The 71,804-nt window shown below is 42.2% G+C and overlaps 4 protein-coding genes across 13 annotated transcripts; 1 reads left to right on the plus strand and 3 right to left on the minus strand.

The window, feature by feature from the left end:
- Window positions 1–9,747: 9,747 nt before the first annotated feature.
- LOC311112029 (ankyrin repeat domain-containing protein SOWAHC-like) lies at window positions 9,748–13,312 on the minus strand. The gene has a single exon (XM_084154993.1). The coding sequence runs from the start codon at window positions 13,233–13,235 to the stop codon at window positions 11,508–11,510; it is 1,728 nt and encodes a 575-aa protein (XP_084011119.1). The 5' UTR covers window positions 13,236–13,312; the 3' UTR covers window positions 9,748–11,507.
- Window positions 12,239–22,658, plus strand: LOC311112030 (septin-10-like). 8 transcript variants are annotated; one of them, XR_014610824.1, is made up of 11 exons: window positions 12,327–12,550; window positions 15,687–15,801; window positions 16,069–16,264; window positions 16,560–16,746; window positions 17,249–17,410; window positions 19,534–19,630; window positions 19,754–19,922; window positions 20,068–20,200; window positions 20,459–20,643; window positions 21,460–22,061; window positions 22,142–22,658. XR_014610824.1 is itself a non-coding variant. In XM_084154996.1 (10 exons), exons 1-10 carry the CDS (start codon window positions 12,539–12,541, stop codon window positions 21,473–21,475), a joined length of 1,272 nt encoding a protein of 423 aa, XP_084011122.1. In that variant the 5' UTR covers window positions 12,239–12,538; the 3' UTR covers window positions 21,476–22,658. The 8 variants fall into 8 exon arrangements, 3 of the variants coding, with proteins under 3 accessions (XP_084011122.1, XP_084011121.1, XP_084011120.1); XR_014610825.1 differs by having other exon boundaries at window positions 21,460–21,589; XR_014610826.1 differs by lacking the exon at window positions 12,327–12,550 and adding an exon at window positions 14,987–15,142.
- A 58-nt stretch (window positions 22,659–22,716) lies between these two features.
- cep70 (centrosomal protein 70) lies at window positions 22,717–29,077 on the minus strand. Of its 3 annotated transcripts, none has more exons than XM_084154991.1 (15): window positions 28,964–29,077; window positions 28,144–28,243; window positions 27,553–27,676; window positions 26,200–26,380; window positions 25,776–25,951; window positions 25,600–25,659; window positions 25,371–25,473; window positions 25,085–25,248; window positions 24,850–24,940; window positions 24,571–24,741; window positions 24,178–24,327; window positions 23,814–23,982; window positions 23,185–23,299; window positions 22,997–23,076; window positions 22,717–22,904 (listed from the first exon to the last, which is right to left on the minus strand). In XM_084154991.1, exons 1-15 carry the CDS (start codon window positions 28,964–28,966, stop codon window positions 22,843–22,845), a joined length of 1,749 nt encoding a protein of 582 aa, XP_084011117.1. In that variant the 5' UTR covers window positions 28,967–29,077; the 3' UTR covers window positions 22,717–22,842. The 3 variants fall into 3 exon arrangements, with proteins under 3 accessions (XP_084011117.1, XP_084011116.1, XP_084011118.1); XM_084154990.1 differs by having other exon boundaries at window positions 28,144–28,246; window positions 28,964–29,030; XM_084154992.1 differs by having other exon boundaries at window positions 22,724–22,904; window positions 24,634–24,741; window positions 28,144–28,246; window positions 28,964–29,030.
- A 6,064-nt stretch (window positions 29,078–35,141) lies between these two features.
- LOC311112448 (double-stranded RNA-specific editase 1-like) lies at window positions 35,142–58,802 on the minus strand. The gene is made up of 11 exons (XM_084155582.1): window positions 58,556–58,802; window positions 51,970–51,996; window positions 44,619–44,693; window positions 41,241–42,214; window positions 39,980–40,094; window positions 39,514–39,682; window positions 39,216–39,370; window positions 38,938–39,106; window positions 37,851–38,032; window positions 37,550–37,728; window positions 35,142–37,358 (listed from the first exon to the last, which is right to left on the minus strand). Exons 1-11 carry the CDS (start codon window positions 58,662–58,664, stop codon window positions 37,182–37,184), a joined length of 2,331 nt encoding a protein of 776 aa, XP_084011708.1. The 5' UTR covers window positions 58,665–58,802; the 3' UTR covers window positions 35,142–37,181.
- Between the last annotated feature and the right edge of the window lie 13,002 nt (window positions 58,803–71,804).

Below are 71,804 nucleotides of genomic sequence, written 5' to 3' on the forward strand. Positions count from 1 at the left end.
TGACTCAAATAGCCTATGAGAAGCTTCTAAAGCCATGACATCATTTTCTGGAATTTTCCAAGCTGTTCAAAGGCACAGTCAACTTAGTGTATGTAAACTTCTGACCCACTGGAATTGTGATACAGTGAATTATAAGTGAAATAATTTGTCTGTAAACAATTGTTGGACAAATTACTTGTGTCATGCACAAAGTAGATGTCCTAACCGACTTGGCAAAACTATAGTTTGTTATCAAGAAATTTGTGGAGTGGTTGAAAAACGAGTTTTAATGACTCCAACCTAAGTGTATGTAAACTTCCGACTTCAACTGTAGGTGTTTATTTTCAAACAGAAAACTCTGTCATATTTGTACATGTACACTCACACAAACAGCATTCTTGTCTCACTAATTACATCAACTATACATTGTTTCCTATTGCAATTACTTACACACACTCTACCATAATTTAAAAATTCAGACACAGCCATTCATGTGCATCCTCTTTCCCATTTATGCAATGTTCTCTTGAACCACTGGAGATTTACTTAACCATGTCAGCTCAGGATTCAATTTAGCATACTTAGTCTGTGTAATAAATACATCTAAGATGATCCATCATCCATCTGAGTAGAGGGCCTATTTAAAGTTAATTAGATGTATAATGCAACAATGAATAGCAGTATAATGAGTCTGCTCATGTAAATAACGGGTCTGGTCTATTCTGTGGCTGAAAGACTGTTCTTGGAAATCCCCACCACACACACACCACTCTCCCTTGTGATGCCTTTTCAGAGGAAATGGATTGTGTCTCGGCAGATATTTCAATACGGCATGGCCAGACGGTAAAATAGGATTTGTCGTTATCCAAGGAATAGATGTACACATCATCTGTGACAGCCACAGCACTGTCTGTTAGTGAACATGCAGTACAGGCACATCGGGGGCTATATATGTTAAGTCAGCCTTAGGACCAGCCTCAGAACCTTCTCAAGCCTAGAGGAATGGAGCATCAGTCCTTCTCATAGTCAGGGTCAGAGAACATTTCACAGATAATCCAATATGTTTATTATGTTCACGACTAAGGTTAAGGGAAGGTCATGGTAAGGTAAATGGTAGATGTACAGAAGTACAGAAGTCTGTGCCAACGAATTATGCCTCTGATGATACAGGATAATTAATGAACATGGCCAGGCCTGAACACAGAATTGGTCTCATTGTGGATTTCATATGGTATTGTGAATTTCTGGTTTGAGCAGGGTGGACATACACAGAGCCTAGATTAGACATTTATGGCCCCCATTGGCACTATGATGAATGGGCAGGGGTGGACTTAGTGATTTGGAGGCCCAGGCAGAGGCCAGTCTGAGGCCCCCCTAAACAAAAACTTAAAAAAGGTATTACCTTTTAATGTACCATGAACACAACCAGTCATTATGTTTTCATCTGATTGTCAAACAAATCACTTCAAAAAGTAGGTTACCATCGCACGTTCATCCAAAATAATTCCAGCATCTGAACAGTGCACTGTGCACCCGCCAACTTTCTGTCAATTAGCAAGTGGCTGAAACTACACCACCGGAGAAAGCATCAGAGCAAGCGATGCTGTCTCTCTATTAGGCGTGGGAATTAAAATCACTTGGAGCTGATTTGCTGGTATTTTTACAGTCTTATGTCCCCCCCCCCAAAAAAAGTATATATATATATATATATATTCAGTATATATATATATATATATTCAGTATCTATATATAATTGTATTATGTATATTTTTTGGGCTCAGAAAACTTGGGGGTCCAAATAAAATCACCTGCGGGCCGCCAGTTGGGGAACCCTGCCCTAGAGAATAATGGCCCGAGGCTGGGTTTCTACTAAGCTAGCCTCGTCGAGAACAAGCTTTCCCTAATACAGGTAAACCTGGAGAAGTTGGCAAAAGAAAATGCTAAATAGGGGTGAACACCCGGTGTAAATCAGTGACGCCTCGCTACACGTCAAACCAATCAAATGCCTTGCTTGGCCGGCGCTCCAATAGTACTCACTAGATTAGTGTCGTAGGTGCAACAGTGCGTGGCGATTCATTTTACAGTCTATGTTGAGGATGGCCGGGAAATCGCTGATTAAAATCCCATCAAAAAATGTTGATGTACAGTATGTCGATTGTGTGTATAGAGCACAATTCTGACAAAACAGAATTAAGATTTTCCTCCAGGTTTTCTGCAATGTTGCAAACTAGCATATGGAGCAACTCTCTGCAAAATGTGTCCTTCCCAGTCTGAAAACAATGACGAGCATAACACGTAGCACCAATGGGCATGTGGGGGGAAGGTTCTTGAAATGTAACATCCAATCATAATCTTGCTGCTGGGAGCCAGTGTACCATTCAAAAATAATTTGCAATACAAAATTCTCCAGACGTCCACGGGAGGCGTGAGAGCGACGTGATTTTGGAGGTATGGCAATGTGAGACTACTACTAAGCTAACATATGGAATTGTTTTAAGATGCTTATACCAAGGATAATTTAGCTATTTGATTTATAATTTTAGGACCCCTGTAGATATAAATAAAATACGGCTAAGGGTGGCTATTTGAAGAATCTCCAATATAAAATATATTTTGATTTGTTTAACACTTTTTTGGTTACTACATGATTCCATATGTGTTATTTCATAGTTTTGATGTCTTCACTATTATTCTACAATGTAGAAAATAGTAAAAATAAAGAAAAAACCTTGAGTGAGTAGGTGTGTCCAAACTTTTGACTGGTATATAACTTTTGACTGGACACGTATATAAAAATTATTGGATGATACATTGAATTTGGCCTTTCTGCTATTAGCTCATAGAAACACATTGAATAACAGATTCATACATGGAAAAACAGATAGTCAAACATGTAATCAAAAGGAAGTATGTTTTGAAGTGTCTGTCCTATATCTGAGAGATATAAGCACACTCAGAAAATAATTATAATAAATTTTACAGTGAAATTACCTGTATACCTTTGACTTGGAAATACCCTATTCACATCCATTAATTTTTCGGCCAAGTACCGGGTTACCTTGACACTTGTGGGGGTCGTAGAGGAAAACGGAGAACACCGATGTTAGAGATGTCTCCTGGTCTGACAGTCACCTCTGTAGCTCTGCCACCTTCCACCGCAGATGCAGAAAGCCGACATCGGCGGATGCTGTAAATTGAGACACAGTCCATGCTAAAATATCTCTATCTTAAACAGAAAATATTTTGATGGGGATTTTTTATTATTTATTTATAATGCCTCGAGTGGAGCATGGGGGAGCCTCAAGCGGAGAAATTATAATTTTTTATGCCCAGCTCATGAGGCCCCTTGATGATGTGAGGCCTGAGGCAATTTCCTCGTCTGCCTAATGGTAAGTCTGCCAGTGTGAATGGGACACATTGGTAGAAGGCAACGAATTAAATTGTATTTTTGCTTTAGATCAGAGAGACTTGAATCTGACTAAATCGAATAAGGGCCCTATTCCCTACAGTGCACTACAGAGCCCTCAAAAGTAGTGCAGTATAGAGAGGATAGGGATTTGGGATGCACAGAGTCATCTAGTCAGAGTGGTTGATTCATGTAGCCCACATCCCATTTCAATCCCCAGCAGTGTCAGATTAAGTGTCCTCATTAACACAGCTAGCGACTGTCCGTGACAATGTGAAGGCTAAGCCACATAGGATGTATTACACCTCCCGCTGAATTTATGATACACTCCCATCTCATCTATGATATTAACCAGTGAGAAAGAGGGGAGAGAGACAGATAGAAAGAGGGAGAGAAAGAGAGAGAGGGGGAAGAGAGATAGGGGGAAGAGAGAGAGAGAGGAAAGATGGGGTAGGGAGAAAGAGACCGAGAGTGAGAGGGGATAGAGAGAGCAGGAGATGCAGAGAGTGAGAGAGAGAATGGCTTTGCCATACAGTGTCATCTAGTGGACTTGCTAGGGAAGTTCAGTGTCTTACTCAGAAAGTACCAACTCAAGGTCGCATTTATATCTCACTGTAAAATAGGTCACAAAAACTTCTGAGCATATTAACCTTGGATTGTGCAAAACGAAGGCCATGAGGTCTTATGAACCACTTTATATGGTAAGGAGTGTTTCAGGGGTACGACAAACTAGATGGAAGTCTATTTGGAGGTAACCAAAACACATGGTTTGAGTCATATAGGTGGAGTAGACTATTAAGGTAACGCCCAAACAGAATATTGAACACATTAGACTGGTAAGGTCAAAGGAGATGTGCAGGCTGAGGCTTGAACAGAGGTCAAATGTAAAATGACGTTCAACATATCAAGGACTCGGGCAGACCGTCTGCCACTCAGTCTTCTTATCAGTCTGACAGGATCCATTGGAAGACCTGAATCATAAACAGATACGTGGAGAGAGACTGTCACTCTGAACCTGTTGGTTGGCCTGTGTGAGATAATCAGCCTTGAGCTAGGTAAACATCCTTTGACAGACAGGCATAGATAGTGAGAGAGAAAGAGACAGACAGAAAGAGAGAGAGAGAGGGATATAGAGATAGCGAGAGAGAGAGAGAGAGAGAGAGAGAGAGAGAGAGAGAGAGAGAGGAATACAGAGTTAGCAAGGGAGCAGTGCCTCTGGTGACTCATTCTGATCCACATTCCACGTCAGCCGTTTCAACTTCAAACTCCCACTGTGTGCAATTCCACAAAGCCCTGTGTTCTCTGATGTCCTCTCACTCGATCTCTACCGTCTGGGCTCTATAGCCTGGGATACGTCCCAAATGGCACCTTAGTCCCTACATAGTGCACTACTTTTGACCAGGGCCCATAGTGCTCTGGTTAGAAGTAGTGCACTATGTAAGGAATAGGGTGCCATTTGGGATGCAACCGTAGGTTCTACTGCCTGTCTTTTAAGGGATGAGCAGTACCTATTGGATAGGAGCTTTAGGTTGTCAGGCTGCCCTATATACTGTAAGCCCTAAAGTACAAGGCTATGAGCCCTGGCGGAGTGGTGCCAGGAAAATAACCTCTCCTTCAATGTCAACAAAACGTGCTGATTGTGAACTACAGGAGACAGCAGAGAGAGCACGCCCCCATCCACATCGACGGGGCCTCAGTGGAGAGCGTCAAAAGCTTCAACTTCCTCGACGTACACATCACTGATGGCCTGAAATTGTTTATATATATGAGTGCATTCGGAAAGTATTCAGACCCCTTGACTTTTTATACATTTTGTTCGTTACAGCCTTATTCTAAAATGGATTAAATAGTTCCCACCTCATCAATCTACACACAATACCCCATAATGAGAAAGCAAAAACAGGTTTTTAGAAATGTTTGTAAATGTTTTACAAATAAAAAACGGAAATATCACATTTACATAAGTATTCAGACCCTTTACTCAGTACTTTGTTGAAGCACCTTTGGCAGCGATTTCAGCCTCGTGTCTTGGGTATGACGCTACAAGCTTGGCACACCTGTATTTGGGGAGTTTCTCCCATTCTTCTCTGCAAATCCTCTCAAGCTCTGTCAGGTTGGACGGGGAGTGTCGCTGCACAGCTATTTTCAGGTCTCTCCAGAGATGTTCGATCGGGTTCAAGTCCAGGCTCTGGCTGGGCCACTCAAGGACATTCAGAGACTTGTCCCGAAGCCACTCCTGTGTTGTCTTGGCTGTGTGCTTAGGGTCGTTGTCCTGTTGGAAGGTGAACCTTCACCCCAGTCTGAGGTCCTGAGCGCTCTTGAGCAGGTTTTCAACAAGGATCTCTCTGTACTTTGCTCCGTCCATCTTTCCCTCTATCCTGATTAGTCTCCCAGTCCCTGCCGCTGTAAAACATCCCCACAGCATGATGCTACCACCACCATTCTTCACCGTAGGGATGTTATTGGCCAGGTGATGAGCGGTGCCTGGTTTCCTGTAGACGTGACCAGGGACGGCTTGTTCAATAGGGCGATATGGGCGACGCACTGCCAAACGGGAAAAGGAAGGGATTTTTTTTCTAATCAATTATATCACGGCAACAGCAGTTATCAGTGTTCACGTCTGATCTGCCAGCCACTAAATGTCAAATCAGGCTAAAGTCGTGCTTCAAATGGCCCCGCCCGTTTTTTGGGCGATTTCAGTCAGGTTGAAAATCGCCCAGAAGTCTCTCATAGCCTGTCATGTAAAATCTATTTTTTTCACATTTCAAAGCTTTCAATACATTCTCTATGGGTGTCTGTGGGCATGCACTTACGCGCTTTCGTCATACGTGACGTAACGTTGAACGTAACTAAGACAATGGCGGCTAGCAGCGTCTATGTTGCGACCTGCAGTGTGGCGTTATTTTATGTTTTTAATTTGTAGACTTAGTTTACAAACATTCTGCAAACATTCTGCTTTGGACTGATCTTCGGTTTTGGACTGATCTTGTTGATCGTGTACATACCCGCTACGAACGGACTAAATAATGAAAACGCTGCTGGCAGCGGAATCCCAATACAGCTGGGAGACTTGGCTGGATGACAGAGTCCCGGACAGAGAGGTGGAGCCGGCCGGCTTCACCCTGGTCTGAGCGGACCGCGATCCTGGTAAGAGAGCGACTCTGTACCCCGACATTGAACTGCTTTCTGTGTCATTGAACCTTACTATTGTTGATAAAACAAGTTTACTGGAGAACGGAGACCAAGTAGAGACTTTTGGACAAGGTGGATAATTGTATAATATAAGGCAGTTTATTCAGAGGTAAAGATATCTGGAATCGCGTGCACGGACCCGTTCGTCAAACTCGTAGGGAGTTTATCAGAAGAGCCCCTAAACATTGTGTGCTGACATTTTATACAATAAAATGAAGTAGGTTGAATCTAGTAGTTCTGATCTTCTGATTGGTCCTGATGAGTTGGGCGAGGTCACCTCCAGGCTAGTGTCACTGTTGCATTGGCTCTGAGTCGGGTTCTCTGTCTTCAGATGTTCAGCCTAAGAGAAGAGGATTTGTGTGTGTGTGTGTGTGTTTGTTATCAGTGTGTGTGTGTGTGTGTGTGTGTGTGTGTGTGTGTGTTTGTTATCAGTGATGATGTGTGTGTGTGTGTGTGTGTGTTTATCAGTGATGATGTGTGTGTGTGTGTGTGTGTGTGTGTGTGTGTGTGTGTGTGTGTGTGTGTGTGGGTGTGTGTGTGTGTGTGTGTGTCCTCAGGGCAAGAACTCGTGAGTTGGAAGAACTGAGAGACCTATGGCGTGGGTGTTATCCTTAGCCACCTGCTGACAAGGCTGACAAGATAGGACTCTTGTTCATTGTATTGAATACAAAGGCCCAACACAAAATGGGTCATGCACAAGATTTTAGTCAGACCAAGCTATAACATTATATATTTACTACGACAGTACATTCAACCAAAAGCTAATATAACAAAGGCATCAGAGATTATTTATAATCTGTCACAGAAACTGGAATCCATCTCCCCAGATCAGTCAATAAATGCTTCTGGTATTGACTTATATGCTGCCCCTGTCTTCATGTTGTTGCTGGACATATCTTTTTTAAAATGTGTGTAGGTCACCTAAATCATCAGAAAAATTGCCCCTCCTGAGAATTTTTTCAGGAGCCGCCACTGGACGTGACGCTTGGCATTCAGGCCAAAGAGTTCAATCTTGGTTTCATCAGACCAGAGAATCTTGTTTCTCATGGTATGAGAGTCCTTTAGGTGCCTTTTGGCAAACTCCAAGTGGGCTGTCATGTGCCTTTTACTGAGGAGTGGCTTCCTTCTGGCCACCTTACCATAAAGGCCTGATTGGTGGAGTGCTGCAGAGATGGTTGTCCTTCTGGAAGGTTCTCCCATCTCCACAGAGGAACTTTGGAGCTCTGTCAGAGTGACCATCGGGTTCTTGGTCACCTACCTGACCAAGGCCCTTCTCCCCCGATTGCTCAGTTTGGCTGGGGCGGCCAGATCTAGGAAGAGTCTTGGTGGTTCCAAATGTATTCCATTTAAGAATGATGGAGGCCACTGTGTTCTTGGGGACCTTCAATGCTGCAGAAATGTTTTGGTACCCTTTCCCAGATTTGTGCCTCGACAATATCCTGTCTGGGAGCTCTACGGACAATACCTTCGACCTCATGGCTTGGTTTTTGCTGACATGCTCTGTCAACTGTGGGACCTTATATAGACAGGTGTGTGCCTTTCCAAATCATGTCCAATCAATTGAATTTACCACAGGTGGACTCCAATCAAGTTGTAAAAACATCTCAAGGATGATCAATGGAAACAGGATACACCTATGCTCAATTTCGAGTCTCATAGAAAAGGGTCTTATCAGGTATTTCTGTTTTTTATTTTTAATAAATGTGCAACATTTTCTAAAAACCTGTTTTCACTTTGTCATTATGGGGTATTGTGTGTAGATTGAGGGGGGAAATGATTTAATCAATTTTAGAATAAGGCTGTAACGTAACAAAATGTGGAAAAAGTCAAGGGCTCTGAATACTTTCCGAATGCACTGTATATATATTATATAGTTATATCATTTCAATCCATCTGTCCCAGACTGTAATGTATAGCCCCGGTCAAGGACAAACACATATCTCTCTGTAGAGTGGAGCTAAGGTGGTCAATATCTATTCCACTCCATCATTACTCAATGGAGGAATAAAATAAAATACCTGCTGAGATTTGCCTAAGATCAGTCATACAGTAATTACCATTGAAAACGTGGCATACTCATTTCCCACAATGAACCCTCAGTGTAATTTTGCATCCTATTTTGGGGCAAAGAAATTCACAGGCAATAAAAGCAATGTTTGTTTGAGAGCCCTTTAGAAAACATAAAAGCCATCTTTCACACAGTATAAATAAATGTGTGCACTACTGGGTAAGCAGAAATGTTCCTAACTATGGACACAGTGTATTAGTTACTACTGACAGACAGACTGCTGCATTAAACAGAACAAGACAGATCTCAATAGTGACTTTATGACAGTTTATTTCGCAGGTTGTGTAAAGGCAGAGCTAACAGTAGTTTGATATTTCTGTTAAGCAACACAAAGATGTAGGTCTACGTTTCCAAATTATGAAAATGCAAACTACACAATCTTTAGCTTTGCATACATTATTGAAGACAGAGAGTATTGAACATGGATCTTAAACGATTGCTGACAGTGAGGTGTCAGATTTTGAATGTTAACATTATTTTGTTTGATAATCAAAAAGAGGACTATAAAATAAAATAATTTCATGTACAGACAGAAAAGAGAAATACGGATCCAGCCCTTTGAATATCATAATTAGCAGCAGGTGGTTGATAAAAATAAAATAAAAATACATTGCATAATAAAAAGGTAAGAGCAAATTTTGCAAGAATACAAAACTATACAATAAAATCAAGTAGCAAAATCAAAAACTATGTAGCATTACTGTAGGCTATTCAGCGATAAAAAACATTGACTGAGAAAACATTACATTCCTCCAAAACAGTTAATGCTATAAGTACTAGGCCCTAAATCTAATCTCGACAAACAATTAGACTAGTACATGTGAGACATAATGATTTGCTAAATATGTGAAAATATACACTCCAGTTATATTAGCAAAAAACATTTTTAAGAGATTATAGAAATTACAAAAAGTGCAGTCAAAATAAGTGTTAGAATTCAGTGCAACATTGCACAAAAACAAGTATTTTTGCCTGCACTGGTGCTGCAGAATGCTAACACAGGACTATTAAAGTCCCAGTGCACCACCTTTGTGAAACAAATATATTTTCAAAAAGGTATATATTTTTTTTATTAATATATAATTTTTTTTTGATTTTCCCGCGGATATGAGGGCACCTACTGGTAGATGGGTAAAAATAAAAAAGCAGACATTGAATATCCCTTTGATAATTACACTTTGGATGGTGTATCAATACACTCAGTCCCTACAAAGATACAGGCGTCCTTCCTAACTCAGTTGCCAGAGAGGAAGGAAACCGCTCAGGGATTTCCCCATGAGGCCAATGGTGACTTTAAAACAGTTAAAGAGTTTAATGGCTGTAACGCAACAAAATGTGGAATTTATTTTATTTTACCTTTATTTAACTAGGCAAGTCAGTTAAGAACAAATTATTATTTACAATGACGCCCTACACCGGCCAAACCCGGACGACGCTGGGCCAATTGTGCACCGCCCTATGGAACTCCCAATCACGGCCGGTTGTGATACAGCCTGGAATCGAACCAGGGGGTCTGTAGTGACACCTCAAGCACTGAGATGTAGTGTCTTAGACCGCTGCGCCACTCTGAATAAGTCAAGGGGTATGAATACTTTCTGAAGGCACTATATGTACACTACAGTCTCTCTCGCTCGCTCTCAGCTGAGCTAGGCTCTCCTGGGTCAGCAAGCTGGAGCTTGTTGATATATAACCACTGGAGCATAACAGATCAGAGTGTAGCCTACAACATGATACCAGACAACTGCAACCTTAGACAACTCAAAATAAGTAGCTATGATCAGAAGGTCATAAAGTGAGTATAACTGCATAGTATAATTCAAGGTGACCAAAAATGTACCAGTTTAAATGTGAATAGTTATGAAACCTGATCTTTCATCATAGCACTACACACAGTAGGCCTACCATACACTCAACAACAGCGTACCTTGTGGCACAAAGCTCCTCTACTGATCCTGATTACAGACTTAAAGGACCAGAGGACTTTTCATTGGCCTCCAATCCTCCACATGAACACAAAGTGGAAGTAAATTCCCATCTCAAGTCTTTCAGGTGGACTGAATGGCATCCACCGCAGGAAAGCTGGATCAATAATGGTTTAAAATCAAAGTGCTTAAAGCAACTTAAATATAAAGGGAAAATAAATTCATAGCATCACTAACAGTCTGACATTAATAAGATGGAATTGTTCCCAAGCATTGTGAAATCAATTACATTGTTTCTACCATGTGGTCAAATAACTTGAAGTTTTAACACTTCCCACTGGGCAAAAACTGTTTGAGTCAACCTTGTTTCTATGTCATTTTAACCCAAAAAGGTAATATGAAGACATTGAATCAATGTGGAAAACAGATTGGATTTGAAAAAAAGTCATCAACATAAGAGAATTTAATATTTTTTTCACCCAACTTTTAACCTAAATCCAATGACACAGTGAAATGTTTTGTTGATTTCACATTGAATTCACATTAGTTGACAACTCAACAAAATGTAAATCAAAACTAGACGTTGAACTGACATCTGTGCCCAGTGGGTTGCAGGCAGCTTTACATGTACGTTAAGGGTTAAAGCAGACGTACTGTAAAACCTACTTGGCCACTTGGGAATGATAAGAAATAAATATTTAGCTTAAACATGGGTGGCAATCTGGCCAGTTACTCAATAGATCATGTAATACCGTATTCTGTTAGTTCAGTATATTCATCTAATGCCTGAGGGGGAAAACCCTTAAGTATGTGTAACACCAGACTAGGCCTATGCCACACAAAAAAATACTTGTAACATCAGACTATGCAGTATTGTGCCAGTCATCCTGCACTGTAGTGGTTTATTTGCTCTTTGTCGAGAGCACTTAGGGTCTTTTCTTCAGCCAAACAGATTTGACATGGGTCTGGATTTAAATGAGCCTTTCCTGGACCCGTTAAACTCCTCTGTCTCACAATGTGCTGGGAACGATGTGCTGTGAACTATCTGTGAAGATCTGAAGCGGATCTTCTGAAGTTTGGGCTTCATCTTGCTAAGGGATGATTTCCTTTGCAAGGGTTTCTGTCTGGCCTGGCCTGCTCCATCACCGGTGTCCTCCTCACTGTGATTGAGCAGCTTGAGGGGCATCAGATTAGACTGGAGAACTTTAGACAACCTCCAACGCCCCCCATCCCCATAGTCTGTGTTCTCTGAGTCCGAGTCGCCGCCACCACCCGCCCCGATGATGTCACGGATATCAACGGCCACACTGTTTGTAAGGTACTGACATGCCTTTTTCCCATTGTAATCTCTGGCCTCTATGTCTGCGTCATAGGCTCCTACCAGTAGCTTCACCACCTCAACATGGTTGTGCATTGCTGCTAAGTGTAGTGGCGTGTAGCCGGCACTTGACCGGGCGTTGATGTTGATGGGCACTGTGTGTTGATTGGCAAAGTTCACGATAAGCGCCAGCAGTTCTTGTTTGCCCTGCTTAGCGGCCCAGTGCAGGCAGGTGAACCCAGTCACAAAATCCTTCTTCATGGCAAGGTTCGGTTCACAGGAAAGGAGGCGGTGGAGACTCTCCCATTGGCCGTCGGATGCACACATCATCCATTCGTGTTCCAACGGGTCCAGAGTGACTGAAGCACTGTCTTCGTCTGTAGTAGAGGAAACCACAGAGGCGGAGTCACTGTCGCTCCGGGCACAGTCCCTGTACTTTGCAGACAGGTAGACTGAGTTCCTCAACACCATGCTGCGTCGCTCCTGGGGGGAGCTATTCATCATGAGCTCAATAAAGTTATTACGGCTACCTTTAGGCGTGTTGCTGTCACTACCAGATACGCTCAGTTGTGAATCATAATACTGGCCTTCGTCTGCCCCGTCCTGTGATGAAGGTTGACTGGACAGCAGGCTGTCCTGTGCATTAGTTGGGAATGGACGTCCAGGTAAGTGGAACATAGAGCCATCCGCGGCTGTAGGTAAAGGTGACGCCTCAATCACTGCAATTTGCGGTATGCCGTGCGGTTGCAATGTCTGAATGTCCTCCTTGGTCAATTTTTGCTCTACATTGCCACCAAGGCCTAACGCATTTCCCATATTGTCTGATAAACTATTATTCTGAACTACAGACCATGTTGACGCAGCTCTTTCTCCAATGTTACCTTCCAAAATAATTGTGGCATTGTCAGTTCCGTAACCTGAGCCATGTGAAGTTTCTTGTTGTGCCTCCTCGTTTGCAGTGGTTTCACAAGAGCGCACATCCCCATCAGAAGATACTGACAGATGCAGTTGTGGTGCACAATCTTCTATCAAGTTCTTATATGATTTTGATAGGACAGGGGTGCTGATATCTTGTTCCAATAAGGTGCCTGTCCCGTTGCCTTTTTCCACTGTATACTTCAATGAAAACCGATACTTCTTTTTTAAACATACACATTTCCCTCCATTCTCCAACTTTACAAATGCGACGTTGTCCACGTATCCCTTGAATTTCTCCCGAACAATTGCTTTCTGGTCAGGGTCTTCGGGGAAAACAGCTTTGAAATAATCAATTAATTCCTGGTTTTTCGCTCTCCCTCCTCGCTCCGTTAGAAATTGTACGACAGCTTCTTGGGTGCACTCGGTCGCCATTACATTAGATTAGCTGGTAAAAATAATAATAAATACAAGTAGGCTTCGGTAAACCACTTATAGATCTAAAAATAATCTTTCCGTTATTTTTTATGTTTATAAATTAGCTAGTTGAATCAACCTATACAATTACGGTTTTCACCTGCCCTGCTTGGTGTTGTCCCATCACATCATCCTCACAGACCTTGTTGTGCTTCTTCGATACAGAATATAAATTAATAGAACTAGCTGTCAACCCACCCAGAGTTGAGTCGGGAGGACCCTCTTTTGCAAGCAGACCCGTCTATCCCTTTTATTTCTATGGTCACAGCGATCCAGATATTTAAGAAAGGAGGAGATAGAAATCCCATTGGGCAATGAATGGAGGAATGTATAACCCAAGATAGACCAGAGCCTGTAGTTTCCAATGGGAGCAAATGAATCATGGTGGGCAGAACAAGCAAGGAGGTGGGCAGAGCCAAGCACGATCTAGCGAGATCCTATTGGCGTGTTATAGCATTTATTTGCATATTTTCGTTAGGGAACGCCTGCTCTGAAGTGCGCGTGTGCATTAACTCGATTCGCCCTTGCACTCCTTCTAAACAACGCAAATTTTGTACAACTTTGGCCAAGGGTAAAGTCTACAAAACGCAGTCAACTCTGTTTGTTACAGATTATTGTTTTGGTATCATAAAAATGTTTGCTTAAATCCAAGATTCGTTTTGCAACCACGTGACGCAGCATGACACGTGAACGCGATCGTTTGACAGTCTGCTGTTTGTGGCGTTATGCCGCGTTCAATACAACTGGGAACTCGGAATTGGAAACTCGGATCAAATCATGAAGTCAGTGATCTTAAGGTCGGAAAGTCGGAGCACTAGAAAGAGGCCCGAGTTCCCGAGTTGGAATTCCGAGTTGGATGCTGTTCAAATCTATTCCCATGTTCCAAGTTGGTTTGGACGCACTCAAGTCGGAGATTTCCGAGTTTCCAATTCCGAGTTCCCAGTTGTATTGAACGCGGCATAACGCCACAAACAGCAGACTGTCGAACGATCGCGTTCACGTGTCATGCTGCGTCACGTGGTTGCAAAACTAATCTTCTCGTAATCCCTTCTCACAATCAGGTTATGAGTCGAGAAACCTGCCTATTTGCCTCTAAAGTACGTAATGTCACGATTCAAAAGCTATACAATATTTCAGAGAACAAGTTAATTATCTCACATCTCGGAAAATATTAATAATGTTGTCCTTCTAGTTCACTAAATTCATGCTAATGTTGGGTTTTTGAGCTCCCATTCACTCCTTGTCCCATAATCACTTAGAATGCACCTCGCGGCCCATTGACGACGCATGGCAAACGTACACAATGGGCGTTAATACGATTTCAATGGCGTTTCCCATCTCCTCAAACGTATCTCTGTCCACGCCTCCTAGCAACTACTACATTGGGAAACTGTGACCCTTGAAACGCCATTTTGGAGTCTATATTAGCGGTCGGTCAGTCTAAGTCGCACAATGTACCAAAATGTCTACTTAGTTTCACACTATGTATGGCCAACGAATTTCCGGAAAAGTGGTTTATACCATTCATTCTATGGGGGTCTCTATATAGTAGCAAACAACCTTGCAGTTCAAAATAACTACTCTGTACTCAGAATTGGATGGATACATTTCACAAAATCAGAAGATGTAGTACTTCCATATGTTTATAAGATATATCGTTTATTTTGTTAAACACAAACAATAAAACTGTCACTCGTGTCTCCCCAGCCATTAAAAAGGGTTGCAAGCCTACATTCCTTTCATGGCTACGTAGGTAGTCGATTTTTCAAAGTTTGTAGTTGAGGCTATTTTGTTTACAGCCTGCTAGTATTTGTAGCTATTAGCTACTGTATTCCGAGATGACTACGTCGGAAGTTGCTCAGGGGGTAATTGTTGTGTTTAATTTAATCGCTAAATAATGTATATTTACAGTTGTAAAACTTAAGGCACGTTTAGCTTGCTGGTTAGCATGGTTACGTTCCAGGTCGTCTTTGAGCAAGAATGAATGTATGAAGTGCATATAGAATAAAATTAGCCATGATCTGTCTAGTTAGTTTGCCAACGCATGGGTTAGTTTGCCGATGTGGCAGCCAGTGAAAGTTAACTTTGTGTGCTAGCTACAACATCTAGCCAAATGTATGCTGCTGAAACAATTCTGCCATCTCCAGCCTTTCCAGGTCTATCCACAATCTCCTGCAGTGTCAGTAAAGAAAGGGACAGGTCAGGTAGGGTGTCATTCATAGAAATAGATAAACGTTTCAGTGTGTACTGTAGACAAATGAACATGTAGCCTTGTATGGGTAAGTAGTGTACACACAATGAAAACATAGGAATAGAAGATGATTTACCTACGTTAACCAGTCCAAGCTGTAGTCAGATATTGTCATATACTGAGTTGGCCTAATGTTAGGGTATGTCTCCCTATAACAGGACAAAAATGCCCGGCCCCTGTCCTTGTCTGGCCATGTTGGCTTCGACAGCCTACCTCACCAGCTGGTCAACAAATCAACATGTCAAGGTTTCTGCTTCAATATCCTCTGTATTGGTGAGTAACGTTGTGATGTTACATTAAAAGTTGAGCCACCAGACCAGTATCCCCTTTTTAGATGGAAAGAAATGTAGGCACATTTCCTGTAAGTTCATTTCCTCGATACATTATCCCAACATTTATTCTGGACTTGAGCCCAGAATCCTCAATGTCATTCTTTGGAACTGTCTAAAATGGTTTGTTCATTTTCCTCAAGTTTGACCCTAATTTTACAAGGAAATGTTATCACTAAGATTAGCAAACAGTATTTCCCTCACTATCCAGGCGAAACGGGTATTGGCAAATCCACCCTAATGGACACACTGTTCAACACTAACTTTGAGAACTTTGAGTCGTCTCACTTCGAGCCCAAGGTGAAGCTGCGAGCGCAGACCTATGACCTGCAGGAGAGCAACGTGCGACTCAAGCTGACCATCGTCAACACAGTGGGCTTTGGGGACCAGATGAACAAGCAGGAGAGGTGAGAGAATTGCAGTCATGATATACCTGGGTCATATTCATTAGGCACCAAACCTAACAGCCTACCTGAACTTGTCAATAACTTAAGAAACCCTTGTTTTAGTGTTCTGTTGCAAAAAGTTTTGCTACGGTAGCCTATGCACTAATGAATATGACCCTGATAACCCCCATTATTTATGCTCAATGACAAAACAAAGCATACTATGTCTTTCTATCCACCACAAATCACTTGTTTTACCACATACGCTACACAACTTCTGATGGAATATCTCCTCTCTGAATGTTTCCTTTGGCAGCTACCAGCATGTTGTGGACTATATTGACACCCAGTTTGAGTCGTATCTACAGGAGGAGTTGAAGATCAAGCGGTCCCTTCACAACTACCACGACTCCCGTATCCATGCCTGTCTCTACTTCATCGCCCCTTCAGGACACTCTCTCAAGTCCCTGGACCTGGTCACCATGAAGAAACTGGACAGCAAGGTGAGGTCCTAAAACGAAAAGGAGCTGTCGCTCTTGCATTTTTTTTTCTCTCTCCTTTGAGTTTGTTTCTGGCACAGTATACAGCATTAGTCTATAAATATTAACTGTTTTTTCATAATTGTTGTTGTTTTTAAATGTAGAATTGAGGCTGTGTTTTTTCATTTTATTTAGTGTTGTGGAGTATTTGGGCAGTTTAGGAAGTTTTTCACGGTGGTTGGTAAAAACTGGGAGTTGCATGATGAGTAATTACTACTGTGTTACTGTGACAGGACTAAACAAGTCTGACAAAGCAGAATGTTGACTTAGTTCAGCCATTGGGCAATCACAGAAGTCTGTCCTGACTGAGCTTTAGTTGTATGTTTTACAGTACTGTTCTTTCACAAAAGGGAATTTGTTTCTGCTTGTAAAATGAACGATATGTCCTGTTTTGATTCTTGAGGGAATAATGTCAATTCAGAAAGAAAATGTATTATTTATAAGACAAACTGTGTATTTTTTGTAGGTCAACATCATTCCTGTCATCGCCAAAGCAGACACCATCTCCAAGAGCGAGCTCCACAAGTTTAAGATCAAGATCATGAGTGAGTTGGTCAGTAACGGTGTCCAGATCTACCAGTTCCCTACTGACGACGAGACAGTCTCCACGATCAACACTGCCATGAATGTGAGTTGTAGAACACTCCCTTGGTTCCAGCCAACACAGTCAGTGCACTCACTTGGCATCTTTCAGGATCTCTGCCCAATTCCATTCCTCACAGTGGTGAATTGACTGTGCTAGGCAGTGCACCTCAGTGAGTATGGCTACATGCACACAGTAACACGATTATTGTAGATAGTCAGATTAATATAATAGTTTGATGAAAAAATGTACATGCTTTGCAAGAAGAACGATTTCCCTAATAATCCTGTTTACATAGACACATCAGAAATCAGGCTACCTGATGGAACTTTGATAAATGCAGAAAATCTGCAAAAAAAGAAATGTTCTACCACAGCACCACATTATTTTTTAGAAAGAGTTCGGACATCAAAAGTTTGTATGAGAACTACTTATAATATTCCTACTTTCATTGTTACCGAACTCACTTCACTCACGCTAAAGAGGGAGGCTCGCTCGGCTGGTGCTAGCACATGCACAGATAACATATTAATGCTTCGCCTATTCCTCTCTGATTTAGAAGATACTGTTGCACAAACAACATGCTGATTTAGGCTTACAACAGCACTGGTATCAGGGTGTATTAGCTAGATATGTTTGCTCTGACTCAGTACATTTATTAGCTAGCCAGCTAACTAGCGGTTAGCGGCTAACAAGAAAAACATTTGCTAAGTAAAGACAAACTATCTGTTGCAGACAGTAATATACAGAAAATAGCTCTCATGAGGACCGCCACAGGAAAGGAAGACCCAGAGTTACCTCTGCTGCAGAGGATAAGTTCATTATAGTTAACTGCACCTCAGATTGCAGCCCAAATAAATGCTTCAGAGTTCAAGTAACAGACATATCTCAACATCAACTATTCAGAGGAGACTGCGTGAATCAGGCTTCATGGTCGAATTGCTGCAAAGAAACCACTACTAAAGGACACCAATAAGAAGAAGAGACTTGCTTGGGCCAAGAAACACGAGCAATGGACATTAGACCGGTGGAAATCTGTCCTTTGGTGTGACGAGACCAAATTTGAGATTTTTGGTTCAAACCGCTGTGTCTTTGTGAGACGCAGAGTAGGTGAACGGATTATCTCCGCATGTGTGGTTCCCACCGTGATGCATGGAGGAGGAGGTGTGATGGTGTGGGGACACTGTGTGATTTATTTAGAATTTAAGGCACACTTAACCAGCATGGATACCACAGCATTCTGCAGCGATACGCCATCCCATCTGGTTTGCGCTTAGTGGGACTATCATTTGTTTTTCAACAGGACAATGACCCAAAACACAACTCCAGGCTGTGTAAGGGCTATTTGACCAAGAAGGAGAGTGATGGAGTGCTGCATCAGGTGACCTGGCCTCCACAATCACCGACCCCAATTGAGATGGTTTGGGATGAGTTGGACTGCAGAGTGACGGAAAAGCAGCCAACAAGTGCTCTGCATATGTGGGAACTCCTTCAAAGCTGTTGGAAAAGCATTCCTCATGAAGCTGGTTGAGAGAATGCCAAGTGTGTGCAAAGCTGTCATCAAGGCAAAGGGTGGCTACTTTGAAGAATCTCAAATCTAAAATATATATTGATTTGTTTAACACTTTTTTTGGTTACTACATGATTCCATATGTGTTATTTCATAGTTTTGTCTTCACTATTATTCTACAATGTAGAAAATAAAATAAAATAATGAAAACCCCTTGAATGAGTAGGTGTGTCCAAACTTTTGACTGGTACTGTACACAAACTAATAGTGTCATTATAGAACGCTTGTGGATTTATATTAAGAAGCAAAGTGGAAAGCAGCATCGTTGTCATCAACATATTGGTGGGAGGGAGAGAGACGAGTGGAATATCACATTTAACAAACCAAACATTTAAAATACCGTTATAGAAGGTAAAGAAAAAACCCAAACCGGTCCGTGCATCAATACCGGTATATAGTAAATTACGACATACTGCCCAACCGTAGCGTATGCTTACTTCGATTATGACCGTACACCCGATTTGAAGATAAGAAGAGTTCGGTGTTTACATGACTGATGCCATACTCTGCCTACTTAATCATTTTAATATTGACTTATTAGTGTGCATGTAAATGTACTCTGTGTCTCATATGCCTATGATCTATTTGCTATTGTCAGGGTATCCTGCCTTTTGCTGTTGTGGGGAGCTCAGAGGAGGTAAAGATTGGAAACAAAATGGTGAAAGCTCGGCAGTATCCCTGGGGCGTGGTGCAAGGTAGGTCAACCTGTTTTACCATGTAGACTTCAGGCTTACAGCTACCTTTCTTTGAAGTGAAGTGTCTATGGCTCTGCAGTACAAATGCCAGGAGGTAAAAGGTGTCTGTCTGTCTTGTTTCAGTGGAGAATGAGAACCACTGTGACTTTGTGAAGCTGAGGGAGATGCTGATCTGTGTGAACATGGAGGACCTGAGGGAGCAGACCCACACGCGCCACTACGAGCTCTACCGCCGCTGCAAACTGGAGGAGATGGGCTTCACAGACACAAACCCAGAGAGCAAGCCAGTCAGGTACGGAGAGAGCAGTGTGCGCACACAGTTATCATCATTTTGGGCCTGTGATAAGTAGGTTGCATAGATGAAGAGATCTGTGAAAAAAACATTGAACAGCGAGAGGAGGCTGTATATTTGTATTAAACCGTGTGTGTGTCTGTAGCCTGCAGGAGACCTATGAAGCCAAGCGTCACGAGTTCCTGGGAGATTTGCAGCGGAGAGAGGAGGAGATGAGGCAGATGTTTGTCCAGAGAGTCAAGGAGAAGGAGACTGAGCTGAAGGAAGCTGAGAGAGAGGTACTGGACACACACACACCGTGTCCTACTGAGACAGCATGCTATACAGGTCAGGAAGAGATATATGTAGGCATAGACGGGGCTGAAACAAAAAATTAGTAGGTGAAATCATCACAGAAAACCCATCTTCAATGATCTTTCATATAAAATGAATGTATTTTTGGTTGAAGAGATCAATGTGAGAAGCGTCTTTGGGTTTTAGAAAAGCACTAGAAATGCTATGTATTAAAAACACTGACGTGTGATGTTTTCCCTCAGTTGCAAGGTAAGTTTGAGCAGCTGAAGAGACTGCACTCTGAGGAGAAGAGCAAGCTGGATGAGAAGAGAAGGTCTCTGGAGGACGAGATCAACACCTTTAGCAAGAAGAAAGCAGCTACCGAGCTGCTCCAAGGGCAGTCCTTCAACACTAACGCCAACCTCAAGAAGGACAAAGACCGTAAAAAGTGAGATACAAGTTTTGATACTTAATTACATAGGCCTAAATGGTTGCAAAAAGGACGGAGACTGCAAAAAGTATGATGCATGTTATTGTAAAATAAGTTTCAGGACAGCCGCTTAATTCCCTTCAAGACATGTTTTGGACAGCTCAAAGCTCTATTACACATTAATATATCCTATATAAGTCTATCATAACTTATTTCCCCTATTCAAACTTTATATCCCCTCTCAATTTCATGATGCATGTGCAGAGACTAACAAAAAGATATGTACCCCAGAATTACATGTTTTGTGTGTGGACTGCGGGCATTATACAGTCATTTGAGTTCATCACAGTGTGATGATTGCATTTCTGATTGACAGGAGCCTAGAGATGGAAGCTAAGGATGTTAACTTGACTTGTGATGAGGCTACTAACCAAAATCACAACTGTTGCTTCAGAAACCTGTGAAGTCAGTGAGATGATAGTGAGGGAAGCAGGGTCAGTTTGTGTTTTTAGATTTACATTTACATTTACGTCATTTAGCAGACGCTCTTATCCAGAGCGACTTACAGTTAGCGCATACATTATTTTATCGAACCCACAACCCTGGCGTTGCAAACGCCATGCTCTACCAACTGAGCTACATCCCCTTGCCGGCCATTCCCTCCCCTACCCTGGACGACGCTAGGCCAATTGTGCGCCGCCCCATGATGAGAGGAACTATTGATTTTGATAGTTGATAGGAAAGCTTAGTTAATAAGTATGTGTTTTGATGTATTGACACATTTCTCAAAATGATTGATTTTGTATTTCCTCTTTTTTGTTGGGTCTTCTTTAGCTCTGGGTTCATGTGAAGAAATAAATGGACAAAGACCACCTCCCATCAGTCAGACAGAAGACAAATAAATACAAAATGGAATACATTTATCGATAGTCATCATTGTTTGCCTTATTAGTCTAAAACCAGAGTATTGATAACGTTCTCTTTTTAATACTGGTAACCCTTTGTATTACTTTACTTTTAACTTCTACAGCTTATAATACTTGTAACCCTTTGTATTACTTTACTTTTAACTTCTACAGCTAGAGGGCGCCAAATTATCAAGGTCTGGGTAGGGTTATCATTGAAAATACTGTACTTCACAATAAACAGAAACAATTTGTTTGATGGTCAACAGTACAGTGACATTCAAGATGTATTTAATTGTCCAATCTGAATTAGTTTTCTTACTGGGTTGCCTTTAGAGTATTCACAATGTGTGTAAACCTTCACTTGAACTTGTTCAACTTTAATTCTGTAGATAGCAGAATATATATGTGCATGTCTTTTTAAATATGCTATTCACCACTAGTGTGTATTATATAGCTTGATATTTATTCTATGCATTATTATTGTAGACTCATGGGTTTCTGGATGGATTCCATGTATAGTAATACCTAGCTCTGGTCCAGGACGTTAGTGCACGTTCCTCACCTCATGTTACATTAGCGGAGGAACGCGCACCAACGAGCTGGACCAGAGCTAAGTTCTACCCACCGCATGTGTTACATTCCAATCACTGAGGTATTATTGAAATGAGTTTTTAAAAACACTTATTGTATGCCTTTTATATACCTTACTGCCACAGATGTCTTCCTTGTATTTTATTCAAACGCTAAAGAATGAAGCAGCTGCTGAAATGGGAATTCATTTCTGAAGAGTGAAACCATGTTTTTTTGCTCAATGAGTTTTCTGAATAGAATGCTACGTCAAATGGTTTTGATATTGCAAAGAACCGTCATGCATCTAACCAGCAATATAGTATGTCATGTTTTGTGTGTGGAATGATTGACGTGATAATTGCCAGACATTTTTTCCCTCTCAGAGGGGATAGCTTTGAAAGTAACTCTTACCTGTATAATATGTAAGCATTTTTCTGCAATATTTTTGTACACAGCTTTTTTTCTTAACTCTCAAATATGAACTGAGGTTTGTTCTTAGGTGTGGAGGAGGAAGGGTTTATATCACCAAAAAGAAAACATGATATGTTTCATACATACTGCTAACACATCATGTCGTTATTTCACTGTACTAATGAATTGAAGAGATATATATTGTTGTTGGAAGAGGTATTAATTCATGTTGTTTATTTACATATCAAAAGTAGAACTCCATAAAATCACTCCAGCAAATACACAAAACATACAAAGGCATTGTTACATAATTACAAAGCACCAGTGTTTATTCTGCTCTTGACTTTAGTGACCTCAGAACGGGCATGATGTCATCCAGACAGTCAACATCTGAAAGATCAACCAAAATAGACTTACTAACCACATGATCAGTTAAAGATTTCAAACAAATGCATTATTGGACGGCAATAACGTCTCCTTACCTAGAGTCTGCAGCAGCTCCTGCACCAAAGAGTAGAATGCAGGAAAGAACTCCTCATGTTCCTTTACCTTCAAAATAATACTGACAAGCACACATATATTTAACCCCAGGCAGTAGGCTAATTTTATAACATTAACACAACGTTACACAGAATAAAACAAAATGAATTCTGGTGATTGCTGCTGGTACCTGTCAATCTCACTGGTTCCCAGGAGGTTGTGGAGCTCGTGGCCAACCATGGCCTCTGGGGAGTTGACCAGACTGGCTACCTGGTTTACCACCTCACTAGGGGGCGCTCTGTCATCTGAAATTAAATGTTGTTAGAAATGGGAAAGGAATTGCATCCCTCAACCAAGTACACTGAACATAAATATAAATGCAACATGTCAAGTGTTGGTCTCATGTTTGATGAGCTGAAATAAAAGATCCCAGAAATGTTCCATATGCACAAAAAGCTTGTTTACATCCCTTTTAGTGAGCATTTCTCCTTTGCCAAGATAATCCTTCCACCTGACTGGTGTGGCATATCAAGAAGCTGATTAAACAGCATGATCATTACACAGGTGCACCTTGTGCTGGGGACAATAAAAGGCCACTCTAAAATGTGCAGTTTTAAGGTATCCGTGACCAACAGATGCATATCTATATTCCCAGTCATGTGAAATCCATAGATTAAGGCCTAATGAATTTATTTCAATTGACTGATTTCCTTATATGAACTGTTCAGTGTATGTTCTGGAGAACATGAATTGACCAGTACAGTATGCACTAATGGTGCTGTAGAATAGCTCAAATGGGTTGTAGACAGACAGTCGTACCCAGAGCCAGGACGTCCCTGAGGTTCCTCATAGCGTTGGTCATCTCCCCTAGCCTGGTGTAGACCTCGTTCATACGTGGATACACCCCGCTGAGGGAGGTTATATCAAACAGCTTCTGGAAGTGGGACACCATGGACTGAAGAGTGTTCTTAGTGGGGCTCCTCAGCACCTGGTTAGAGTTAGTTTCACATAAAGAATCGGCTTTCACCTAAACACATAACATAACTTTTCATTTGGAGAATATTGCTGTATCACAAACATTGTACATGAGAAATGATCCGAGGTATAATGTTTTGCTTTATCTAAAGTTGAGATGTAATTTCCATGGTTACTCCATCCACTGCTGTAAGCCAGGACTACCAACCTTATCCTCCCCAGAGTTGGTCTCCTCTAGCAGAGTGTCCACCAGTAGCATAAGGTCCTCTACTCTAACGCTTTCCATAAGACTATTAGTGCCTGCTGGCTGCCATGGTAACAGTCTCAGCATCAACTTACTCAGGGCACAGTGCAGGTCCTAAGCACACACAGAGAGAGAGAGAGAGAGAGAGATACGTAAAGACATGGGTCTCTAGACTAGAGACGATGGTAAACAGACACTTAAGGTAGCCTATTCTAACCATACATATCACAGAAAACTGAGATGTTGTAGATATGAAGAGTTCCTAAACTCTCTGGCTTTCAGTGACAGGGCAAGTGGACACTGGACCTGGCTGCATACATGTTAGATGCGCTTTATAGACAGTTAGTCAGTTCTCACCTTCAGTGAAGCCAGTTGTTCAGCCCACATCTCCAGAGTGGAGAAGAGTTCATCAAACTCTACCATCTCTGAGGCCCCGTTGGACAGCTGATGGCTGGTTGTTGGCCTCGGTCTATGGAGCCTCAGTGGAGCCCCGGAGGTAGTCAAAACCGCTCTGATGTCATTCAGAACCTGAAAGTCAGGCAAGGCAAATAGTCCAGCAAAGTCTGAATTAAAAACATACAGTAAAGTGAGTTGATCCTCGCTCCCGCTTTAGTCAAGGGGAGATAGACGGAGTACCTTCTCATGTCTGGCAGCCAAGGCCCTTGCCTTCACCACCTGCTGGTTACTCAGAGCAGCACTCTCCTCTTCTTTAGACTCCTGAGCAGACCTGTAGTGGAGGTAAAGGAGATGATATGACTACTAATAGGACAGGCAGCACTCTAGGTCAAGGTAAGGAAGGGGTTAACTATGAGGTTAAGCTGTGGTGCTTGTCATATCCAAGAAGAATGACAGTTGCGTAATGTTTTCCCACCTCATGTTATGTTGAATAAGTCTGTCCATGCGTCTCAGCTGTACTTTGTAGGACTTCAGCTCTTTCACTGTGGGCCTAGATTCCAAGTCTCGCTTCAACTGCTGAATTTCATTCCTAAGCTCCTCCCGCTGAGCTTTGGTCTCCTTTAACTGTTCCTGATATGACTATTGGGGGAGAAGTAAGATTCAGAACTAAGATCATGGACTGTGGGGAAGAGGAACAATCGTTACACTTTTCAAGACAAGTAATCCTGTGTTCATCATGTTAAAAAAGTACAGGAAGTCACCTTCAGGAGAGCTTTGTGATTGGGGGAGACCCCGGTGGTGCCTCTCATGCTGCTCTGCGATTGGTCAGATGCTTGTGATCCCCCAGAATCTCCTTTGAGGGACCTGAGGGAAGAAGTAAAGGTTGGTTAGTGACAAGTGTCTACTTTTCTTTAGTCTTACAGTGAAAAGGGGGGTTGTCATAAAAATGAAGCATAACATTGAAAATAAGATTGTCTATACAATATTTACTTGATCTCATTGCGGAGCTGTTCCATTTGGGCCTCATAGATGTCAATTACATCCAACACCCTGATGGAAAAGAAAAGTAATTGAAAATAATCTGTCATAATTTAGTTAAGCAAGGGTAAGAGGTTGTATTATGAATCCTAATATATTGTCTTAACAACAGCAGCGGTTTGTCTTACTGCTGGTCCACTGGTGAGTTTGGCCGAGCTGATCTCTTGTGGATCTGTTGAAACACCTGGTTCTGCCTATCTACCCGCCTCTCTTCCTCTGTCACAGTGAAGTAGAGCTTCCTCTGCAGCTGGGAAACCACATCTTTCTCCTCAGACAGCTTCTGCTCCAGGCCCTGGCAGCATTTCTACCAGCGGCAACGCAGACAAACAAAACAACAAGAAAATACCAAAAATAAAGTTACAGTATAATCAGGGGATACCATGTGCTGTTGATTTTTTTTTATTGATGCCCAACTTGTGGCCAGTTTCCAAGCCTCGTCCTGGACTGAAAAGCATGATCAGTAGAGAATCTCCATTGAAAGTGCTTTTTAGTCAAGGCTTAATCTGTGTCTGCCGGTAAACCAGCCCTTGGTATTTCCATGGCACCACCTACCTGTGCATCTCTCTTGTCCTGCTGAAGTTGGTACATTTTGCTGTGCTGCTGCGCGGCCTTGCCAATGTAACGGTCTTCCAGGTCCTGCACCTTGCCCTTCACTCCGTCCAGAACTCCCTCCAACTCTGTCGCCCTCTGGGACTGACGGGCAGCGCGGCTAATGTGCTGCTGAGCCTCCTCTCTGGAACAAACATCGGTAACACTTTACTTAATGCTGGCAGGTATAATGGATTATGATAAAATACAGATCATTGTAAAGCAACACAAAGACTGAAATGTCACACTTTGAAGCAGTGCTGCTACTCCTTTGGGACACACAATTAACCCTTACTAAATGCTAGATAATAGTCAATTTGAAGATTGGGATAAGTACATATCAAACATTAGATATTTCGCAGGAAATAATGGTTAAGAGGATATACATAATCATTCAAGTGATCAACTGGGCAATATGAAATATAAATTCCAACTTTCAATCATATATTGATTAATCAGATACATACTTATTTTCAACCATAATTTGCAAATAAATTCATTAAAAAATCCTACAATGTGATTTTCTGGGAAAAAAATTCTCCTTTAGTCTGTCATAGTTGACGTGTACCTATGATGAACATTACAGGCCTCTCTCATCTTTTTAAGTGGGAGAACTTGCACAATTGGTGGCTGACTAAATACTTTTTTCCCCCACTGTACATCAATAACCTGTCCTAAAAAACATAGTCAAAAACCGTCAATTATCTTTCCAGGAGAGAAGCTAAAGTGAGGTAGCCTGGAATCCGAACTGATGTTTTGGGAAAAAAGACCATATCAGATTGAATTCCAGGCTAAAGAGAGAGTCTCTGACAGACAGGTTTAACATGGGGATAGATTGATGTTCAGGCCAGGTGATCTCCCTCTGTCACGCCCCAGTGGTTAACACTTGCTGGCTGAGCAGCTGGTGTAAGCCAGCCCCATGTCTACCTCTTACCCCTCTCTGTCTCACTGTGTTAGGCTTACTACTCATGTCCACCAAGACTATTGTGTGACAACAGCTGGCTGGTACATGATCATGGATCTACATTATTAAGTAGATGGATGAACCACAGACCTGCCAAAAACCTATTTCTTTCTGACATTGAGATTATTCTAATAATCATTTAAGGTGATGGAGGAATGTTTTGAGAGGTTAGAAACAGGTTCAAATAATTGGGGGTTCAAGAATATTAGGCTTCAAGAAGTGAGGTTTCCTACATACTGGAAAAGCATTGTTCTGCATGCTGTGAGTTTCTAAAATGATAAGGGGGGTTTATGATAGTGGATCAGTAAAAATATAACTATTTAATATAATTTTATAACTCTATAACTATTAACTTAAGTTGGTTGTTGGACTGGATGAGCTCCTGAATCAAGGTCTGTCTCCTCTCCGAGTCTGTGAGCATCGTCCGCAGCATAGTCCTGATGTCACAGGCCGACTTCTTCTCCAGAAGAACCAAGTCTATGAGCAAGATGACACACATTAAAGTAGAATATCTTATTCTCCATTTTCCTTCCAGTTCTTTTTACTTATAGGCCTATATTGTTTGGGTACCATGACCACTGCCTCACTAAATAACATTGAGAAAACTAGCCAGAAACATTGAGACCCTGGCTGGCAGCCTACTGGAAATAGAAGAGCCAGTAAGTGGAACAGGAGCAATGCATGCGCCAAATGGTTTCCCTTTGGGAGAGTTTAGGTGCTCACTTAGATGAGACAATGCACACCTAGATCCAATAATTATTAATAATTTGCACACACAGAAACACAAGACAAACAGTAGCATATTGAGCAGTCTAAAGCATTACCACTCCTCCTTATAGACTTGTTCAACATTATCCAAGAAGTGAGTCAAGACATTTAGCTAAGATATGACAGTTCAGAATGTTACAGCAAGAAGATACTACAAAAACATACTAAACCATTACCTGTAAGGTTCTTATTCTCAACGGGATCAGCAAAGTAAACCGGCTTGAACCCATGGTGCTGAAGGAGTCTGTTTACAGCATCCCACTCTGTCTGCTCCTGCTGCTAGGTCCAAACACACAGCAAAACCACCACATCACAAAGTCCATTACAATACAACACACAATGTAGTCTGACAGTTTGTTCCCAATTATAAAAAATGCATACAATGCTTAATGAGCTCTGCTCTACCTGAAACTGGCTGTAGGTCCACAGAAACACATATGTCTTGTCTCTTGACTGAAACACAGCATTTGTGTTCTTCCTATCCATCTCCTCTCTGGCTAAAGCAGACTCTCCTCTACTCAGTAGGCTATACACTTTAGGCTATACACACCACCCTGTCTGTTCCTGATGAGATATAGAAACTTAAATTCTAAGCGTTCCTCTTGCTCCATCTTCTATTTGACAGGAGGCTGTCAGTGTGTGAGTGTGTCAGCCTCCTACTGTACCCTCCCCCCAGTCAACACCTATAAGGGGTTATCAAATTACTTGGTCCCCCTTTGAGACCACCATGACAACACACAAACACACACATTGTAACAATATCTGTTCCATCTCTTCTCCACCTGCAGGGGTGAAAATAGGTTAGTTTACTAGCTAGCTGAGATAGCAGTGATGTTGACCACATATAGGCTAGCTAGCTAGCTAGCAAGCTAACTGCTAGCCTACGTTGCTAGCTAGTTAGCCAATTCTTGCATGTTTCACAAAACAAAAGATATCATTCATAAAACATTCTGAATACTCATTTCCTACAATAACGTTTGGACATAACATATTCACCATGTATGTGCTTGTTGTGATGATTGATTTCTCCAAAAATGTCAGTTTTCAAGTTCAAACAAACAGCGCGGAAGTAAAGTAGGATATATTGTGGTCCGTTTCAACCAATAAGATAAAGCAAAATGTAGGGGATAGTTCATTTAGGATTTTGATTGGTGCATCCTGAGTTTTTCCAGACATGGGCGAGTTTGGTTTCTGCGTTCCACTAACCTAACATAGCAACCGTAAAAAGACATTCCAGTTCGTTTTATTGCAGGTAATTACTGATGTCTAATATAACAGAATAGTTTGGGAATTTATAGCTACATAATTATATCATGATTACTGCACTGTTTAGTCTTGAAAGCTACTTGCAATGAGCATCTCGACCCACAAGATGGCAAAGTTGCTTCAGTTGAATATAGCCATCTGCTATGAATCTCAAAATAATTTATAGCACAGGAGGTTGGTTGCACCTTAATTGGGGAGGATGAGCTTGTGGTAATTCCTGGAGCGGTATTAGTGAATGGTATCAAATATACTGAACAAAAATCTAAACACAACATGCAACAATTTCAAAGATTTTACTGAGTTGCAGTTCATACAAGGAAATCAGTAAATTGAAATAAATTCATTAGGCCCTAATCTAAGGATTTCACATGACTGGGAATACAGATATGCATCTGTTGGTCACAGATACCTTTAAAAAAGGTAGGGGCGTGGATCAGAAAATCGGTCAGTATACCAGTCAGTATCTGGTGTGACCACTATTTGCCTCATGCAACACAACACATCTCCTTCGCATAGAGTTGATCAGGCTGTTGATTGTGACCTATGGAATGTTGTCCCATTCCTCTTCAATGGCTGTGCGATGTTGCTGGATATTGGCGGGAACTGGAACACACTGTCGTACACGTCGATCCAGAGCATCCCAAACATGCTCAATCGGTGACATGTCTGGTGAGTATGCAGGCCATGGAAGAACTGGGACATTTTCAGCTTCCAGGATTGTGTACAGATCTTTGCGACATGAGGCCGTGTATTATCATGTTGAAACATGAGGTGATGGCAGTGGGTGAATGGCACGATAATGGGCCTCAGGATCTTGTCATGGTATCTCTGTGCCTTCAAATTGCCATCGATAAAATGCAATTGTGTTCGTTGTCCATAGTTTATGCCTGCCCATACCATAACCCCACCTCCACCATGGGGCACTCTGTTCTCAATGTTGACATCAGCGAACCACTCACCCACACGACACCATACACATGGTCTGCGGTTGTGAGGCCGGTTGGACGTAATGCCAAATTCTCTAAAACGACATTGGAGGAGGCTTATGGTAGAGAAATTAACATTACATTATCTGGCAACAGCTCTGGTGGACATTCCTGCAGTCAGCATGCCAATTGCACGCTTCCTCAAATCTTGAGACATCTGTGGCATGGTGTTGTGTGACAAAACTGCACATTTTAAAGTAGCCTTTTATTGGGATATAAACACATTTGTGCACACAATTTGAGAGAAATAAGCTTTTTGTGCATATGGAACATTTCTGGGATCTTTTCTTTCAGCTCATGAAACATGGGACCAACACTTTACATGTAGCATTTATATTTTTGTTCAGTGTACATCAAACACATGGTTTGATGCCATTCCATTCGCTCCTTTCCAGCCATTATTATGAGCCATCCTCCCCTCAGCAGCCTCCACTGACTTCTAGGTATGAATTTTACCCATCACTTCATAGACTAAAACACAGTATAGACATTTGAAAATCACTCTGCCCTAAGATAATAATGTTAGTAAGAAAGAGACTAAAAGGATATCTGTCAACCTCTTACACACGAGCTGGTGCAAGCTGGTGGCATTTGATGTCTTTCTCCCACTACTGGACAGCCACACTGGAGAAAGGGCAAACCTGTAATTGTCTCAAGAAGGTCAAATGCAAATCTTAACCGCCACACTATCACCCATACAGTATACCCGTGAATAAATAGAGGGTCTGTTTTTTAATTAGTCTGTCTGCTTCTTTTCAGACTTTTGGCCAGGCATATTGTACATTACCTGATGTCTCCCTTATTGACCAATGTGGTGTTGAGAAAAACAGTTTACACAGGCAGCCCAATTATGGGCAAAAGAGCTGATCTGATTGATCAAAAGACAAATTAGTGAAAGAAATTGGAATTAGATCCGAATTGGGCTGTCTGTGTAAATGCAGCCTTATGTCAACATGATTTATGGTAGATGGGTGGTCCCTACAGAATAATACCTGTGAGCAAAGTGGATACTGGATATTGGATAACCACCATTACTTCCACCCATATAAGAAGACATTGGGCTATATAAATATGTCTTCCAATTTCGAGGAAAACAATGTTGTCTCATTAAATATTTACTTTTACACTTCTAAAAGTGTAAGATGTTTTGCAAAAACCTAGTTAATTAACCTCATGTTGTTATCTGAAGTGTTGTTAAATGCCACATAATGTCGCCAAATTGCCTTCTGATTGCAAATGCCAAGAGTTGACATTCACATCACCTCATGCCAGGGCCAGCTCTGCAATGTAGATTTTGGCATCCTTCTTTGTAAAAATTGTATAATATTTTTTGAAATGTTGCAGGTTTTTATTGTAGTTTGTTGTTTCTCCTGCAAGTCGCCTTTCTTCAGTTTGTGTAAATGAATTAAATGTAAAGAGCTTTTAATGCTGTCCTTGTATTTTAAAGTAAACAGTTTAGTAGCATCTGTTTCATGTGGCCTGATGGTAGAAATGCGTTTCTTTCTGCAGCCTCAGCAGAAAGCCTGGCATTAGCTTCTGTTCTGTGGTTCTTCAAGTCTCAGGAGACTTATTCCATGAAATAAACAACTAAGCAACTTGTAATGTGCCATCTGATATCTATTCTAAGGCTATTTGCATGGCACACTGGTTCATTCTGTTGTAGCTTTCTCTTTTGCTGACCAATGACCAATGTACTGTATAGAAGTCCGCAGTGTATCATCACTATTTGGGATTGAGAATGAGATGCTCCCAAAACGAACATTAGGCCAACACAGCAGCATGGTTATAGGGTGGGTGGTATACTTCTGATGAGGATGTCCTTCTGCTGTTAGGAATGCTGCTATAGGAACTGAATGTTGTTAGGAACTCAAGTTTAGTCTTATTGTGCAGTGCATGGGGCTGGGCCTAGGAGGGGAGGATAAACACTGCTGATGTAGAGTTCTGTCTGTTTCCTTACCATCTGTTAAGGACTAGTACTGGATGTACGTTGGGTCCACCGCTCCATTAGGTGGGTAATGGAGGTTGATCGTCGTCGTCAGGGCAAACGAGCCTTGACAAATGAAAATATGTCCAAAAGGATGGACCACTACTATATCCAAGTCAGGAGGTGGGAAATAAAGGGTGTGGGAGGATGTTCCAAAAGTGTACACAAGGTATAACAAAAATAAATTGCAGCTATTTAAAAGTATGTTTATGTCCATGTTGTATTATCAATGCCATGCAATTTAATAAACACAATATTATTGGAAACCAAGAAAATAGCTTCCATTTTGACCGTATTCTACAAACAAATAATACTGTATATTTACAATTGTTAATTTAAGAGCATTGTCTTTTACAATAATAGAACTTGATGTATCGTTTTGGACTTTGGAGAATTGTCTCTACAATTCCATTAACTGAATTAGACAGGAGAGGGCTACAACAAATATCCCAGCAGCCACATTGGTCAAGGTCATGGAGAGGGAGAACTGTTTTATTTTTCACCTTAACTTCCTGAAACATAATTTGCAGATAAAACATTAAAGTGGGGAAAGCATGAAGTGCTCTCTCCACTAATCCCACTTCACCTTAACACACAGCCACTTCCCAGCATCATTCTTTCATTTGTCAATTTTCATTCATTCATGAACTTCTTACAACTGTAATGGGCGAAAAGCCATATTTGCCACATTTGCAACAAACTCATTTTTATTTTTTGTTTTTTTTGGTCCAAAAATTGAGAAAGCTGTCATCAATCGGAATTGGCATGGAAACAGCCTGATTATTGAGAAGGTCTCTCTCGCTCTATTTTCTGTTTGTTTTGCTCCCTGTTGAGGCAGAAAGGACAGGTAATCCATGCAGAGATTATCTGGCTCTCATGTAGCACAGGTGCTAGAGACTGATATGACACAAAATAATATCCCTGCACCACCTCATGTGGAGATAGTGGTAGGGATTGTCCAGATAACATTTAAAGTCTCCGTCCTCTGTTCCAGATTTCTATAAAATGTTTACCTAAAATTAAAGGTAGACTCAGCGAAATGACATTGCCATGAGCAGCACTGGAGATATTGAGATGAGCGAGATGCAACACTTCGCTCTCACACAGTCACACACAGTATCTGCGCTTGTGCATGGGTTCGCTTCACGCTGTGTACAGCGTGGTAGCCACAGGACCAAAACAGCAGAGAAATTGACCCACTATGCTGTTTACTTTCTGCAGCTATGTCATATTGCTGAGTCTACCTTTAATTAAATATTAATTAAATAGATGTCCTTACAAAAAATTATAATTAAGGATGTTAAAAAGCAGCTTTTCTATGTGCCCCTGCTTGGCCTGAGTGGAAACAACAGAGTGGTTTGGGCATATACCGGTCAAAATAAACTGTTTTGCCAGCTCAGCCAATGAGACACGCATACACTTGGATATAAAAATTAGCTACCGACTCCACATGGGGCAGGGCAGGGCTGCACACAGCCTAGCAGGTCTAACCCTTTTTTTCTTTTTTACCAATACCGAAGGATACTGCCTGTACCTAGTCAAATAGCTAGTATGGATGTTCAGGATTTGGAAACATGATGGAACTACTAGGGCACTTTACTATAACAGCAATAAATGCAGACTGATTATTTTACAAGCGTGAGTTGTTTCTGTCCATTGCTTTGTCACTATTCCTGTATTTTTGTTTGTGGTTTCTAGGAGCTAAGCTAGCTAACTGCTGCTACATATATCAGTCAACCACAGCAAACTAGGTTTCCTCTTGACATCCAACTTTTAGCTACAAACCACAGGATTTTAAATAGAAGGGAATGGCGAGATGGTTGTTGTGTGGAGGATCTGCTTTGGCTTGCTTTCTTGTTGGCTAGCCAGTTAGTTAAGTTAGTCTTGATAGCTAACATTAGCATGCTAGCTTACTGCTTCTAAACAGTCAGCAAGCCAACTCTTACAAACTACAAAATCTGAAGAAGAAGTGACTGGTGAGATAGTTGTTGTATAGGCTTTGTCCTGTTTGCTAACACTAGCTGCTTGTGCGCCCTCCTGAGCCTGTCTCCCTTAGACTCCTTCTCCCCACCAAAGAATTTGGCGGGGGAAAGGAAAAAGTTGCTGGACCAATCACTGACAGGCCTGTCCGGCCAAGGAGGAGGATGTCATTCTCCAAGCAAATTTCAAGCATTTTTTGACATGGGGTTTAACTGAGTGGGTTTTCTCTGATTTATTATTTGGCCACAACTACAAGTAAAGGACGAGTCAACAACATTATTTGGGTATGAGAAAACAGAATATAAGCTTTAAAAAAATTGATTTTCACTGGATAGTTCATTCTCCTTGCTTATTTGAACTGTTCTTGCCATAATATGGACTATTTGGTAAAATATAATCTTCTTTATAACACCCCTACCTTGTCACAACACAACTGATTGGCTAAAACACAAAGCACTAATTCACTTTTAAGAAGGCACACATGTTAGTTGTAATGCATTCCAGGTGACTACCTCATGAAGCTGGTTGAGAGTGCCAAGAGTGTGCAAAGCTGTTATCAAGGCAAAGGGTGGCTACTGTGGCCACGTGTAGCTCAGTTGGTAGAGCATGGCGTTTGCAACGCCAGGGTTGTGGGTTCGTTTCCCACGGGGGGCCAGTACGAAAAATCTATGCAATCACTAACTGTAAGTCGCTCTGGATAAGAGCGTCTGCTAAATGACTAAAATGTAATTTTTAAAAATGCAAACAGAGCAGCTGCCTAGCATTGTGTTAAGACCATTGCTATTATGCTATTTTCTATAAAATCATCATAGTGTCACTTTTTACTTTTCATACATTTCTGTCACATGTTTTGAAATATTGTATTGTCAATATACTATCTTTGTGTATAAAATTAGCAATTACTTAATGCAGTGAACTTGGCAGCAAATAGTGTATGAAATAAAGAAAGACAACTATATACAACATCTAACTATGTTACCATTTATTATATTTCTCATTTATAGGTCTTTTCTCATTTTCTACATGTATGATTTTTATTTATCTGGTTTGTTTTATTACATTTTTTCCTCATGCTTAATAGCGAGAACTCATGCATTAAGGCCCTTATTCTAGAGACTACAGTGGACTGGGCACATCAATCAAACGGTGCATGAACCATTACAGGACGGCAAAAGACCCGGTCAAAGTTCACAGTCAACGCTCAAAACTTGGTCAGAGAAAGCAGACATACGTAGAGAAGACCCCTCATAATAACCAAAGGTTGGGACGGAGTGATCAAAGGTTATTCACAATGGTTAACCAGCCATTCACTACTGATGCAGTTAAAGTTTTTTTTAAACAACACAAGTTGTGCTTGGTCCCCTTTCAAAAACTGCAATTGCCTTGATTCTTGTGGATTCTTACAACTATTCAAAATAAACAAATAAGAAAACATGCCAAGTGCAGATGAGAGGTGTGACAATACAGATGGGGGAAAATTACAAAATGGGCTTGTTCACGAGTGAAGTTCGATTCCAATGAGTATACTTGGATAAAGTACTGTACATTAACATTTCCGAGCCTGTTAGAAATATATTTTGGGTATATTTTCTTTTTTTGGTAACATGTTAATTGTTAAAAACGACACAGAACAGGTCAAAATGATCTACAGTTTCATACTTTTAAATTGCTACATTAACACAGGGATCAAATTCAATTCATTTAAAATAAATAGTCCAAAGAGATGACATTGAGCAGTATAAAACACAGTAATCAAAATTAAGTGACCAGATACTTTGTACAAACAAACATTACAAAGAAACAAAAAGCAAATAAAAATCATCTTTGGTGAGGTAAGAAGGCTTATGATGACAGACAAGGAAAATTAGCTCAAGTTACCTCAACACTCATGGCTAAATATGAGCTAAAATAATTTCAGTTGTTTTTTGTCAAGCTCTCAACAAATGGTACATGATGATAGCAAAATGTTGTGTGTGTTCAAATAAAAAGCAGTACATGAAGTCCACTGCATCTGACTGGCAACCACAAGAGTGTGAGCCATCCTGCAATTGCATAGCAAATAACCGCGCTCCAAGAATATCTTTCCATAGAAATGTACGTTTCAAAGGCCATATGTACTTTAGTATAATTTATGTAATTGACTGTAAAGGGAAAAAGGAATCAAATCTTTGTCAGAAGTTAAGTAGGCCTACTTCAGATAGACTTAGATAAAACATGTCATTACCAGTATAGAAAGCATTCTCAATCAAATTTTCAGAATCAAAAAACACACGTATCTATCACTATTCAAAAACAAACAAACATATCGTCCTCAGACAGTGCAATGCTTTACATCTCACAGCAAAAACAAAGAAAAGACTGCACATGAAAAGTGCAAGAGAGGACATCAGCCTTCAAGACAAGAGGAACGGCCACAACACTAATACTTAGGAAGAAGACAGAAAAATAGCTATTGTTATGACCACTACTGGGAGGTAAGCTTGAAAGCTTTCTATATATTTGGCATAATCATACAGTGAGTGTAGACAAGGTTTGTCTGTAGATAGCCAACTGATTTCAGTTGATTTTTGCATGTATTGATTTATAAAATGTATCAACAAAATCCATTAAAAAAATCCCAGGTTTCCAGTTTTACAGCTGTCATATTTCACGTGTTAGGTTACTAATGTAAGTGAAATAAACATCATGAAACTAATGAAACATCAATAACAATCATAATTATTTTGACACAAACAATAATGAAAACAAGCCTTTACAGTGAGTCATTGAGAAAAACAATAAGACAAAATTCAACCAAATTCAATGTCTTATGGTCAAAAGTGGAGTGATCAGGAGAGGGAACAAGGGTTGGGTGAGTGTCATCCACACACAGAACAAATGACGTCTAAACAGTTGGTAGGAGTAGTATCTTCATCTGAGCCTCCTCTTCCTCCCATGATAACAACCCATACACATTTTTGAATAACATAGTCATTCTATTTCTATGAAAACAATCCACTCAGGACTGGAGTGAGAACTGGTCCTGTTCGATAGGTTTCTTGACCCAGGCTCCCAGTCCTGCCTTGTGGAATTCCTTGGTCAGAGTCTGCTTGGCAGCATGGTACTCCAACGCTGCCTGTTTGGCGTCATGGTACAAGCTGGGTTTGGCACCTTTGATTCTCAGAGTCTGTGAAAGCTAAAGTCAGGAAGAGAGAGGTTTTAATTGGACAAGAATAAAACACGGTAAGAAATTATTCAACAATCAAGTGAAAAAACACAATGTCAAAACATTTACGTTGGTAAATTGAGTTCTTGGAACATACCCAGACACACACAGCAAAAGCCACCTGAGAGTATATAAGGTGTTGTGCGGGTTAAGTAGCCTACCTTGCAGTATAGGCGCACCCAGCGGCTGTAGAGGGCGTGCTTGCAGAGCCTCGAGGGCCGTCCCAAGTCGTCCTTGCCTGTCATGGCGTTGATGACCTCTAATCCCTGGTCTCCCACAGCCCAGTTCACACTGAAGTTAGGAGCTTTACCCGGCTGCCGTGCTTCTGCGTTGCTTATTCCTGTAGAGAAGAGAAAGTGACTTAAAAAGATTCCTTTGTGAGATATATTTTTTCAGGACAATCCAGGGGCTGTGTCTGACATAAACTAAGTAGGAGTAGGATGTAGGATGAGTAGGACGAACCGCTCAGAAGTGGCCGGTTGAGATTGAACGTCTGAGGCAGGTCCTCAATGTCAGCGATCCTCTGGTACATGGCTCTGGAGAGGTGGTCTGCGTGGTACAGACTGCCCAGGATAATGCTGGAGAAGTAGATGGGCTCCGTGAAGTAACACATCAGAGAGCCCTGGATCCCTACTACGTTCCACCTGAGAGAAGGGCGTAGTGAGAAGTGCTGATCATAGGGATGCACTGCTTTTGAGTCACACAACCTTTTGAGTCTTACCACCACAAAACACAGACATTTCTGAGTGTAAGGTATGGATAAGACCCAAGTCTAAGTTAAAAACTATTTTGAGTTTTCGGATTTTACCCTGAACATTTCGATCAGTCTGAACGCAGAGGTTGAATTGGAAAATGTCTTCTTGTACCCTGTTTTTCTCCACCTAATAATGCAACCTGAGTTGAAGAAAATAATATGTAATAGCCTCTCAGTTGGACATTTCCTATTTTTTGAAAATTAAGCTCCACTTTTAGTGATGAAGGGTGTTTATTGCCTGGAGTCAGATGCTATTCAAATGATTCTGATTAGTGCATTCCTCAGGCTAGCTAACCTCTCTCTCTCTCAAGTCCCAATCACTTGTGTAACACTCTGCCAACAGAGCAGTGCTACAGGTATGATTATGCTAGAGCCGTGATTAGGCCTTTGATTAATCTCCACGGAAATGGCATCCCTGCTGGGTGTGCCCTAGGAACTGCAACAGCTCCTCAAACTGCAGGTGTGTAATCATGAACAATATTGTTGATTTATTCCCTTTAGATCTCAGTAAAGTTTGTTAGATTGTTTCTTCAAGGCTTGTTCTCTGGGTTTTTGCTGTCCATGTGATTTACTCAAGCAAAAGCCTTTGCGGCTATCTCTGACTTGTGAAAAGTCGGACAAAGTTCACAATAATGGCATAAATAGTAGATTTACATTGTTGGTGTTTTTATGAAAGTCATATTTAAATCTTCATTCCATTAAAATGACTGGACACCTTCTGAATGGTTACAGTTTGACTGGTTGTTAAAACATACAACCTAGTAAAAAGGAGTGGTGTCAAAGATGGATACAGACCTGGCGATCTTGTCACTGCAGGACATGGTGAGCAGCCTCTCTCCCTGCAGTACCCCGTCCCAGGTCTGGATGGTGTTACTGACTTTTACAGGGATGGTCCCCTCTCCAGACTCTATCTTGGTCCTCAGCTGACCACGGGCTTTCCTGTTAGGATGCTTGTCTCCCTGATCTGTGGATGAAATGGAAAGGAAATAAGCCTTTAAAATGACGAAGAAGAAGCATTTTAAAATGAAGAAGAAGAAGCATAAGAAGAAGAGCCACCCAGGGCAAAGTCTCACCCTCAAAGGCAGCCTCATGGGGTGAGAAGATACGTGCGTCTCCGCAGGGCGACGTGCTGATGTACAGGTGGAACTGCACATTTTCCTTCAGACGAAAGCCCTGCTTGTTCTCACACCTCGTGAATATCGACTTCTGCTGCTCCTCTCTGTTGTTGCTATGGCAGACGGACACACGGAAAGACGGAGAGACAGGCGGACGCTGGGTAAGACAAGGGTAACGTTGGCATTTGTTTCTTCCGGTAAAATGAAATTGTTTATGAGTGTTACTAACCCAGTCTCCGTGTTTACAGTGACTTACCCGAGGAAGTGTTCCAGCTGTGCGTACATGTACCTAAGGAGGGAACGACGAGCAATGATCTCAGCATGGCAGTCGTTCAAAGCCAGGCCGCGGTCGCTCATGTACTCGCCGTTTATACACTTGGTCCCCGTGGAAACACAGATCACTTGTGCCTCCTTGACATCGGTGCCTGGGCGGGACGTGTGGATTGTGAGACGAAAATAGTTTTAAATGGTATATAAACTACATCTACTGAATACAGTATATCATTTGTTTCTCTTGTTTCATGATGCAGTGATAAAATCAACTAGGAAATGTAAAGTGATACCTAATATACAATGTAAATTAGGCAAACATATTTTTTTCGTGATTAGTTTCTAATGAAACCCCCAGTTGTGATCCATGCAGCACCAGTGGGGCTCTCTCCATTTGACAGAGAGTCAGAGATTAACAATCAACTTAAAGTCAAATTTCCTTCTAACAGTACCTGTTGTCATGACAATGCCTGCTAGGACCTTCCGGCGTGCGTGCGGCGATGTGAAGTTATCCGTCAACTCACTGAACTTGTCAACTACCAGACCGGACACAGCATCAGCTAGAACCTGAGATAACCACCAAGCAGAGCATGAGATACCGGGATTTCGGCATCATAACATAACAAACTGAGGCCTTAAACCAGAGACTAAACCCAGACAGAATAGAAGGCAAGACACAGAGAAGGGGAGGGAGGAGAGGGGTAAGTTCCTGGAGAAGATTAAACATTATGAGGACCACCTTTCTGACTTATCATATAGCTCTGATAAAACATCTATGATCAATTGAAAATCTAACCAAAACCTCCACATGAATGTGTACATTAGAAATCATCGAGGCAATGACAATCCAGGGTACCCCTATGAGACACTGCTTTCTCAAACTGAAGCTCAGGTAACAGAACAGAAGACAGGCTAGTGCAGTATAATAGATTAGAGGTGCCTACTTCTTCAGGGATCAGACATACTAACTGCAAATAAAAGGGTTTAGATAGGGATGAGTGACAGACAAGACACCAGGGAGCTTAAACGCTGCAACGCAAATCATCCATCCGCTTCATTGACTGATCTGTTCTAAAGCAGGCCAACGGAGCAGGCAGCTTGTCTAATCAATAGGTATGTTTGAATAGCATTCAGGAGCTGATGTTAATTAAGATTACAGTTTAAATTACCTTGCCTCGTCAGTCGTTATCTCAGGCAGGAGGGATTAGGGGTACGGGATTAAGTGATGTGTAAATAGATTTGAGTGTACACAAAGCAACGTGGAACGTTCAAGGCTGTAATGCACCACTGTCTCTCAAAGCTTCGTCTCCTTTTCAATTAAGCCCTGTCAGAGGCTTATAATGAGCTGGTTAGACCATCAAGTCAATTAAACTGAGAATAGTTAATAGGAAGTGAACGTTGAATACTGCCTGCAATGGAGGATGAACCAAACTGACATATCTGACCATTGCTCTCTTATTTATTGGGGTTAAACCACCCAGATAGAGTTAAGAAGAGTCTCTGCATACTACTACAATTTTTCTATTGCTCCACAAGATTTTCGATGGGGAGAGGGGGGTGGGGGGGTGTGGGGGGGTTGTCCTGCATTATAAGTTTACTATGTGCTATTCTGTGCCTTACATTCAAAGTAAAGCTTTTCAAATAACCATATGAAACTAGCATGTCATCCAACAGTCTCTTAGTGAACGTGGTGTGGGCAGTAGTTGTTCTTACCTGTGGCAGGTGCAGTTGCAGGCCCTCTCTGGGTATAGGCTGTCTGGACGGTGTCTGGTCCAGTTGCATGTTAAAGAGGGCAGAGAGAGCAGCCTGCGCCGCCCGGGCCTTGGCCAGCTTCTTATTGCGGCCTGAGCCTTGGAACGTCTGTGTGTCAACCACCACGGACATGGCAAAGTTCTTGGCGTGGCTCTCTCCACTCTCTGACACAAAGTCGTACTTTAGCCCGGGCCGTAGTTCGTTGAGGATCATGACAGGGTTCTTGGCAATAGCGGGGGAGACGAAGGCTGGGACGAACGGGGTGGGTGGGAGGCCTAACGAGGACTGACTCAGGGCGGTAGTACCTGAGTTCGCCAGCAGGGGGTACTCTACTAGTCCCAGGGAGCTGAAGGAGCCATTGGTACCATTTGAGCCCAGGTAGAAGGACTCTTCCGGAGGGGCCGGGGTCTCAAACCCATTAAACAACATGTCCGGGAAGTCAGCCTGGTCGGAGGTAAAGTCTGTGTTGACCGTTAGCGTCCGGCCCATTGCCATGTGCGCCTCGGAGGCGTTGGGGAACTGAACGAACGACCGCAGAGCCTTCTCAGCCGAGTTGAGCTTAGCCTTCTTCTTGGTGGGGCCGGAGCCCTCGAACAGCTGCCCATTGACCTCGACGGTCATGACGAACACGGGCGCGTGGACCGGACCGGTCTGAGACAGCAGCTTGTACTGCAGCCCAGGCTTGATCTCATTCAGCTGCATCAGGGCATTTTTGGGCAGAATGGGCCCGGGCATTTTCTTACGCTTCTTGGGCCTGTACTTGTTGTTGTGATGCCCGTTATTACCCTCTTCTAAGGGACGCTTCCTGCCCCCTCCACACCCTGCACTGCCCCCATTAAGGAGGTGAGCTGCCCCCTCACCCCCCAACCCCTCCTTGGAGGAGGAGACCACGTTGTCCAGGTTGCGGTTTTCCTTAACATCGGTGCTGCTCGAACCTGCGGTGCCCAGAAAGAGTAACTTACAACGCCTTCGTTGCAGGATCTTGTAAATGTAAAATTTATAGATTCCTTTATCTCTCTTTGTAACTGGACAAGTGATGTGTGTTCCTTTGTATGTTAGATTCATAAGTAGTCATTATAGAAAACATTGTATGTTAAATACATAGTAATATTAGTATCAACATTAACCTTCAATACAATCAAAAAAAAACTTGATGAAGGACTGATTTCTGAGGAAAATCTTTATATTTTATTTATTTATATATTTTTCAGAATAAGCACTACCAAAGACATAGGCAGTGTAAATACAAAAGTAACCCCACCAAAATGTCTAAACATTTCAGTGTTGTCATCTGGCTCCTGATTATCTATTCATCTGTGTTATTGAAGAACTGGCACTCAAAACTTCTAGAAACGTCCTGTGAAGGACTGCATGACCAATTTAACTGTAAGGGTTGTATTTATCATGGTATCAATAAATTAGGTGTAGCTGTGGTTGGAGGAACACATATCGCCACGTCCTGATTACAAAGCTGATGGAACTTGGTGTAAATTTTCATTTATAACATCCTCCAGCAAAAGCTCGATAGGTTACTCCTTTCGGCGCTCAGGGATCAAATACATCCTTGTATAAAATGCAGGAGGAGAGAAGAAGGTAGTGAAAAGGGGCTTGGAGAGAAGAGGGACAAAATAAGGATATCGCCACCTCCCAAAATGGAGGTGCTAGAGACAAACAAACAAGTGTTTTCTGGGATTTTCATGCACCACTGCAGTCAAAAATGTATTCAAATAATAATTTTCTTTTCATTATAATTTAGCTCTGGACCAAGCTGTATATCATCATTTTCTAAAACAAAGTGTACAGAGTATATATCAGATTTTTTTTGTGACTAGGCTGGTAGTTGTGGTAAAGTAAATAACAGGCATGCAAGAGAAAATATAAACAGTGTAAAAAACACAATGCTGCTAGCGCCCAGCTCAACAGGAGGGGAGTAGTGATTACAACCCTGTTGGGAAAGAGAGATTATTTAACAACAGAGCATTGTGATTGACCACGCCACGACAACACTGTCCGCCGCCAACCATGCTCAGTTCTGACCCTGACCCTGACACACACACACACACACACACACACACACACACACACACACACACACACACACACACACACACACACACACACACACACACACACACACACACACACACACACACACACCAGAAAGCCCTTGAGTAACCTTGGTAATGTATACCCATCGGCCTGCCAACAACCCTCAACTGTGTGCTGTGCAGCGAGGATGTCCCTGACCGACACAGTAATCCAAGTGAGCTCCCATGTGGGTTGGGCTTGGTGTAACAGGGAAGCAGGAGGATTAGGGCTGTCCTAACATACAACATGTCCTAACATCATAACTGTCAAGTGTGTAATGGGATCTATGTGATGGTCCTGGGGCAAAGCACTGCGCTGAATGAATTCAACATCTGCTCCATAGATACATACAGCCCCTCTCTCTCTCTGCACCTTACAACATGAGACAGCCCCATTGGGCTTGGAATTTACATTTACATTTACATTTTAGTCATTTAGCAGACGCTCTTATCCAGAGCGACATACAGTTAGTGAATACATTTTTTTTTTTATACTGGCCCCCCATGGGAATCGAACCCACAACCCTGGCGTTGCAAACGCCATGCTCTATCAACTGAGCTACATCCCTGCCGGCCATTCCCTCCCCTACCCTGGACGACGCTGGGCCAATTGTGCACCGCCCATGAGTCTCCCGGTCGCGGCCGGCTGCGACAGAGCCTGGATTCGAACCAGGATCTCTAGTGGAACAGTTAGCACTGCGATGCAGTTGTTGTTGACAAACCCTGTATTTTGACTATAGAAAGAGCTTCCTTTCCTCAATAACCCTCCCAGGCTTGTTACAGGCAGTTTAAGGCTGAACTATAACTGCTCTCAGAACCTAGAGGAGGTACTCTGTGGGGATTTAGAAGCTTTTCGAGAAGTGCAGGGGGTCAAGCTTAGAATCCGTCTCTTAAAACGGTCTGAAATAACGCAGGACATATCCCCTCATCTCCCCCTGAACGGGAGATTAAACTCTGATCCTACCCTCCTGAGCCAGGAAACACAGTCTGATGACACTTTCTCAAGGTCAATCCTACACAAACAAATCAGGGAGAGGAGATTTAATACATTATAGGCCTACAATTCTCCTCACTGGATTCCTTCCAATAATGTTGTGTTATTGATAGCAGTATTCAACTTGAAAACATATAACCGAGTAAATCGTTTTGCACTACTAGGGATATGATATTATTAGTGTGTGTAAGCACTTCACAAGCATAACAACATGACAGCAAGTATAGGGACCAGTGTGGTGAAATGGAGGGGACTCACTCATGCTCTCTTCTTCATCTCCCTCCATGGTGAAGAACCTCGGCTGGTTACGGGGCTGCTTCACACCGGCTCGACCTGTAGGACAGACAGACAGAGACACGCATACACACCCACATACATCCATCAAAAAGGCATCATGAGATATCTTGCTATAAATATAATTTAGTCCACTGTAAATACTACTGCTTGCTTTTGGAAAAGATATCATGTCACACAGCAAAAAAAAAAAAAACTTAAGATGCTACTAGAGGAAATTGACTCTCCCTTTACGGTTAATCTTAGAGTATATATTATACATATATATTCAGCATCTGGACTAATCCTGTCAATGCCGACAGACCATAAAGGTCTGGGCAGTCTTTTGTGACTTTAATATCTGTCCCATTATCCCTCGGTTTCAACTAGCTCAGCGTTTCCCAAACTGAAATAAAATAAATTAAATTGTGCATGGTTCATAGAACCAGGGTTACGTCAATAACCTCCGGTAGCCGCTAGATGCAGTTGTAATAAACAGAGCGGTTTCTGTTTTTTTCCTACAAATGTGGCTCTATCGTTTAAGTTAGAAAATATGACCGCATCACTGAAAGATAAGACTCTCAGGAACACGTATGTGTCTTCTGTTTCCCTCTACAAGCCGTACAGGACTCCGAATGGACATGACTAGACACTAAATCAGACTGGGGGAAAAAGAAAGATGCATTCTTTTCTACACAGAAGATCATACAAAATCATTGCCTGATGATCTTCTGAACTTTCCAATACATTTCTGATGCATTTCAGTCATTTGAAACTATACAGTGCCTTCGGAAAGTATTCAGACCCCTTGACTTTTTCCACATTTTGTTACGTTACAGCCTTATTCTAAAATGGATTAAATAAAAAAAATCCTCAACAATCTACACACAATACCCCATAATGACAAAGCGAATGTATTAAAAATAAAAAACAGAAATGCCTTATTTACATAAGTATTCAGACCCTTTGCTATAAGACTTGAATTTGAGCTCAGGTGCATCATGTTTCCTTTGATCATCCTTGAGATGTTTCTACAACTTGATTGAAGTCCACCTGTGGTAAATTCAATTGATTGGACATGATTTGGAAAGGCAGACACCTGTATATATAAGGTCCCACAGTTGACAGTGCATGTCAGAGCAAACACCAACCCATGAGGTCGAAGGAATTGTCCATAGAGCTCCAAGACAGGATTGTGTCGAGGCACAGATCTGGGGAAAGTAACCAAAACATTTCTGCAGCATTGAAGGTCCCCAAGAACACAGTGGCCTCCATCATTCTTAAATGAAGGAAGTTTGGAACCTCCAAGACTCTTCCTTGAGCTGACCGCCCGGCCAAACTGAGCAATCAGGGCAGAAGGGCTTTGGTCAGGGAAGTAACCAAGAACCTGATGGTCACGCTGGCAGAGCTCTAGAGTTCCTCTGTGGAGATGGGAGAACCTTCCAGAAGGACAACCATCTCTGCAGCACTCCACCAATCAGGCCTTTATGGTAGAGTGGCCAGATGGAAGATATTCCTCAGTAAAAGGCACATGACAGCCCGCTTGGAGTTTGCCAAAATGCACCTAAAGACTCTCAGACCATGAGAAACAAGATTCTCTGGTCTGATGAAATCAAGATTGAACTCTTTGGCCTGAATGCCAAGCGTCATGTCTGGAGGAAACCTGGCACCATCCCTACAGTGAAGCATGGTGTTGGCAGCATCATGCTGTTGGGATGTGTTCAGCGGCAGGGACTAGGAGACTAGTCAGGATCGAGGCAAAGATGAACGGAGCAAAGTACAGAGAGATCCTTGATGAAAACCTGCTTCAGAGTACTCAGGACCTCAGACTGGGGCGAAGGTTCACCTTCCAACAGGACAACGAGCCTAAGCACACAGTCAAGACAACGCAGAAGTGGCTTTGGGACAAGTCTCTGAATGTCCTTGAGTGTCCCAGCCAGAGCCCGATCGAACATCTCCGGAGAGACCTGAAAATAGCTGTGCAGCAACGCTCCCCATCCAACCTGACAGAGCTTGAGAGGATCTGCAGAGAAAAATGGGAGAAATTCCCCAAATACAGGTGTGCCAAGCTTGTAGCGCCATACCCAAGAAGACTCAAGGCTGTAATTGCTGCCAAAGGTGCTTCAACAAAGTACTGAGTAAAGGGTCTGAATATTTATGTAAATGTGTTATTTCAGTTATTGTAAAAACATTTTTTGCTGAAATTTCAAAAACCCATTTTGGCTTTGTCAATATGGGGTATTGCGTGTAGATTGATGAGGGGAAAAAACTATTTAATCAATTTTAGAATAAGGCTTTAACGTAACAAAATGTGGAAAAAGTCAAGGGGTCTGAATACTTTCCGAATGCACTGTACTTCCTTCAGATTTAAATACTGTCAAAAGTACCGTCAGACTGATTTGTAATAAACTATCATAGCCCTAATAAAGAAAGTGAACATTGGCCGTTGATTACATAACTTGGTGGGGTCGCGAAAACATTTTGATATGAAAATGGGGTCTCGGGCCAAAAACATTTGGGAACCCCTAAAGTAGATATTCTGGAAAATGCTGCAGTTCACACACTATACAGTACAGTAGCCTATGTGGTTCATTTGAGAAAGCACAGGAAGTCTCCAGATATATAATACCTAAATTATATTTCCCCAGACAGTCATGAAAAAACGTTCATGTTAAACATACAGTATCAATGCTATAGTATATAAGATTGAAACACACTGATGGAATAGAGTATCGGATGTCTGAAAATAGCTTACCGAGCGTAAAGTTAAGTGTAACCAGAACAAACAAATGTGCATGACAGTGATAGCAACTGTAGGAAGCAATGGGCCGAGCGATATACCCTTGCCATCGGGAGGAAACTACCGTTCATGGAGTTAATCTCAGATACTATATCAACCCACAAACAGACAGAGCGAAAAGTCAGGGAGAGAGGGAGGAGAAGAGGAGGAGAAAGGAGAGAGAGTAAATCAATATAATAATTGTAAAACAGAAAAATGGCCTTAAGTTAATCTAACTCTACTGTTCAATTTTATACAGGACATTTCTCCAGCCAATCCACCCTACAGTCACAGGGCATTAAGGAAGCTGTTGCATATATTAATTAGCCGCGGATATCATTGTGATGAGTGTGATAGAAGGAGTCAGGCGCAGGAGGGTAATCACCGAATGCAGAGTTTATTCCGTCGTACACAAATAGCGCTGGATAGCGACAAACGAAACAGGCACAGGGGAAAATCTACCCTGGCAATACAAGGTTACGGTAGCTCCAACAATAACAGGCACAGGGGAAATATCTACCCCGGCAATAACAAGGTACGAGTAGCTCCACCGAGCTACACTACTCTCACAATTAAACAATCACCCACAAGGACAAGGGGGGCAGAGGGAACACTTATACACGGACTAATGAGGGGATAAGAACCAGGTGTGTGTAATTGACAAGACAAGACAAATGGAATGATGATATATGGAGCGGCAGTGGCTAGTAAGCCGGTGACGACGAACGCCGAAGCCTGCCTGAACAAGGAGGGGAGGCAGCCTCGGCGGAAGTCGTGACAATCATATAATGAAATAGTGATTGAATCTACAGTTTATACATCAGTCAATACAAGCTGTATTGTATCGGGCATGCTGTCGTTTTTCCCAATCCTCATCTCCACAATCTATCTTGACCAAAGCCAAGACGTGGGAAAATAGTAGCCTGTTCTCTCTTTTCCTCCCTATAGGATGAAATAGGGTGTTAGGTTTGTATTCTGTCCCCCCGTGGTCTGTGGTGTGTCGATAACAACATAGCACTTCTGTATGGGGAAGAGTAGTCAACAGAATGAGATGCAGTAACTTCATAGGAACACTGAGGGGGTTACAGAAATTCTCTGTGTTGTCCACACAGTTGTTCTTCAGAAGAGAGGGGAGAAACCCTTGAAGGACAATTGCAAATAGGCCCAAAAAGAAGCTGAGATTTCTAGGGCACATTTTCAGTGTTTCAGAGAGTGGATATATCCAACTAGGACCACAGCAGCACCTATTGCTCAAACATACCATTTCAAAACACTATTGGAGTAATCTAGACACACTAAATGACTGAGGGTTTCAAATCGAAACAATAAATATTTTGATAGAAATACTTCATATAGACTGGGACAGTATAATTGGTGTCCTCTCTCTCAAAAGCAACCAAATGCAAAGTTCTCCTGCAGATGAGAGAAAATGGAGGCAATGGAATGGAGATGATCTGTGATTGTCGCAGCAGCATTTCTTTGGTGCCGTTGCTTTGAAGCGGATGCATTTGATAAGCATTCCCACAGAAAAGCAGCCTGCTGAATCTATCCAATCAGGCCAGCCACTACAGACAGACTGATTGAGGAATACAGACTCCATTTCCCTTCAGTAATGACACTTTCAAGAAGGAGAGTGTGCAGACACAATTACATATAGAACCCATAAAAATGTCAAACTGAAAAGTTTGCGCTTTTTTACAACTTTTCTCATTCAATGACAATGAGAAAATACAATAATATTTGGGAGCAAACGACACGTTTGTTGATGTAGTCAACATGAAAGCAGAGTAGATAATAGAAACTATTCATTTAGTCAGCGCTTCTGCAACTGCCACCTTATTAAGTCTAAGCTATTAAATGACATCGCTCACATTTCTTCCTACACCCCTTTGGCCTCCCCCTTCCTGTCTGCCTGTCAGAGAGCCATCACCTCCCCTAGCATCCCCCCGTCTTAAGCTGTAGCTCTCACCGTGAGACAGCGGCGCTCGCCTTCCAGGACGATAAGAGACGCGACGCTGCTGTTATTCACGTTAGGTTAATCAGCAAACTGCCACTCTACATGTCATCCACCAGGCAGGAAATTAATGAATTAATGAATGACCAGATAATTATCATCACTGCTTTCTGGGCTGAAACGAATGTTGACGGGGATGGTTTTTACTGTGACACTCTTAGCTAGGGATTAGGGACCTTGCTTTCCTGGCTGTGGGGGCCGGTGACTGTCAGTCTTTAGCAGGGGACCTTCGCAGTGAACGGTCACTTCCTGGAGAGTGGCCTTGTGGGTAATTGCTGGTGTTTCCATGACAGGGGTCAGAGGTCAAGGGAGAGGAAGCGTCATATTTGCATCACTGAAGATTCATATGGTCTGGGTTAAGTTACAGTCTTACTCATTACTTTGTCTAAATGTCATCTTTGTTTGGTTCGCTCTCACTTTCAAGTGGACAAATGCTGAATGAAGTACCAGGTCTATGATGGTTCATATTGCCTTGGACCTGCATGAACATATCAGTTTAGCTGAGTGATGAAGCATATGTCAGCGCCAAAATGAGCTCTCACTGAACCAAGGTGTCTGTAGCTAGTGATAGCCAACCTTGCTATAATGGCATCATCCATCCAGATCCCTTACAGCCACCCAGCTGCACCACATCCTATTCCACTAACATGGTGCTGGAGGCAACTGCGTGGCTGTTGGCTCAAAATGTGTCAGAGTCATAATGGCCAGGCGCAGGGAGCCAGATGGGTATTAATGAAAGGGCAGCGGCCATAGCCGCCATAGCCTCCAAAATAGGTTTCATTAGGAATATAGTTGCTCTTTGTCAGCAGTCAGCAACATGGACAGCGCTAGCGCTGCACAGCTCTCAGCACAGCAGGCCACTGAAATGGCCACAACCATAGCAATAAGCATATGGTGTGGTAATGCGCCCATTGCTATATTTCCCCTAGGCCACATACATGGCTGTAGACTGCTAGGCGCCATAGCTGAGCTAATATTCCCTGTAGGGGACCAACAAAAACCAGAACCAGCATTATGGTCAATGCACATTCCAGGAAGGGAAATGAACAGGATATGAATGCTGCTCTTTGTGCTAGGACCTGGGGGACAGGGCTGAGAAGAGGGTCTTCACCTTCCTTTCTTTGACGCATATGGTATTGCACAGTGCTACATACAGAGTATTTTGTTAACCATATGCCTACTTTATTCATTTTTGGCAGTCAGCTTTCCCAGGGGTTTTCTAAGAGCCTGGTTTTAGACAGTCTTCGGAGGAGGACACACAAGAATTATACACACAACAGTGGATGGAGCACAACATAGTAAGAGTACGTAAATCACAAGTAGAACCAAGAAAGCCTTGTTGTTAAGCTGCTTTGGTTGTTCGAAGATCAGAGCTGGCTTTTGTGTTAACTAACCAGCCTCTCTCTCAGCCTGAACAGTGTAATCTCGTCTCTCTGTGTGACAAGAAGTGGCCTTGTACCCTGCCGCCACTCAACTCCTTCCTCCCAAACATTAGCACTGACAATGTTATCAGGCTGCCGAGCCCTGGCGCCTCGCTGGAAATGCTGGCTGCTTGCTTTGTGTGTGCTGGATAGACGGAGACTGAGGCTTAGGTTGTCACTCGCTCACCAAGATAATGGGCGACAGAAATTAGCTGGGGCAGAATGAGAAAATGTCAACAAATGTAGTTATCTATGAGTGAGTTTGTGTACACATGTTTGAAGAAAAGGGAAGTAGTGAGACAGACTTCAAGGTTTTGGAGTGGTATTCTGTTCACTGTCAAAGCTCACAGATATCAACATTGTATCGTATCCACAGCCTGTATAGCCTCTGTTAGCCATTCATGTTCAAAGGTTTCACATTAAAAACATGATTGAAGTTTTCTCGTAAGAACTTTAGCTAGCATATGTTTACAAGGATATGTAGCATCAACACATTTGAGCTTATTGTTATTCACAGTCACTATCCCCAAGTTATCAATGTTGGGAGTCTTAGGACTATGAATATCACACCACGATATTAGCAAATCAATGCGAGCAGACTACTTCATCCTAAGGACCAACACGTGAAAGTCATAAAGGATTGCTACAGCCATATTTACATTGCTGATCCACCATCAAATATGTGGTTCTACAGCACTGTATCTATAGCAGCATATGCTTTCTGTGTGGTGTAAAGATGCATTTAATAGGAAACCCACAAGAGTCTGGAGCTGTATGTCTGATACATAGATCTATCTGAAGCCTGTCATGCACGTCCTATGGAGAAACAGAAAGTATCTCACACAGCCTGGACCACAGAGACCAACACCTAGTTACACTGTCTGCCTGTGTTGTTCACCTTCAAATAATACACTCTTGTCTCAGACATACATAGACATTCATGCACCACTGCACACTGATACACAGGCAGAACATATCTTACAAATCTTGTTATGTACTCACAGTATACTGTACACACAAGCAGGCTTGCACATGAGCACACACACATGCTGTGAAATGGCAGGACCGTATTAAAGTTGATTAAAGTGGCATAGAACTAGGCAATATGAGCACCCTACATACCTTCTGTCATTGCTTTGCTGATGACACCTATGAAAATAAGAGAAAATAAGAATATTATTATTATATCTTATGTAAAAATTATATTCCATAAAATCTGAGGTTTGTCCCCTGATAAGATAGGATAAACCCATTCCATGCTTTCTGGTGATGAAAAATAACAATTCGAATTTTCAGGAGGGAAAATGTGGAAATATGAAATGTAATGTTATGATATACTAACATTACATTTACTGTGAAATTCACCACAATATGTATTTAGCCACCTGGTACCCTGCTCTCAATCAGCAGTGAATCATCATCAACCCTTGTCAAGAGCTGGTAATACCCTCAATAAACCACTGACTCAAATCCCATCAGAGAGGAAAACAATGGTGAACTCATGATGATGATGGGAGATGCTGTGAGGGAGACACCAGCCAGAGGTGTCAGAGCTAACCAGACAACCCATGAGGAGACATTGATGAATGGAAGTTGGAGAAAGTTCTGGTTCTAGAAGTGGAATAGTACTACAGCTGGAGGGGAATTCTGAAACCAACTGTCAGAGCCATCCCTCAGTGGTCTAATGCAGATGGATCGATCCACTGGGTTTGGGCGGACTGGGGAGAAATAAGGTGTCGGTGCCTTCCGGCACAAAAAGCTTCCTTGAACATTGCCGGTAGCAGCAGCGGCGGCGTATATTTCTCTCTCAAACCCTTCATTTTCTCGCCGTGAAATGTCATTTTTAGACACGCAGGATAGGACTCTCGACCAGGCCCCGTCAAGCCACAGGCGTGACTTATCGATGTGCCGTGGAGAGGTGATGAGATGGTGGACGGAGGAATGTGAGAGCTGAAAGGAACAGACAGAGGGAGTAGACTGTCTGTACCTCACTACTTTTTATTTGCTTTCCTATAACAGTTTGCAAGAGAGAATCCAAACATAAGATGTATCAAACTAGAAGACCAAACCAACCAAATCAACAGAGTACCTACTGTACATAGTACCTCATTGGTTATAGAATGAATCACAATCAACTACTAGATTGAGAGGGAACTCAGCAGTAGGCTAGTTCATAGCTTTTCCTTTTATTTTCTTCTGAAGCAATATTGTACCAGCTGAGGGAGCTAATTGAAGATTTAACAATGACATGTTATTAAAATCCCACAATTGTTGACCTTATAATGCAATCTGGAAAATCATATTGGAACATAATATTGCCTTGAAATCTCACCAAGCAAATTCAACCAAATCTTATTGATTGACCTTTTTCAGTTTGTCAGATACAAATGGTGTGGCTATTAGCCTGAAAGTTCCAAGGGAAAGAATCCTTGAATTGTTGCAGTAGTCGATGGAAATGTGACATTTAGGGCGAAATCACATGAAAATCTAAACCCTGAAATGGGCTGAAACTGAACTGCAATAAATCAAAAAGCATTACAGTATATATAAATCTGTCTGATATAAGAAAAAGGACCTTCTTAGTAAGGGTGAGTCCTGTCCATTTTATTGTAAATGGTAGCCCTGGGTAATATAGGTCAGTGCTCCCATTGCTGCACAGCTAATAAAATCTCCCCTGGTCTTCAAGGCCATTAAGTGGCTGCAGTCCCCTGTGAAATCTTTATGACGGCGCAGGGGGCGACAGGGACGCTGTATATATTCTACACGCTAATCAGTGTCACTTAACGGGCTAGGATCGGGGGTCAGCCCCCCTGTGGGTCTTCTCCGATGGGAGTGAAGTCTCCAGATCTATGCTGATGACAGCCTGGCATTCATACACACTATTCAGTCACCTCTCTCTCTAACTCACACACGCACAAACACACACACACACACACACACACACACACACACACACACACACATACTATTCTGTCACCTCAGAGTCCCCTCTACGGGGCTAGGCAGAGCAGAGGGGTCTGTCACTGTAATGTTAAAGGGTAAACTAGTTCTAATGCTTATCTCTCTCAGCCTCTGGTCTGCAGGTATGATGAAGACAAAGGCTGAACATACAATCATAATCACAAGTTGATATTATTTGATCTTTCTGGGAATACCAAGTCGGACTGGAAGCCAATATTCCTGTTAAATTCTTCTAGCCGCCGCAAGTCCTGAAACCTTGACGCAACCCACCCAAGCAGCCCTCTTCCTTCCTATCCAGCTGGATGACAGGCAGTCGGATCAAATCCATTTAACGCCATCACAGGTTGCCCTGTGGTCCCTGGCCTCCAGTGCTGAAAATTGCTACTGTGTAAACGCCCTGCATGTGACAGTCCAACTGTTTCACATGTAGTCAGTTACCTTCCTAGACTCAGGCAGGGGATTTTGCACTCTCTCCCACACCGTACATTCAGGAGGCACACTATTTCCAGCTGCTCAGCAGGCAGGTATACGACAGATGAGAGATTCCAGGTTCCTAGCTCTGCCTAGCTCTGCAGCTCTCTTCCCATCCCCAGCTATTCTCTCCGCACCACTACCCCCGTAGCTCACAACAGATGACTATCGTTGTCTTCAGCCGCTGCCGCTGCCGCCAAGGCCAGGCCAGGTGCTCCTCTATCTCTGGGTGAGAAGGGAGGGAATGGAGGAAGGGAAAGGGAAGATGTTGAATTTCACACTTCACGGCTCCTGGATTAACCAGGTCTGGAGGTAATGTTGACAGACAGGCCGACTAGCCAGGAGAGGGGTGAGGAGGGGGATGGGGAGGCAGAGGTGGCCCCTGTTTGAGGGGGTCATCTGGATGTAACATTATAGTCAGTGGTGTAGTGGAGGGTATATGCAGGTATACGCCATATACCCACTTATTTTTCAGTGGGCATTCCGTATACTCACTTCTTAATCCCCTCGATGCATATCAAAGTAGTGTAGTGGAGGTATACGCCATGTCAATTAATAAGGCTGACGCAACAGATCAGAATGTTTAGCTTAAAATGTTGATAAACTATTATTTATTCACATTTTCAGCGCAGCAATGTGCACACGGCAGTAGGCCTCGAATGTTACAAAATGCAATTTGCAGAAAAAACATGTTCTAAAATGTTCACCGCACATGCAAGTGGTTTCATGGACAGAGATGGAAATATCCATTAGATATGTAGAAAGAGGGGAGATCTAAAGATGCAACAACTATCATGGGATGCTAATATGACTAGGATAATGCCTGCTAGACAATGAAAGAAAGTTGAAAACCAATAGAACAGGAGAATGCAAATGAGGAAGTCTTTATAAAATAATTGCAATGGTGGGATTTTGGCTATAGGCTACTTTGACGCAAGGTAAGACGTCTTTATAAAATAATTGGAATTTAAACGTCCAGGTTTCAAACAATTAAAGAACAGGAAAAATAGCAACGCTAATGATAGGCCTAACAGTCTTCTGGTAGATTAAAATGCTTTCCCAAAAACCTTCTAAATGAAATGTTAACTACAAAGTAGCCTATGCCTACCTGGCAGAATGATTTCATGATTATTTGCATTAATCCAGTGGCCATTTGTTTTGTAAACTCGATCTCATGGCCAACAGTGTTTCCGCTAACCAAACAGTGCTAGGTCCCTGCACACTTCAATTAAAGCGTAACTACACAAAAAAAATCTAAATTTCATAGATTTTTCCTAGACCTCAATGGTGGTCTCCTGATGTGGTTTAAGCATTGTTGTGGACTTAGAACATCCGATTGTGTTGTTTTTCTGTTTAAAAAGTGTGAAACCTGTGTATTTCTGACTCAATTGACAGCCTCATTTATCTATTTCAATAGTAGACCTACTATTAGCCTACTGCACAGTACAGCTTGGGTTTGTCTGACTGTTAGAGACCAATATGGGATTTATCATTTTAGGTCATTTAGTGTGTCACTGTTTCTCATAGAATTTTTCACACAGGGTGCCTTTCCTCACCGGGTGTTGCAAAATTGGAGTATACCTACTTCTCCAGGTACCACTACACCACTGATTATAGTGGCGGTGGTACCAAAGCCAAAGCTACAACACAACCTAGGTTCATTTAATCATATACCTAGAACAACCTAGAACAGAACACAGCTATCTTAGGGTTCACTGGAGACCAGGAATATCTGGATACAGCAGAGCCACTATCAAGTATCACTATCAACTCCACCTATCAGAGAAGAGGATACTGTTATGTCTGACAGACAGACTGACAGAGATTCACGACGTACGGCTCAGGCAGACTAGACAGACACATCCCATAGCATCACAGAGTAGCCAGGTACGTCTCACAGAGCAACCAGGTACGTCTCACAGAGCAGCCAGGTGCGTCTCACAGAACAGCCAGGTACGTCTCACAGAGCAGCCAGATACGGCTCACAGAGCAGCCAGGTACGCCTCACAGAGCAGCCGTGTACGCCTCACAGCGCACATCCATCCTCTTACCTTGTCTGGAATTCACTTTTCTCCCCAGTAGATTAAACTCACACTTCACCTCACCTCGCAGCACACCAGTTAGCATAAAGGTACAGTGGAAATGATGGTACGTATAGCTTCCCAGTGTGCAGGGTGTAAACACTGGAAAACTCTTAGCAATACTTTTGAACTATTTACCTTGTTTTTACAATGGATTACAACTAAATTAATGTATTTTATACGTGGGACAGAATGAGACAAAAGTCATTACTGCGTTGCCTTTTGAGTGTTTCATGAAAACAGGGAATCTGCATTTAAATATTATGTGAGGGGTGGGCCGAGTAAGCTTCAGAGTTATTTAGCCACTGAAATATTAGCAGCCATTGACAATCATGTCTAAACCCAACAAAGCGAGAATATTACAAAAATGACTTCAGCAGGCAGCACATTACAGATAATGCTCTGAGAGACAACAATATATTCAGTCCCAAATATCCTTACTAAATGTTCCACTACAATAGATTTGATTTAGTCATTCAGTCACAGTCACATTAAAAGGTTCTGCTGAATTTCCCTTTGATTAATTCATATGATTAATATGCCAAGGTGGCAGCTCATTGTTTAGCTCTTGACAGACTATTATAGCAACAAAGCAATAATCCCTACAATAATCCTTCCTCCTAATGCATGAACAGATAGATTATTATGTAGCTCTGAGGATTCCTCTTGTTTCTTATAAAGTTAGACATTGTCTATAGAGCTCGCCAGCTTGTAGTCCTAAAAACCGGAAATGAGTTACCTCTGGTTCATTCAGCCATTTCTATGTGGAAAATTAATGGAGAAAGAATGGGGTTTTGGGATAAACGCCAAAAATAAGGTCTGTGGTAAACACAGGTTTAGGAGATCTTATACGTTTTGTTCTGTGAGATAATATCTGTCAGTTAACATGACCTTTATGAATTATGAAGCCTTTATGTGCTTTGTGCTTTTAAATTATATAAACGCTTAAAAATTCACAAAAAGTGACGTTAACTGATGAAGATTATCTCATAGAACAAAACATATAAGATCTCCTAAGCCTGTGTTTAACATAGACCTTATTTTCGGCATTTATCCAAAAACCCTCAAAAAAAACAACATTCATTTCCCCATAGGCTTTGACCAACGAGGCATTGGCGGAGAGACGCTATTGCTATTTCTCTCTATACCTTCCAGACTCTATATAGGGGGGGGGGGGGGGGGGGGACTGAAGAAACAAGTGCACAAGAGTCCATCCACTTCAGGAATATTATTTTATTTGTATTTTTATAAATCAACATATCAGATCATTTCTTCCTTAACCATCACATTCCTAATCTCCTTTCAGATTCCCCTTTCTCTAGTAGAACTTTGAATCTCAAAGACCGTGTATGATAGGGATACTTTACAGTATGCAAAGAGACAAAACTGCCTATCACCATGCTGTATCCACGCTCCAGAGATTAAAACCCAGGAGTGGAAGGAGGGTTTATACTTTCCGCATGGACACCTCTCTGAATTGAAACTCCTATCTGCTCACCTTGCAATAGACTACAGGTTACCCCATCGCTGCAGAAAGTTAATTTGAAAGTTAATATATCTGCCTATTGCCATTACCCAAAGCAACGGGCGTGGAACTGAGCCTGTATCCTGTCACAGAAAATGGCAGAATACGTCATGCATACTGTATATAGTGTGTGAAGTCTGAGTGACACTGACAGTACGGTTCAGAGTTAAATGTATGATAACTATAGCGCTGTTTAACGGGAAAAACCCTTGGAAGATTAAATGTGATATAAACACAGTTCTTGATCCTTCTAACACAAATACGACAACACAAATAGATGTTTCTGTTTCTGTGGAAAGTAAACTAGTACTATTCTACCTCAAAAACGTTTCAAATGCATTCGAGGCACTCAACCACAACACTGTACATTTCTATGCCTGAATTCTCCATCATATTGTTATCACAAACTCAATGACATATTTCCAATATCTGAAAACTGCCTGCATCATTCTCAGACGCAACATATGCAGTAATAACGCTCATAACTCCGTAAATACCAAATACACAAGCACACAAGCACAATCCTTGCATTAGTCAGTCAACCAATACATCAATGTTACATACAGTGACACAAAAATCACAGACCTACAGATACACACACAAGCCCACACAAGCACTCCCCTCCACACACACAAAGACTATCCCTCAGAGCTATCCTGGAGTGGAGTACCTTTGCGCTCGGAGCGTTTCTTGCGCCTCCTCTTGAACCTCCTCCGGATCAAGCAGTAATAGGCCCCCACGGTCCCCGTGGCCTGGGAGCCATCCAGAAACACAGCCATGCCTAACAGGGTTGTTCTGTTGCCCCTAGGCAGTCCTTTTGCCCCTTAGGCTGCCCTGTTGCCCCTAGGCTCTCTTTAGCCTGGAGAGTCTAGGAGGCACTGCACTTCCCCTCCCTCTCTCACTCTGCTAAGTACTGTACAGGCACTAGGCGCAGACCCTCCCTCCTTCCCTCACATTCAACTTTGGGAGGATGAGCAGGGGAGAGGGATACGTGGAGGAGGGGCAGTCAGGCTATGACAGAGGAGGAGGAGGAGGAGGAGGGTGATGTCTGGCATGTTGATCCAGCATGGTAAACAGTTGTCAAATGAATATAGAAAAATATGCCTCTCTCTCTCTCTCTCTCTCTCTCTATCTCTATCCACCTCTCTCTCTCTCTCTCTCTCTCTCTCTCTCTCTCTCTCTCTCTCTCTCTCTCTCTCTCTCTCTCTCTCTCTCTCTCTCTCTCTCTCTCTCTCTCTCTCTCTCTCTCTCTCTCTCTCTCTCTCTCTCTCTCTCTCTCTCTCTCTCTCTCTCTCTCTCTCTCTCTCTCTCTCTCTCTCTCTCTCTCTCTCTCTCTCTCTCTCTCTCTCTCTCTCTCGTTCACACCCTCAGATGTCATGAGCTTCGCCAGCCGGTACTTTTATATGAATGCTAAAAAACGAACAAACGTCACTCCAGCGGTAGCCAATCTCACCCTCTCCTTGGGACCCTCATGATCTGTGGAGACACATACACACACACACACATGCGTGCGTGCACGTGCACACACACACACACACACACACACACATCCAATGACGATCACCTTGGCCAACAAATGCCATCTAAGAAACAGAAACATACCGATTCACACTAATTTAAAGGATCTATATTGTCCCATTGCTGTGATGGTGTCACAGTTACCCCAGTGTCACATTCAGGTAAACTAATTTCCACAGGCACACTAGCTGGCTCTCAGAGTGTGTTTCCCTGTGTCAGCAGCCCAAGACTCCATTCCACCAGTCCCCCATCCAGACCTCTCTAATCCTGGGGGTAATTATTGTCCTGACATGCACCAGTGGCTCCCCGGCTGGGGGACTTAGCACTCCGGACTGTAGAAGCGCCACAGCACTTAGTGTCCATGTCTACTATCATTCAGGCATCAGCTAAATCTGGCCGGGGTTATTATGAAACTCCACACCTTCATAAAGAGAGGGAGATTAACTGTAATTGTATATTCATTATACATACGGTAAGAAAATACATACAGTAGGAAAAGTAGTGCATCGTGGGTCTCGTGAAAACACAAACCAGACGGTATAACTTACTAGTGGACCTCTGTCTCCCCCCAGTGAACAGTGAACGCAATCCAGATATTTTAAAACCAAAACCTGACAGATAGTATCACAGAGTTTCTAAACCCAGAGGCACAACATCGTGAGACTTCCGGGAACGCTTGCGAAACAGACCAAACAGACTAGGCCGGAGTTCGGGGTTTGAGAAGTCAATGAGAGAAGTGAAAAATTCTTCCTTAGTTGTTAATTTTCTCGAAATCTAAAGGCACAACATAGATTCGAGCCAATGTCTTAAGTAGTTGAACATGTTATTCTGCCAACCTCGTGAAAGTGACAAACTGACACATTTTCATTTTCGGCAAAAACAATTTGATATCGAAGGAGTGCCTTTGATTTGACAGCCTGCAGATGCGCAGTTCGGCGCGAGACGACCGTTAGACCCAATTACATGTTTCTACACATGAGCTTAGTTAGCCAACGTTGCCATGACATCGCCTATAAGTGTGATCTGGGATTTCAATTGGAGAAGCAGTTTTAGCCTATCTTCATACTGTACTGTCTTTGATAGTATGCTGTAGTAGAACAACGCCAGATGAGAAACCGGTTCTTAGGCCTATACTGCCCCCCTGTGGCATGTATTGGGGGTGGTGGTTCACCTCAAATGAACCAAGCCCACCTGAACTACATATATAGACCCATTTCCCGGCCGAGTCATGAAAAGTTGCACTCAGTTTCGAATCAGAAAGGGGTTTGTTTACAATGAAGTGAATATGAACACATCCAACTTCAGATGCAGCTCATGTAAGTTAGCCCTTTACATTCGTACCTGTATACGGGTTGACAATGGCAGATTTGGGCACTAATAAGCGCCTAAATTGGGACACAGTGGCTGTACAGTAACATTCTATCAATGACATCAGAGCTCAGGCTCTGCGATTCAGAGCTCTGTATGGGTTTTGACTGACAGACGTTCTGAACTTGAGCACCGCGCGCAACAAGAAGTTGAGAGTATCCTGTCGGGCTGTATCACCGCCTGGTACGGCAACTGCACCGCCCACAATTGCAGGGCTCTCCAGAGGGTGGTGCGTTCGGCCCAACGCATCACCGGGGGCAAACTACCTGCCCTCCAGGACACCTATAGCACCCGATGTCACAGGAAGGCCAAAAAAATCATCAAGGACAACAACCACCCGAGCTACTGCCTGTTCACCCCGCTATCATCCAGAAGGCGAGGTCAGTACAGGTGCATCAAAGCTGGGACCGAGAGACTGAAAAACAGCTTCTATCTCAAGGCCATCAGACTGTTAAATAGCTGGCTTCCACCCGGTTACATAACCCTGCACCTTAGAGGCTGCTGTCCTATATACATAGACTTGGAATCACTGGCCACTTTAATAATGGAACACTACTCATACTACATATTTTTGCTTTACTCATCTCATATGTATATACTGTATTCTATTCTACTGTATTTTAGTCTATGCCTCTCCGACATTGCTCGTCCTAATATTTATATATTTCTTAATTCCATTATTTTACTTTTAGATTTGTGTGTATTGTGTGTATTGTTGTGAATTGTTAGATATTACTGATTTGATTTGAAGTTAGCCCCCATCCTTCCTGCTAATTGAGCAACTTTTGCTAATGTTTTGTTGTCTGAGTGAGGGAAATGCTGTAAATTAAGAGGACTCTATGTATTTTGAAAGATGAGACGTTAAGGATTATAATAAATACCGCTTTGATGTCATACAAGCAAACCAAACACCCATCCAAATGTGTAGGCTACTTCACATTTCCATATCATAAAACTCATGTCATATACAGTGTCAACGTTTATGATCAGTATGTTTGATGTACAAGATGACATGGTGTCATACCCTGGGTTGTTCTGAACAGAATGAGCCTATGTTTGTCTATTGTGAAGAAAATTAGCCACTGAAAACCTAACACTGTAAGATTAAATTTTATAATTTAGCTAGTCATGTTGGCAATAGAACAAGATTTCAAATTACTCCCACTTGACCCAGATTGCGATTTATAATGGGCCGTTTTTTGTATTGCCCGTTTTTTGTATTGCGTAAACAACAGTAATTGTGTGATGGCAGGGCCATGTTCCAAACAAAACAACTACAAGTGTGCTTGCTCTAGTTCCTCAACGGCACAGCTAGGAGAGCTCAGAAAAGCACCTGAAGATTACATATGAACTGTGCACACTTTGGAGAGGTGTGTGGCCACCTCTCAATCAAACCCTTAGTCCTCTCACTCAAACCCTTATAATTTTTTTGTCTTATGTTGCACCTACCCCACATTTTCCAGGAATATTCTTAACATGTTACTGAATGTATCCAGAGTATTTTCAGATTTCGGTATCAACAAATGCGGCAGAAAGTACAGTAAATATAAAATGCACATAAAATCAACAGTGTAATGTTTGGATTTAGTCTTGTGTCAGGTGAACTGTTGTGTCCTCAACTTTGGTCTAATCATTTTCCCATAATCTCCAAACTGTTCCCTTTCTATTGCTACCATGCTTATGCATTTCATATTTCTTTTGTAAGAAACATTTCAATTTAGGCCTACCCATTTAGGCCAATTCCCACAAGTCTAAAGGTTTAACAAACACGTAATAAGATAGTTATCCTCTACATCATTGCAGATGTACACGGATGATTGATTACCTAGCAAGCTAGCAAGCCAGCGAGGCAAGCTAAAATATCACAAATAGAGATAGATAAAGCCAGAAGAAGAATATACTCGTTGAGCATAGCTAATCAGTATTGTGTGTTTACATGGCCATCACTCACTCACTGCTAAGTTTGTCAAGGTCCCGACATCAGTGTATAGCTATTCTGCTACAGGGCTTTTTGATGCAAGCATGCGCGTATGTATCGCTTAACATGACATTTGCTTGTAAACCAAAAATGTCTCTATATAGGTAGGCTATACAATCCCAAAGTCAGGACACAAATACTTTTTTTATTATCCATTTTTGATGGATAATGCTATTGTGTTATTCCATTGCGAAAATGTCAACAGTTGTGTGGCCTGAGCAGGGCCTATGATCAGCTCGTAAAAAATGTATGGATACAAACTTGAAACCATTTAGCCTACGGGGTGAAACTCCTGGACAGCAGTTGTGACTAGCCTGATAGTCCATTCCATATTGTCCATTTAACTTTGACCTGTCCTGTTTTTAGGATATACTGTTTGTTAACATGTCAGCACATTTTTTATTTGATTGGGCGCCATTTAGGTTAGGCAATTTGATCTGAGAAACCTACATGATGTAAAAAGTTTCCATCTCATTACATTGTCATACATTTTATCTACAGCCTGTAGGCTACAGAAAAGGCCACATACTCTTTCTACCATGCTATATTTGCTACATATACGGAATGTTGGTGGAGCGCCGCAGCGATGCATCTCTCCAACAGCATCCTGGAGAGGCGCGCTGGGAATGGACAAGATAAATATTTTGCATCCCTGACTTTGACAAAGCGGGCACTGCTTATCACGGGGCGGCATCAGCGCTCACCTAAAAAGCCCATATGCCACTGGTTGAGAGAAATTGTCATTGTTTTGGGGCAGAATTATGTGAGGTTTTATGTGTTGTTGGAGGTACATTCTGGTCAGTTTAGCTCAGAAAATGCCGCTATTGGCAGTCGCCTAATCCTGCCTAATGAGCGGGCCGGCCCTGGGCCTGAGAATGAAAGAAAAAGTAAATCAAATTAGAAAATGGGTCACTCACCTGGTTTATACCTGCTGAGGGCTCTGTGTGTACTTGGTGGATCCAGTGATCTGAAAAAATAATAATAACAGTATGTAAACCTCCTGTACAGATCAAACTGCCAAGCCTTTGCAGTACTCTGGCTGTGGTAACAGTGGACACATCAACAGATCATGTAGTAGCATCAAACACCCACTAGATGGAACTCTTGAACTACTCACATTTTAGCAAGTAAGCACTTTCTATTACATTTTGGTATAACATTGCAATGCAGTGGTGTGGTGTCATGCTCCTTGGTCAGCTGCAGTATGAAGCTGAATCACACCATTAATGCAGAGGTGGGGGGGGGGGGGGGCTAGATCCCAACCTCTTACAACACAGTACTGAATAGGCCCACACGACAGTAGGATAATTCAGTAAGTGCTCGATCCTGTTGAGAATACACTGTAACAACCAGAGTTCACATAAGGGGTGTGATGATGATCAGATCAGAAGTGGACACACTAGTAGGGAGAGTCTATGGACTCTGCTCACTGCTTGGTTTGTCAGTGTGCCACAGGGTCTGTCTGACTGACAGTGGAGCTGCCTCTAACCTCAACCTGAAACTACAGGCCAGAATGAACTAAGGACTGGACAGAATTACACTCTCCCCTAATCCAATATCAACACAGTTACAGCCTACTCTGGCAGTCCACAGAACTCAAAGTCAAAGTAACAATTGTAGGTGTAGGAAGACAGGGACAGCCATATTCATCAGAAAACAAGAACAATTGAACATAACATGGGAATCGTAGGTCCCTCCCTCGTGTTCTGTGAAGAAGTCGAACGTAGTGTGCGCTCAGGTTAAGTAGCTAATCAAGCAAAAGAAGTGTGTAGGCTAAGTGTGTGTGCATCTTATTCACAACAGCTGAATTTAATTCAAGGGCACAGATGCTGCCTGCTGGACAACACAGAGATGCACTTCCTTTGACACATCACAACTTCCTCTACAGACAGCTGTAGGCATTCACGTCTCCAGAATACTGCTAACGAGTTCCTCCATTCCAATATACATCTACTGCATGCTCCATTCCAACACCGCAGCTCGACTTACAGCACAATGGTTTGTGCCATGGTTCAGCTGTTTAAGCAGAACGCACTCTCGTGTCCATTTGCCCTTGTCAACATCAAAATGTATGAATTGCTTTACTTAAACAGTTCTGAATCTCTTGTCTGCCTCGATTCATCATAGATCGATTCAAATCCAGGTCATTCCTCAAAACATGTATTCATTACAAAGCCATAGAAACATTCTTGCATGCATCACGCAGATAGTAATCTGCAGATAAGTGATGAGGAAGAAAAGGCACTCTATAGCAAACTGCCTGCTCTTTCCCCTCCTTCACTATCCTATCTGCATTCAGGTCTCATCAATACTTTGACTGCTTAATCAGTTACTGGTGTCAGCTGCATCATTTCTATCCTCCTGCACATCATAATGCTAGGGTCTAGGGATGGGGGAGAGGGGAGTAATCAGCCCATCCAACATCCAACCCACTCCGAGGCTCCGGGGCTGCGTCAGAAACGGCACCCACCCTACTCCCTACCTAGTGCACTACTTTTGACCAGGGGACCCATAGGGTTCTGGTCACTGGCGTAACGCAGTTTCTCTGGAACCACCGCAAGGTCAGAGTTTTTGAATGCGTCAGCCACTTACATCAATGATAGGCTTTCTGTGGTGCTAGCTTTGCTTTAGCTAATGGATAAATGTTTCTTGGTAGGCCTATTTGGTCCTTATTTTCTCATGTTAAGCCTAACATTTCACGAAGCGATACACGGTGTCGCAAGGCTGCCATGATTTCATGAAATTGCTTGTTCAGTAATTAAAGTTGGAAATTCAAACATTGCAGATTGTAAAATACATTTTCGATACAACGGCATACTAAATCAGCAACCAATAGATTGTCCAGTATCCAGATGACCTTTTCCAGAGCTTCCTATACGGTTAATCGCTTTCCGTAACGTGTTGAGGCCGGCAAATAAGGAGAATGAGAGGCTCAATTCAAGATGTTACAGAACTGCTGTATTTGAAGCACCACTCCCTTCTGCCCAGTTTCCCTGATGTTGCTACGGCAATCAAGCTGTTTTCACCATTCTGTCACTTCTGTGGAGAGATCGTTTTCTAAACTAAAACTCTACCTAAGAACAAAGCATTAAGCTCTTGGTCTGATATGTGCTTTTGAACACCTGAGTAAGCTCCACTCATTTTACATTTTAGTCATTTAGCAGACGCTCTTATCCAGAGCGGCTTACAGTTAGTGAGTGCATACATTATTTTTTTCATACCCCCCGTGGGAAACGAACCCACAACCCTGGCGTTGCAAATGCCATGCTCTACCAACTGAGCTACATCCCTGCCGGCCATTCCCTCCCCTACCCTGGACGACACTGGGCTAATTGTGCACCGCCCCCATGGGTCTCCCGGTCACGGCTGGCTACAACAGAGCCTGGATTCGAACCAGGATCTCTAGTGGCACAGCTAGCACTGCAATGCCTTAGACCACTGCGCCACTCGGGAGGTAGGACTCATAGCACTGGCGCCGTCGTAGCCTTGACCACGGCATTTGTTCACCGATATCCCCTTACTTTCAATCAATTATTTATATTTCAAGGCCTGAGGCACTTTGATCAGTCACATTCTTGAAGCCCAAGAAACAAATACAGTTGAAGTCGGAAGTTTACATACAACTTAGCCAAATACATTTAAACTAAGTTTTTCACAATTCCTGACATTTAATCCTAGTAAAAAGTCCCTGTCTTAGGTCAGTTAGGATCACCACTTTATTTTAAGAATGTGAAATGTCAGAATAATAGTAGAGAGAATGATTTCTTTCAGCTTTTATTTCTTTCATCACATTCCCAGTGGGTCAGAAGTTTACATACACTCAATTAGTATTTGGTAGCATTGCCTTTAAATTGTTTAACTTGGGTCAAATGTTTCGGGTAGCCTTCCACAAGCTTCCCACAATAAGTTGGGTGAATTTTGGCCCATTCCTCCTGACAGAGCTGGTGTAACTGAGTCAGGTTTGTAGGCCTCCTTGCTCTCACACGCTTTTTCAGTTCTGCCCACACATTTTCTATAGGATTGAGGTCAGGGCTTTGTGATGGCCACTCCAATACCTTGACTTTGTTGTCCTTAAGCCATTTTGCCACAACTTTGGAAGTATGCTTGGGGTCATTGTCCATTTGGAAGACCCATTTGCGAACAAGCTTTAACTTCCTGACTGATGTCTTGAGATGTTGCTTCAATATATCCACATAATTTTCCTTCCTCATGATGCCATCTATTTTGTGAAGTGCACCAGTCCCTCCTGCAGCAAAGCACCCCCACAGCATGATGCTGCCACCCCCGTGCTTCACGGTTGGGATGGTGTTCTTTGGCTTGCAAGCATCCCCCCTTTTCCTCCAAACATAATGATGGTCATTATGGCCAAACAGTTCTATTTTTGTTTCATCAGACCAGAGGACATTTCTCCAAAAAGTACTATCTTTGTCCCCATGTGCAGTTGCAAACCGTAGTCTGGCTTCTTTATGGCGGTTTTGGAGCAGTGGCTTCTTCCTTGCTGAGCGGCCTTTCAGGTTATGTCGATATAGGACTCGTTTTACTGTGGATATAGATACTTTTGTACCTATTTCCTCCAGCATCTTCAATAATTATATAATAATATGCCACTTAGCAAACGTTTTTATCCAAAGCGACTTACAGTCATGCGTGCATACATTTTTTTTGTGTATGGGTGGTCCCGGGGATCAAACCCACTACCCTGGCGTTAAAAGCGCCGTGCTCTACCAGCTGAGCTACAGAGGACCACAAGGTCCTTTGCTGTTGTTCTGGGATTGATTTGCACTTTTCGCACCAAAGTACGTTCACCTCTTGGAGACAGAACGAGTCTCCTTCCTGATCGGTATGACGGCTGCGTGGTCCCATGGTGTTTATACTTGCATACTATTGTTTGTACAGATGAACGTGGTACCTTCAGGCGTTTGGAAATTGCTCCCAAGGATGAACCAGACTTGTGGAGGTCTACAATGGTTTTCTGAGGTCTTGGCTGATTTCTTTCGATTTTCCCATGATGTCATGCAAAGAGGCACTGAGTTTGAAGGTAGGCCTTGAAATACATCCACAGGTACACCTCCAATTGACTCAAATGATGGCAATTCGTCTGATAGAGCTATCATCGTCCCCAACCAGACCACAGAATGAGAGCGAATGAGAGGATGAATAACATTTTGGTGGGTCGAAGGTGCATATTGCATATTGTATTGTCTTGTGTGACGATGAGCCTATAGATTTTTCCCCTTCTTCCTGAGGGCAGTTCAGTTCCTCCCTCGTCTGTTCCGACCCCTTGGCCTGTACGCCTCCCTCCCGCTCCAGTACACTTGTCCAAACGCTTCCAGTTTTATGCCTCTTAAATGAGCAGTACTACCCCATCATCACATCAACACAACTCATGTATGGGAATCAAAACAAATTCCTGTAGTGCAATAGTGAGACAGAGCGTGAAGTACACAACCAGTGATGTTGACTCACTGTCAGAGTGCTTTGCTTTCGGATAGTCCTGATGATGAGCAGTCTGGGGTGGCTCTTTTAAACATGTGGGATTTAGTGTAGGAAGCTATTTCATTACAGTTTCACTTAATGGAATTAACGTTACATTGTATTTGTTAAACCTCCCGCTTGTTTTAAGCCTATACAGTGTTTGTTTTTCATTTACATTGTTTACAAACAAAGGAGTAAAACAAGCTTATATTTTGAGTTCTGATTGGGTAAGACAACTGAACTAAGCTCATGAAGAATTTATAAGTTATATTCTTAAAAAATATATTCTTCAAAAATATTGTGAATTTCAGTCCAAAGATTGATGCAGCAATCACAGATGACACCTTTAACAATCTGGTTTACGATATTGAGCTGATGCACAGGCCCCATTAAATCACCGAGGTGACAGTCTCTACAGAGAATGAGTCCCTTGTGACCATCAAACCAGTTTTACTGCACTCAGCAGTGAAACGTATAACTGAATATTATGGATTTATTTCATGTACAAGAGTAAAATCTCTATTCATCTGTTCACCTCTGGTAACATCCCTTTTAAATGATGATGGCATAATGATGGAGATATATGGCTATAGATTGTCTGCATAGCTATATCTGAAATACTGCATTGCTGCAACAGTAAAAAAACAAAATATATATATATGTTTTATTGTCACATACACTGGATAGGTGCCGTGAAATGTGTTGTTTCACAGGGTCAGCCATAGTAGTACAGCGCCCCTGGAGCAAATTAGGGTTAAGTGCCTTGCTCAAGGGCACATTGACAGATTTTTCATCATGTCGGCTCGGGTATTCGAACCAGCGACTTTTCGGTTACTAGCCCAACGCTCTAAAGCTTCTATAACACCATTATATTGTCATTGATAATACACTACCACTATGTCTGGTGGAATCATCATAGGATAGGCCTACATCCATATCCGACTGTACATACGATACATGCATAATCGATTGTTCATACACTGTAACGGAAAACTGTAATTTATACGGTCATTTTGGGTATTATCAACAGTAAAATACTCTGAAACGTTTTACTGCAGCGTATCGTATCTTTGGAGCGCCAAAAACCTTTTGCCCACTAGTGGGTGCATGGTATTGTTGTTTCTGGCTAATTAACATATTTTGAGGTGTACCGTGTAAAAGGCTATATTTGTTGCACCCGTGAGTGAGAATGCTGTACCAATTTAACTCCTATGTGGTTATAGTGCCCCATCAATTTGTATACTGTAGGGGACAGAATGGAGTGGCAGCAAGTCTTAAACCTTAAATGGTTGAGCATTTTGCTGTGTCCTTTTGTTCTGTTTTGCCCTGTAGTTGCTGTCAGTTTGGAAGCCTTCGTTAAGGCCTCTAGAAGTGCCACCAAATATTCATTAATATGGTGTAATGTGTAAACACTTTACCTAGCGGCCAACCTGCTTGCACCAATCCCTTGTAATTACAGTCAAATACTGTGAAATACAAACCCCTCCCCTCAATGATATTCATCCATTCATTAATTCATTCCGATTAAGGTAGCATTTACTTTTTTAGAGTATAATACAGTCAATTTTACAGTATTGTACTGTGTGTCAATACACAGTACTTGCTTTGATACCGTATTTATATTACAGTAGGTGTACTGTAATATGAAATACAGAATTTTACTTGCCACGAGCTGCCTGTAAGCTACTGTGAAAATCATGTTAACCCCTTTAGTGTAGGATACATGCATAACCGATTCAAGGCAACACAGTAAGGGCGATGCCTGCCCTGCACACTATATCTCACTAGTGCACAGATCAGCATGTTCCTATCGGGGTGGGGGAGGGGGGGCCCACAGGGCCAGATGGTGCTTTTCCTGCATTTAATCTGTTTTCCAAAATAATTTCCAAGAGAGGAGATTAAGATTTGGTGGATTATACTACTAGGCCTACTGTATGAAGGATGAACACCTGCAGTGGGGGATGGCAGAATAAATTAATCCACACAGAAATAAATAATCTGCCGAGAAGAAATAATAGAGAGATCCAGGAGGATGCTCGCCGCACTGCATCAGAATGCCTTAACATCCTGGTTGCTCATATATAAATGATTAGGTGGAAAACGGTGTAGCCAACAGCCATCACTCCTAATCTGCGATACCAGGAATAATGAATACAGTGGGAACTGGAGCATGGTAAAAAATAGGAAGGAATACCACAGCATTAAACCTTTTTATTTAACTTCTTAGGCCTCTTTTACACAACACCAGAAGAACCTCACAGACAAGCCTCTGAATTTATGTTAATGTCATCTTTCTGTGTTATTTCCTTTCTGTGTTCTTGTGATCTTTCCTCTCTGAGTTCACTAACCATCAGGGGAAAAACAAGTCCTGCAGGGTCAGGGAGTACAGTACACATTCTTCTTCACTTCACAGGTGGTGGAGATTTTCTACCTTTGTCCTTTTACTGCAGTGTGCTAAATCAGGGTCACACAGATTGTTTCTTGGTAGTCTTAAACAAATACTTTGAAACAAAAGTGTACACCTCACACACATGGTTATGGGCCTAAAAGCCTGTCCCTGATATAGAGTTGAAATGTATTACATTTTGAGTTTGCATTGCATTATTACACTTTATATACATCACAGAAAACAGAAATATAACAAAACTGTTTGACATAGAAACACCAGATTTTTTGCGTAAAAAATATATGTGTTTATTAATTATGAAATTATGAAAAAGATTAATAACATTCCACCTATGAGGCCACTAGAGGGCGATTTTGACATTTGACTGCAGGAAAGGGCTACTTGTGGAGACAAGGTACTGCTATTGACCTGACTGGCGGGTAGGAGCGTTGGGCCAGTAACCGAAAGGTTGCTGGATCGAATCCCCGAGCTGACAAGGTAAAAAATCTGTCGTTCTGCCCCTGAGCAAGGCAGTTAACCCACTGTTCCCCGGGCGCCATTGACGTGGATGTCGATTAAGGCAGCCCCCCGCACCTCTCTGATTCAGAGGGGTTGGGTTAAATGCAGAAGACACATTCAGTTCAATGCATTCAGTTGTACAACTGACTAGGTTTCCCCCATTTCCCCCTTGCCTCTTGACAATCGTCTTCTGACAAATATCATGTAGTATGGGAGGTCTGAGTTCTTGGTCTGTATTCACACTGTCTAAGGCTGCATTTACACAGGCAGCCCAATTCTGATATTCTTTTTCACTAATTGGTCTTTTGACCAATCAGATCAGCTCTAAAAAAGATCTGATGTGAAAAGATCTGATGTGATTGGTCAAAAGACCAGTTAGTGGGAAAAAAATCAGAATTGGGCTGCCTTTGTAAATGCAGCCTAAGAGTATTGCTGATCTAGGTCGTCTTCCCTTCCAGATAATCTTATTCATTATGATCTAAAAAGGCACCACTCCTACTCTGAGACACTTTAAAAATACCTTCTGACGTGTGCTCCTTCTCAAAACCAAAATCAAAAGGCAGCAAAGTGTCCCTTTGGAGTCATTTTACTCACTTCTGTCAATACAAACAACAGTGCTTCCATCGAGACAGATGGTTTCTAATGCAGTAAGAAACACTGCATCGAGCGGTCCCG

Source organism: Coregonus lavaretus (assembly GCF_964263955.1).
Source record: "Coregonus lavaretus genome assembly, chromosome: 38".
Taxonomy (NCBI): domain Eukaryota; kingdom Metazoa; phylum Chordata; class Actinopteri; order Salmoniformes; family Salmonidae; genus Coregonus; species Coregonus lavaretus.

Excerpts from the sequence above, each read along its gene's own strand:
- LOC311112029 (XM_084154993.1), bottom strand. The coding sequence starts at position 13,235 with ATGGCGACCGAGTGCACCCAAGAAGCTGTCGTACAATTTCTAACGGAG.
- LOC311112030 (XM_084154994.1), top strand. The coding sequence starts at position 15,395 with ATGCTGCTGAAACAATTCTGCCATCTCCAGCCTTTCCAGGTCTATCCA. Across the intron at positions 16,265-16,559 it reads CAGATGAACAAGCAGGAGAG|CTACCAGCATGTTGTGGACT; the intron begins GTGAGAGAATTG and ends TTCCTTTGGCAG. Across the intron at positions 19,923-20,067 it reads CCAGAGAGCAAGCCAGTCAG|CCTGCAGGAGACCTATGAAG; the intron begins GTACGGAGAGAG and ends GTGTGTCTGTAG.
- cep70 (XM_084154990.1), bottom strand. Across the intron at positions 27,677-28,143 it reads TGAGAATAAGAACCTTACAG|ACTTGGTTCTTCTGGAGAAG; the intron begins GTAATGGTTTAG and ends TCTTGCTCATAG. Across the intron at positions 23,300-23,813 it reads CAGGGACGTCCTGGCTCTGG|ATGACAGAGCGCCCCCTAGT; the intron begins GTACGACTGTCT and ends ATTTAATTTCAG.
- LOC311112448 (XM_084155582.1), bottom strand. The coding sequence starts at position 58,664 with ATGGCTGTGTTTCTGGATGGCTCCCAGGCCACGGGGACCGTGGGGGCC. Across the intron at positions 44,694-51,969 it reads CAGCAAAGCAATGACAGAAG|GTCGAGCCGGTGTGAAGCAG; the intron begins GTATGTAGGGTG and ends TCTGTCCTACAG. Across the intron at positions 38,033-38,937 it reads TGCAGTGACAAGATCGCCAG|GTGGAACGTAGTAGGGATCC; the intron begins GTCTGTATCCAT and ends CCCTTCTCTCAG.